The sequence below is a fragment of the Paroedura picta genome, chromosome 2 (assembly GCF_049243985.1).
Source record: "Paroedura picta isolate Pp20150507F chromosome 2, Ppicta_v3.0, whole genome shotgun sequence".
In the NCBI taxonomy this organism is placed as follows: domain Eukaryota; kingdom Metazoa; phylum Chordata; class Lepidosauria; order Squamata; family Gekkonidae; genus Paroedura; species Paroedura picta.
Window position 1 is genome coordinate 111648467 of NC_135370.1, and position 72089 is coordinate 111720555.

Here is a 72089-nt window from a genome sequence, read left to right on the forward strand (position 1 = left end):
TTTGCATATCAAGGCGTGCCTGGAATTTGTTGGCGTTTACTTAACATTTCACAATACCCGGCTGCACTTCAGTTAGAAGGCACTATGGAGACAGATGAACTGCACGGGAAGCTGCAGCGCCTTCTCGAACTATCATCTAGTTCGGGAACTCTGTGCATGCGTTGCACTCAATGCAGCCAGAGTTTCTAGAGCCCACCTGACCATAGAGCCATGGCAAACTGCAGTAATCCTGTTTGGAAATGACTCCCCCCCCAATTGAATTCAGTGCTTATTTACTTCCAGGTAAATGCATATAGGATCAAGCTGCAGGGCAGGGAGATTTATGCCAAGGAAATAGCACATCAGTCTTCCTTGTTCCTGGTTAAGTGAAATTTCAGGGGTTGCCAAGTTCTATGGAAAATTGTTAAAACTAATTTTAACTTTAACAGAAGGGTAATCAGTAGTCGTATCTGTGGCATTATCTTGGGTATGCACTAAAAGTGGTCCATAAATCCACTGGACAGCAAATATCCAGGGAGACTTCCCATCCATGAATGTCCTTCCCCAGTGAAGACTTGTGTTCGTGACACTGGCCAAGGAGAAGGCCTGCCCCTTCAGCGCCTCAGAAGACACCCCTTTCTCAAAGACATGCCTGGAGGAGAGTGTATATGTTTGCTGGGTGATATTAAAATAAAATGGTGGATGCAGTATGGGCGAGTGTGAACATGCCATCTTTCACAGCCAGGCTTGTGCTTGGGGGACGCTGCGAGCTTTAAAGGACATTGCTCTGCAAGCCTCTTCCTCTTCTGCTCTGGGATCCAGATGGGTCATGCATGGGCCACCATTTTAAGCTGCCATGTTTGGTCTTCTCCAGGATGGCTGGAGGGAGAACGGCTCCCGTCTCTAGGGGTGCCCAGCTGCCACCTTGGCCCTCCATATGCTCCCATGGAGGGTGGCCCATTGAGTTCAAGGGACTGACTTCCCAGCCAAGGCAATCCATGGGGGAGTTGGTTGCCTCTTGCAGGGTGCTCCTGAAACCCTCTTGGCACCCCTGCCATGCGCTTTTGGGCGAAGGCCATCCTGCTTCAGTTTAAAAATAAATCAAGGCCCAAATCCTCACGCTAAAAGTCTAGGTTCCATGGCAGGAACTGTTTCGCCGCTGGATGCCAAGTCCCCTTTGGCCCCTTTCTTCCTCCTCCTCCTCCGCGCTCCGCCACCCTGAGCGGGAGGCTGCCCCCCCTAGCTGGGCGCCGAATGCTGGGGCTGGCTCGCCAGGGTGGTGCTGGCGGTGGGGCTGCCCCTTTGCCTTCTCGCAGTGAACCCGCAGCCGGGCTCCCCACCTCTGCCCGGCAGTGTCTGTGTGTGGCCTAGTCTCATTCATCATCCGGCTCCGGAGTCCTCTCTCATTTTGAACAAATTCCTGCCGGATCCAGGGGAAAAGACAATTTGGGCTTCCCCCGCCGCCGCCTCGCGCCTTCCCCCGAAACAGAAAGCAAGCCCTCGCCTTCATTTGCATTTGCATTAAGAGCTCGGCTTCTGTCTCCAGCTCGGCAAAGGGGAAGGACTTGGAGCCTATGGGATGGCTCGAGGGCTCTGCCCCCTGCTTTTGGCTTCTCTCCCTCTCCCTCTCTTTCGCATTCTCTCCGGGCGCTTTGATCTCCGCTTAACAACAGTCACGTCACGGGGACCCATACAGGAGAGTTTTGTTGGAAGTTAGAAACTTTTGCAGCCTCCAGAGGGCTGTAGCAGCAGTAGCAGCCAGCAGCATCCGAGGGACTCCTGGAAGGGGAAGCGCCAGAGCCTGACTCAGTCCTTTGAGCGACGCTGCCTGCAGCACAAGAAGGGCGAAGGAGGCGGCGGCGGCGGCGGCAGACATGGAACATCAGCTGCTGTGCTGTGAAGTGGAGACCATCCGGAGAGCCTACCTAGATGCCAACTTGCTCAATGACAGGGTCTTGCAGACTATGCTGAAGGCGGAGGAGACCTGCTCGCCCTCGGTCTCCTACTTCAAGTGCGTACAGAAGGAGATCTTACCATATATGAGGAAAATAGTGGCCACTTGGATGTTGGAGGTTGGTAAACGTGCTTTGCAAAAGCTTGGGCTGCTTGGAAGCGAAGCGGTCCCGTGTCTCCCCCCACCCGAAAACATACTGCCGGAGATAGCGCGCTCCCCCCCCTCCCGCCACATGCCTCCGTCCACTTGCCTTTCTTCTTGGCTGTAGGTTTTGGCAAAGCCCAACGACAGATCGCCCACTGTCATGCATATGTTGCCCCCCCCATTCAATATAGAATACAGTCGGGGGGGGGGGGAGAAGTAGTTTTGCAAGTCCCCAAGCGCGTCCCCCCTTTCCGGTGCTTCTGGGGGGATCCCGAGGTGGGATTACTAGGATCCAGGAGCCCCGAAGGCGTCTTCCAGGTTCTTGGGACAGCCCGGCGAGCTTGCCATGCAGTTGCCTGGGATTTTATTTTAAATTAATATCCATGGACACGTATGCAAGTGCTCCCCGTGCCAGTATTATGCGCCATCTTTGTTCTTTTATTGCAAAGGCCAAGTGTTTATTAATAATTAGAGCAGGAGAAGCGGCCGGAGGGCAGTGGGGCGGGGGGGGGGGTCGGCCAGCGGGAGGATCGGGCGCGGGGCTGGGGATCTGGGGGAGCTGCGCCGCTTGAAACTTTCCTTTGTTCAGACCAGGAGATTCTGTGGGCTTCCCCCTGGAAGACATGCTTCGGCCGCTGCAACTTGTCGGCCGGGTCGCCCGGCAAAAAGCCGCGTGGCTCCAGCTCCCCGCCGGCAGGCCAGGCTTCAGGGGGGTCCCCGCAAGACCAGGGGCGCTCGGGCAACATTTTCAGCCGCTTTGCGAAGCCCTCCCCCGCCGCGCTCTATTTTTAATTAATTTCTGAAGGCCCCCCTGTGGCCCAGGCGCTGGGAAATGCCGCACGTTGCTTCTCGAGGGGGCTGAGAGGAGGGGAAGGGGGGCCCTGGAGTTTGACTTCGGGACCCTCCCGTGGGGCGCCTTCCGTGTCCCCTCACGAGGGGGATCCGTAAAGGATCCCCGGGGGGTTGTTTTCAGGCAATTTTGGAGCCGCTGAGGATTTTTTAAATATTTTTAAATATTTTTTGAAAAGATGACGTCTGGGGAAAAAACTCGCAGCTGCCTCTCTGGACGCCACCTTTGTGTCTCGACTCTCGGCCAAAGAGGGGGATCGGTAGCACCCAAGTGAACTGAAGCCAATAGGGGGTAACTGGGCCATCACCCCCCAGCATTTTGACCCCCATTTTCTTGTTTGGGGTGCTTATCAAGGGCTCTCAAAGACCCGTCAGTCAGTTTTCTTCTTTTCTTCTCAGTGCCGACCACGTTTTTTTCACTCCACATTTTCTGTTGCGACTTTCTCTTTCAGTTTTTCCAAGCCTGACTTTCTTTGACTTTTTAATAGTGAGATGCATCGAATTTCATTTGTTTTCACTGTCTCTAACCTACTGAAAATAATGCCTGTGTTAAAATACCAATTTCTGATTTCAACTTTTCCCCTCTCCTTAATTTTGCTGCAGGTTTGTGAGGAACAGAAATGCGAAGAGGAGGTTTTTCCTTTGGCGATGAATTATTTGGACCGATATCTCTCTTTTGAACCCCTCAAGAAAAGCCGTTTGCAACTTTTGGGAGCTACCTGTATGTTTGTGGCTTCAAAAATGAAGGAGACTATTCCTCTGACTGCGGAAAAATTGTGCATTTACACTGACAACTCCATTAGACCCAACGAATTACTGGTAATTTCATATTCATATCATCAGAAAAACAAAACCATAAATGACACAGAGAAAATGATCAACAATTTCCTGCAGATCTTCTCCTCAAAATTAACTGCATGAATTTGTTCTAAAAAGATTACCGATTTACCTGTGCAACTTCTAGATATTCTTGCTGGAAAGAACCAGGAGTTTGTATAGGGGTGAATGGATTAAAGATCAGGCCAGTTTTCAGTATTTCTGGGTCTGATAGGTGTAATGCTTGCAGCAATCCTATGCCCTTTGGATTAATCCTATGGAACTCCCTGAGATTTTCAAAAATATATGCCCGGAATGAGACTGTTAAACTGCAATCCCAGGAATATGTAATGGTGGCTTGTAAATCAGATTTCCTTTAGCTGAATGGGAGAGAATCCTTCCTCCACATGGCAGAAATTAATTGAATGAAAATTCCCTAATAAATTAAATCCTTGCCAAAAAACATTCACAGTAACAAGATGGGGTTGGAAAAATGGGTGGCTGGTGCCCTCTTGTGTTTGAAGCCCAAATGACAGCCCCAGTTAATAGAGCACCTTGGTTCACAGCAGCTGGATGATGGTGGCGTTGGAAAAGGGGGAGGGAAGAGAATTATGTAATTTTCATGCAGAGAATCATTTTACTCGTCTGCTTCTGTTCTCCGGTGGCATAGCTGCTGCTGCACTTGGCAAGAGTATGGTTTCGGATGGTACACCATGTGCAAAAGACCCAAGTCTCCCTAGGATGCTGGGGCAGTATAACAAACAGTGTGCTTCCATCTGTTTATAAAGGGAACTTAACCATTTTTCCCCCATCCTCTTCCCTTCCATTTCTTTTTTATCTTTGCAGCAAATGGAACTGCTTCTGGTGAATAAGCTGAAATGGAACCTGGCAGCAATGACCCCTCATGATTTTATTGAACATTTTCTAGCCAAAATGCCTGTAGCGGAGGACAGCAAGCAGATCATCCGTAAACACGCCCAGACTTTTGTGGCTCTATGTGCTACAGGTACGAGCCTCAGACCCTTCAAAGGCGTGTTGTCTGTCTGTGTACCCCCAAGAATCATACCCTCTTCCCTTACCTCTGCCCAGAACCTCATAGGTTTTAACCTATAATTCAGCATAGCTAAGGCCTGTGATTAGCACTGTCTTGTTGCAAAACATGAATCACTGGGCCAAAGGTAAGTTTTCTAGGAAGAAGTATTTCCTGTGACAATTTCAAGAGAAAAATAAATTCTGTGTGAAGAGAGAACATCTTGGGAGCTCAGCTGTGCTACAGCTGAAAAAGGATCTAGGTTTTGGAAACCAGGCAAGAAGTTCCTGCATTGTACGCTTAAATACTTTTACAACTTGGGTTTTGTTTGTTTCTGGGGGTGAGAAATTTCTATCTGCTTTTCCTGGAACTTTAAAAGTTGTATCTCCCCCCCCCCCCCCCGAAAAAAAAACAGTTGCTAACTGAGGGCAGGTGGAACATGAAGTATGACAAGCAAGGGCTGTATGGCCAACAGCTATCGGCCCATGTATTTTGCTGATTCCATGTATACATGCAGCCCAGAGGACCCAGAGACTAACTAGGCCCCAGAGCAGGGGTAGTCAAACTGCGGCCCTTCAGATGTCCATAGACTACAATTCCCATGAGCCCATGCCATTGTTGGCAGGGGCTCATGGGAATTGTAGTCCATGGACATCTGGAGGGCTGCAGTTTGACTACCCCTGCCTCAGACTATCACAGAGGCCTGGCTTGGGGTTTCAGGCATAATCTGTGAATATGTGCATGCCTGTGCAGACTCATTCTGGAACGCCACATGCTTTTCTTGCTGCTGTTTCATTTCCTTAATTGCCAGTCCCCTCCCCCAATCCTCACAAACAACTAGCAGGAGTGTGGGATCAGGAATGTAACATTGCATTCCTGATGTCCAGGTAGAACAGTCACTGCTATTTTTTAAGCAAGTAGCAAATAGATAACTTTAGAGATAGAGTTTTTTCTTTCTTTTAAAAAGAAAGTTCCATTCCAAGGAGGCAAGAGAGACATGGAATAGCAAAAGAAGAAGGAACCAAACATGGCCTCAGCACATGTTCTTTTGAACAGAAATCTGCAGTGTGCTGCTGTAAAATTAGCACATAAAAGAAAGCACTGGGGATATTGATTTGGTAAAATGTGACTCTTGAAGGGAGCAGTCTCAAATGGGCAAAATCCAGTGCTCTGTTTAGTACTTGAAGTAACTCTTAGCTGAAATAGCAATGAGATGAGTTTGGTCAAAAAATTCCCAAACAAATTTTTTTCTTAAAGTTGTTAAACGGCCCCTTTGACTACCTGGCTTGGTTCAGAAACATTGCCACAGAATCTCCAAGGAGAAATATGTAAATACTAGCTGTTTTCTGGCTGTCTTTTCATCCTGGACCAGCTGGCAGAATGGCAAGCAGTTTTGGACATGGTGGGGGAGGTATTCCTTGCCTAGCCATTAAAATTATTAGCATGTTTTAAAATACTCTTTAACCTACTTAAAACAATCAGTTTCAGTAAACCAAAGAGGGGGTTACTGCTGAGAAGCAGCCCTCCCTGGGGGCACAGCCAGGTTTGTCGCTACCTCAATACTCTAAGAGCCCTTTTTGTTTCTTTCTCCTTCCCCTCCAGCCTCCTTTATGGGGTATGGGGATGTTTAACCTGGGTTGTGCCACTGACAGTTGCAGTTGCACAGGGATGAAAACAAGAATAGTTCAAAGGTTGGAGGCTTGCAAAGAGCCAAGTACTTTGATCCGCTGTCAGTGTTGTTGTGTTTCTTTTTAGAAGGCACGTCCCAAGGCCTATCTTAAACATTGTTCTAAACGCCATATGTAGAACTGGAAAATGAATTGGTGAATGCAAACCTTGTCCAGGATTTTTTTTTTTAAACCTCAGCCTTAAAGGAAGTGTGGAGGTCAACAAGGGAGCTACCAGCCTCAACAAAGTCACTGGGAATTTTGCCTAAGTAAACAGTGCTTAATAGGGTTTTATGTTGGTGCATTTGTCCCCAAGAGTCACCTCTTGTTGTTGGGAAAGGGTCTGATTTAGGATTTCCCAGACAGATACCAGGGAAAGAAATTTGTGTGTGTGGGGGGGGGGGGATTGATTTGGCTATTTCTCTGTTGGGTGCTTCAGATCTGAATGGTAAACACATCTTATTAAAACCAAATGTCTGAAGAAGTTTGATCCAAGATCTGTTAAAACAAAAGCCCCTTCCTAGCTTGTTAGATATTATTAGGGGCCCAACCTGGGCTTTATAAGAAATAAGAAGAGAGCCCATGAAGATTGCAAAATAACAGCTTGTTTTCAATAATAGGATGGTGTCAATGAGGTGAAAGCAGAAAAAATGTCTGAAGGTTTCTGTGTGCCACTTTGTTCTGGATACAATGGCGATCTCTAGCAGAGGTGGTACTAAGAGCAGCTCCTTTTATGCTGCTGCCGCCTGCCATTGTCAACCAAAATGGGTTTGCTTTGTCAGTTTTCATTTAGTTGTTTTGAATATGTTTTTACCATGTATGTTGTGGGAGGGGAAATCACTAAAAGCTGTTCAACTGACTGAAGACTATGGCACGGCAAAGAGGAAATGAGGCTTCATTGACCCAGGCTGAGATCAGTGCTCAAGAGGAGACCCAGCTTGACAGAAGCAAAACAATTAATAGGAACAAATATAAGGCGATTCTGTATTTCACGATGGGCCTCTGGTTGTCTAAACATCCTCGGTTCTTTGGAGGGATTACTTGCAGCCTTTAATGTGATTTCACTGGAGCAAAGCCCTTCCTTTGAAACAAGTTTGCCACAATCCTCCTATTCTCCGAGTCTTTCCAAAATTGGAAGTCTCAAGGTATGTGACCAGTTAGAACCTGTTGCATCTTGCAGCCAGTGATTTATGTTCAGAGTTTTGATTTGCCTCAATGAAAAGATTTTCATTCATAGCCCCCAGCTCTCCAGACGGATGGAGTTGCTGCTCCATTTAAAAAGGAAAAGGGGTGACTTGCCTTGTCAGAATTTTTTTTAAGCGCTACAGCGCCTAGATGCTTGCTTTGTCCTCCCTTCAGGGTGGCTGGCATTCTTCTCTCTCCTCTTCCCCCCCTTTTTTTTAACAACACTGAAGTTGTTTATTCTTTTTGGATGAAGTCTCAGATAGGCTACTGGGGATGTGTGCTTCAATTGAGGGGCCCCCTTCTCTATTGTCACTGTGTCAGGTCTAATTCATCTCACCGAAGCCCCCTTGTTCCTGAGCGCTCAATAGCGCGAGATGAGGCGATGGAGGCTGACAATAATGCCACACTCTTCACTTGGGGGCATCCAATTACAGCCAAGAGGGGCCCCCTGATTAATATGCTGAAATTAGTGGTCTCTGCCTCAAATAATTCCTTGTTGTATCGCAACAAAAAGTCTGTCCATGCTGCTTGTCTGGAGTGGTTATGGGGACAGACACAAGCTGGTCATTTAAACTCCATTATCACTTTTTCCACCTCGGAAAGAAAGAGGGTGTGACGAGGAATTCTTGTCCCTGTTTATATGACCACTTTGAAAGGAAATACTTTCTAGATTTCTCAAACTTGCTGTTATTTCAGTGATCTCATAAACCTTCGCTATTAGTTTAAAACTCGGGCCATTAGTTCCAAATCTAAAGAGTAGAGTAAGTTTTCCGTAACTGGACAGATTAGACTGAACAGTCAAAAGAAAATATGTTTCCTCTCCAGCCTCTTTTGGAGAGTAAACACTGGACATTTGTTTGATGGCTTTTGGGAATAAGGTAAATATGAAAATATGAACTGGTAGAAAAGTGTTTTCAGATATTGCAAAGTGTTTAAATAACGATACCTGTGAACTATGTTTTCAAAGACCAGTCGGATCCATTCATTCCTCACCTTATTACTGATGTAATCACCCATAGTGATCAGTAAATGCTACTAAATGGTCAGCCCCACCCCTGCCATGAAGTGACTTGCCCAATGAAAAGAGGCATAGGGTTGTGAATTAGAATAGGATACATATGCTGTCTTTGACAAAGAACAGAAAAATAAAAGATTTTAATGTTTCCCAAAGACCATTTTGTTGATAATTTACTGTTTGGTTTTTGTGTTCAAAAGTGCTCAGTAGTGGCCTCTTGGAATGCAAATAAAACTTGGTGTTGATTGTTCTGGAGACTGGATTTCTCCCAGTAAGTGAGAAGGTGTTTTGGTTACGGAGTTCTGTACAGAAGTTGTCATTTTCTGGTTTCACTTTTACTCTTTCATATAAACATGTTCTCCATGTGTTAATTCCTGATTGTGCATGAGATGGTCAAATGCCAGAAAAGAGTTGAAAAACCTGGAAATATAAATTACACCTTTTAAAAAGGGGAGTAGCATTCTCAGTTGCAGGGCTAGGCCAGGCAGACCTGGGAGGGGCTTAGTGACAAGACCTACAGCAATGAAGTCTGGAAGTGGGCCCAGGCTCTTGTCAGCGTGGTGTCACATCAGAATGTAACTGATTGTGTGCCAGGTCTTGGGACCCCTTCATTTAGTTATGCCACATTTACTTAAATCCCTGTTGCCAAGATAGAGATCAGTCAGTGATAAGAGAAAAGGTTGAGGCAGAACACTTGCAAAGGGGAAGTGGTTATTGAAATTTAGTTTATCCACTTAGATGTAAGATTGAGAATCTTGATGCTTATATATTTACAGTTTTCTTCACAAGGAGTTTGAATTTTTTTTTTTAGTGAAGGTATTTTTATTCAAACTTAACTTCTAGTTGTTGGATCCTGGGACTCCCTATTGCTAAGTGAACAGCTTGTTTCAGATGGCAGAGTTTCTTTCCATTAGAGAAGGCCTTCCCATTTGGCAGAAGGAAATCCTTGAATCAAACCTGTTGTGTTCAGAGAGGCTGGATTCCTTGGACTGCAATCCTGGCCCATACAAAAAGTCTCATTGTATTCCATGGCTCTTCTTTCCGAGAAATTATAAATAAAATGGGAGGTTTGGATGCTCTTTTGGTAAATAACGAGTTTGAGTAGGAAGCAAAATTAGAGAATTGCGTAAATAATTAGGGTTGGATCCAAACCTTGTTTCCTGGTGGTGGAGTAGAGAGGAACCCATTTTGGTCAGTTCTCTCCTACTGCAGGATCCAATATGGAGCCTAGATATTTCACAGTGTCCCAGTATTGGGGGTGGACAGGAATGTTTTGTCTGGATGTTGTTGAAATAAAAGATGATACGCTGGCCTAAGCAGCTGTCACTGCTTTTTCTGTCATTAGATGATACATATTTGGGGAGGGGGCAGGGTGAGGGTGAGCTTCCAGAAACCAAACTTGAAGATTTCAAGGGAACACCTTCACTTTGGGGATAGAATTCTGACCACTGCCATAACCCCTGGTGTCCTACCTGCCTCATGGACTTGGATCTAATAAACTCTAGCTAAGGCTGAGTTTAGACACCTCAGCTCCATTTTCAAGGCTCAATTCTGAATGTTTTCAAAATGGCCTGGATATTTAAAAGTATCATGAATCTGCCCATTTGGTAAGAAGTGCAGAGGAGGGTTCAGGTCCTTCCCAGGTATGGTAGGTTGCAACCAGATAAGAGGGCTTTTCTTGTGGTGATGAGTTGCCACCTAGGCAGGTGGGGGGTTTTGCTGAAAGGTGGGATTAAAATTTTCTGAATAAATACTTGGGTAAATGTAACATTTGAGGAAACTACAGTCCTACATCTAAGCTATTTGATTTCAGTGAATTTGACTGAAATACATTTGTACAGAACTATTGGCAAGAATTAGTTATCCTTTCAAAGAAATCCATGGCCTTTCAAAGAAATCCATGGCCTTTTTTTCTGTTAAAAGGAAAAAGGCCTAGAAGCACGTATTCACAGTAGCACGTACTTACGTTGCTTTTACCTGCATCTAATGCTCCCCCCCCCCCCCCAACACACACACAATTCCATTCTTTTAAAATTTGGCCAAACTTCTTTTATGTGTATCCTGAAAAGTGGAACAGTATGTACATAAACAGGCTCACCTGTCTTTCCTTTTGTTTCCCAACAGATGTTAAGTTTATTTCAAATCCACCTTCCATGATTGCTGCTGGTAGCGTGGTAGCAGCTGTGCAAGGCCTTCACCTTGGAAACACTAACACTTTCCTCTCGTATCAATGTCTCACACATTTCCTATCAAAAGTTATCAAATGTGATCCGGTAAGTGATTCTGTTCATCTGAAGCTCTAAAGCTTTGGGTTGTGTGTCTGTATTGGTGTCATATCATATGCCATCATATAAATTCTGTTTGGGTGAAAATCAGAATTTGTTTTCAGTATGTATTCTTGTCATCTTCACCAGCTGCATGTTAGTTACGGGTAACATTGCATAGGCTGAAATTTATTTCTTCTGAGCTTCTTAGTAAAGTAACTGCCTGGGTTCCATCCTGCAATGCACAAATGGAAAAAGAAATCTCCTTAGCATAATTCCACATGCAGAAAGGATTCCACAACATCTCCTGCTCCCATCCTAGTTTGCTTGACACAAGATTTTGTGCAACCATCTTCTACCTCTCCCATCTTGTGCTTCAGGGAGCCATTTTGAGAACGAAGCAAGTGCTGGGTTCACTCCCTGAAAACTAGGGATTAGTAACACAAGTTCCCACACCAGTGGACGCAACTATGGATACAATAAGTTTGGTGCAAGTGGCCACAGCAGTCTTTCTGGAGTTTCAGCCTGCACAGGTGTGCTGGATCCAGCCCCAAGGAAGGAATTCTCGTTGGCAGTTGTTGAGGCTATATTTACTCGTTTGATAGGTCATTAGATTGCAGAACAGAATACTTTAAAATAAGTAAAGAAAATAATAGTTGCAATAAACTGATCTAATGGCATCCTCACTTTTGTTTTGACCACTCTTGGGCTTCTTTATTATGGTAAATGGTGTAGAAAACCCATTTTTAAGAGGATTCTGATGATCAAAATGGAGCATCATGTGATAGGCTTGTATTGTAGATACTACTGAATTCCTCTTCATTTTTTAAACAGTTTGCCCCACAATGTTAAAAAGTAGATGGTCTTTCTTGTCCTCTTCCTCTTTCTTTTAAAGTTCTGCAGCTTCCTGGAGATGCTCATCAGTAACTGACGAGCAATAAACCTTTCATGAATGAATGGGCAGGAAGGGAGCCTACAAGGAAGACCTAGAGTCAATGATCCATGCCCTAATGGTGTGTGACGTTGGGGCAGAGCTTAGCTTTGTGTTGGAACAATGTGAAAACCCAATAAATAGGGGCTTGAAGAGGGGTTCTTGTGAGGTCTCCCAAGTGCCCGCAGTGAGTCAAATAAAGTCAATCCTGTGGTTTGTAACCAGATCTTTGAGGAAGGGCCAAAGCCTCCATTTTATATCTCCATAAATATACAAAATATTAAGATTTGTAGAAAAGCAATGCTGAGGTCTCTGTACATACTGGGAATTCATAGTGAATGGACAATAATTTCTGCCTTTTATAGTGTTGTTATGTAATTTAATAAACTTGGGACAAATTTATGAAGTCTTTTCCAGGAATCTGATGCACTCACTCAGTGCAAGCCACACATACCACAAACTCTGCCTGGGCTGTCCACCATTTATATGCATAATGAAAGAGACCTCAGCAGATCCAGCCTGAGATAAACTGAATGTCGCACTAGCAAACGTTACTGCCATATCACCTCCTACCTGCATTCTGGGTGATTTTCCTCTAAATTGTCTGTGGGGTGCAGACATGCCAAACTGAGAGAAAGCAAAAGCTCTATAGAAACCCTTGCTCCCTGATGTGGGAGTACATTCCATTGAAAGCAGCATGACTTGTGCCTGTGTCATGTGCTTAGTGTCTGATTGCCTAACATTTAGACTCCTAGTTCATTTTTGTGCAGTCTTTGAAAGTCTCTCAAATGTGCCTCCATTAAATTGTTTGGAAGATGTAGAGCAGTAGTGCTCAGAGGGACTGGATTCTAAAAGCTGTTTGTCAGTTCTCATGTTTCTGGAGTAGCCCTATGGGTGGGTCTCAGTGGTATAACTAGAGTATGCTGGATTGCTCTTTTAAGCAGCTGCCTCAGTTTACTGCTGAAAATGTTGCTTATTCAAATGCAGTGAACAATACAGGTTCTTCGCTGCGTAATTAGCCTCAATCCAGAGCAAGACATTTTGAATGAGTTTCTTTGCGCCAACTGAGATACCTGCTGTCTTGTGCTGTTATTGAATATGTGATGTGAAAGATGGGGAGAGCACTAGCAAACCACCCCGTATTGAGTCTGCCAAGAAAACGCTAGAGGGTGTCACCCCAAGGGTCAGACATGACTCGGTGCTTGCACAGGGGATACCTTTACCTTTAATGTAAAAGAAAATGATACTTAAACTAATTCTGATACATAACATTGAGAATTGGCTTCTGTCACATTAGACCTCTGAACCAGCTGAAACAATGTGCTTTGATGACCTGGTCAAAGAGTAGGACTTCCATGGTTGAAAGTGCAAACGTTAGATCCAAAGGTGTGCCTTTCAGTATGTGGAAGGCAAGGATTATCTTGTGCCTTGCACCAGAGAATCAGTCCTTGATGAGAAGAATTTTGAGAACTACTGTAGAGCCTATTTATTGAGACATTGTATGCACTCTTCTTCTAGTGCCTATTTAAGCTTTTGCATGATGTTAGTGATCTACATAGGGAGTTAGTTTGTTTTTTGATTCAGTCCATGATAATTTGGGAGTGATTTCTAGAGCATTGTTAAGAATAGATCCAGATAATTGCTTTTGGTGTATATGAGGAAATCTGCACTAGGGTTTTCAGTTTCACCCCCAACATCAGCTTCTTCATTGCATTGGAGGTTAGGGGGTGGGGCTTGTTAAGCAACACAGGATGCTGGTGTTTGTTAGAAGTTCCAGAATGTGCTTAGAGCTTATTCTTTATATTGAAATGGGGTTATTCAGTTTGGAGGATCAAGAACAGGATAAGTTAGGTTTTAATCTCCCAGGGATTTCCATGTGCCAAGACTCCCCCATTTTGTCTCCTGCTGTAGCCCGGGACGAGCAACAGGAGGTATAGTTGGAGACTTGCAGCAGATCTGCAAAAATCCCTGCCCCCTTTCCATCTATGGAACACCTCTGTGGAATCCAAGCCCAAATTTTAGCCATCCATTTTGTAAGAGCAGCCTACTACTAGTCTTATGCATGAAATGCCCCATAACCATGAATTAGCTGCAACTCAAGATTGTCTTCTTCATCTATAGTTGTGAACTTAAAGATCTGCATGGCAGCTGAGCTCAGAATTCATAAACATTACCATTGCATTAACATTTTTAAAATGCACTTAGAATTCTTGCCAGAATGAATGACCCAGAGAATTTGAGTTTTTGTAATTAAAGTTATACCTTTTACCCTGAGAAAGCGAAAGTAAAAATTAATATCATCCAACTGACATTCCTTTATAGCTCAAGTTTATGTTGGTAAGAGTCCCATTTCTCATTTTGCTTTTGAGCAGTGGTAATTAGAAATGTGATAACCACAGCTAGAACTCTTGGGCTGTCTTCCATTAGTCTATTTCTGACCCAATCATCCCAAACAACTGAATTTTGCTTGGCATTCATTTCTAGACCAGAACATTGCTATATTTGATTGTATTTCCATGTTATCCCATATTACTACTGGAATACATTTATCAGCCATCTTTATGCATGGAACATTTTGGGTTGGATCCTGCTGAGTGAACACAAAGGTGGTTTGAGTTTCATAGGATCCAAACCCTTGTTTTGTAGTCTACAGCAAATACCAAAGGACTCCAAAGCATGCTTTGTCCTTAATATTTTCTTTGGAATCTCAACCAATGGACTTTAAACTGAACCAAGTCTTAACAATTCAATCATATTGAATCATATAATCAATTCAATCATATTTATAAAGTTAATACACTGATTATAAAGTTAACACATGCTTCCAACATTTGGTTCTCATATAACATGGTATATGTTTGTACAGCCTCTTCATTGTGGGGAAGCAGGATTGTGACCATTCACACTGAATTCATCTGTAGCCTTTGAGCTCACTTTACATCCATTTGTCTGACATGAATGCATAGAGTTTTCTATATAAAGACCATGCATCGTTAACTTCCATGAAATCCAGACTGCCTCATGGATTGACTCTATATACTAGAGTTCAAAGGCAATGTTCCTTGGACATTTAGTTGACTTTAAAGCAGGTAGGCCACTGTATAACTCCCTCTGGACATAGGTGTCCACAGTCATTTGAATCATTGCTTAGTGTTTTAATAACTGGCTGTTAGCCTTATCACAGATTATTCATTTAATATGTGTATTAAAACTAAAATACATAGGAATTATTACTGCACTGCTACAAGTTGTACAATCCTGTAGTCAGTAGAATCAAACCAGCAGTTATGAGTTGATTAAAATTCTGTTTTCAATGTGGTTGAAAGCTTTTGATATAATGCTAAATTTCTCAATTTTTTTATTGGAAAAACTAAAAAGAAATTCCTCATAAAAATTGAGACAACATACTAGCAAAAATTCTAAAGAGGTGGGGATGGGGGCTGTAAAAATGCAAAGAGAAAATATTGGTGTTTTGTTCTATAGACTGGAGTCATGAAAGAATGAATGAATTTTATTATTTTCAAAGGAACTCGCCATTCTGGACTTTCAAGAACATTTTCCTCGCTGCCGAATCCAAAGAGACATGGCAGGAGATTAATGTTTTAAATATTATGTATATATTGCTGATCACTGTAGTCGATTACATTTTTAATTCACTCTTCCCCCCAAAGGCATACATCCCTCTTGCAAATGTGAAGCAGGTTAGATAGTGACTGGCCCCAAATCACTTAGGTGGAGTTGAGGTTTGAACTTGAGTCTTCCCAGGTTAAGTCCAATACTCGGGTCATTACAGCATACTGGCAGTATATGTGGATTTAATTTTATAGGCAAAGCTAGCTCAGCTGCACACCCCCAGTGGGAGATTGTCAGTGATAAAGTTTCACAAATGTTGAACCAGGATTTAAACTACTCTGAGATAAATATGAATTGGTTTCTTTCAGTCTGGAATGCCTGAATTTATTACATAGTTATGGCTGAATCAATCTCAAAGTTTGTGGAAGTGAAAGAAGTAAAAAAAAAAAAAAAACTCTTAAAGGAAGCCTAGTTCTTGTGTTCGTTTCTTAGGTGAATCCTTTCTGGAATTTAAATAAGAATGTGTGGGGTCAGAGACACCATATTAATGTCTCTGCTGAGAAAGGCCTGTGGTATGTAGGCAGCCTACAGCATAATGACTTTAGGATATAGTGTGTTTCTCTTTGCTATTTAAAATACTGTGTCTCTGTCAAGAGGAAATATTACACTAGAGTTTAAACCAGTAAAGGTCAAAGGTTATTTGTTTTCAGTGAGCTGTAACTGATGGTCTGATCTGCTTAGAGGTAGGATTAACCTCCCTCTCTCTCAGAAGAGACTTGCTGAGAATTGTTTGCTTGGGTTTTTAATCTTATTTTACCCCCAATGCCATGTGGTAGACAAGATTCTTGTGGTAGCAGAATCAGTGAAAAGCTGGTAGATCACACAAGAAGCTTCTGAATGAAGGCAGAATTGAAACAGGAAAATAAAGAAAACAGCAGGCAGGTCACCATCTCAAGAAAACAACATTCATTCTCAGTCATGCACATCCTAACACTTTTGACGGCAATTTATCATGGAAGACTGGGTTCACTGCAAGGGCTAGCACATGTCATAGGTTAAATCAGAAAGGCAGTCCCAAAAGGAAACTTCAAAGTTCTTAATACACAGAGTTAAACATGTTGGAAAAGCTTTATGTTTGTGAGAAAGGCAGGAGTATACACTAAGCCAGAAAATCTTTCAGCAAAATACTGTTAGATTGTTTGTTTCCCCTTTTTAATGTAGCTGTTCACTGTTGCTGTAGTGGCTGCACTCTTGGCACGAAAAAAGGGGTCACACGAATTCACAGGAATACATGTTTTGGTGATTGACGAGGTCCATTCCATTTCTAATACTTGTGACTATAGTTGTACACCTGTTGCTACCAGGACAAATCTCTCCCCCCCCCCAAAAAAAAACACCTAATGTTAGGCTGCTACAGAAACAAGGAATGTGATCTTAATTGTATTCTGAAAACTCATGCCACAAAATATTTGTCAGAGTGGCCATAAGATTTGTTCTTGCCTTTGCTCTTTACCTCTCAGTACTATTAATATTCTTTGAATATTCTAATTTATCCTATAAGGTAACTGGGTATATTTCTATAGACTATTTATAAATAGAAAGCACTTTGATGAGTTAGATATTATCTTTAAGATTAGAAATGGTAGCCGTATTTTTAAAGCTAGATTACAGTTTGGTTAGAGGTATAGGGAGAGTTAGAAATTAAATTTAAAAATTGCACCATCTATTAATGTCTTGTCAAGTCACAACTGACTTATGGTAACCCCAGCGTGAGGTTTTAAAGGCAACTAAAAAGCCATTGCCTTTTTCTGCAGAACCTTTCTGGTGGTCTCCCATCCAAGCCCTGACCTTGCTTGGCTTTTGAGATCTGCTGAGATCAAGCTATGCCATCTTTCCTCCTCTTTCTTGATAGCAGCATCTGAAAAAAATACTTTTTAATTTCCTACTCATCGTTATCTGTGGTGAATTCTCCAATAGCCATTGTATTGTAGTTGAAGGCTTGAATACAGCACAGCATTTCCTTTGATGGAAAGACTGCCTCCAGTAGCACCTTAGAAACCAACAAGATTTTGTGGGGTATGATTTATGAAATTAAAGAAGAACTAGGTTTTTTGTACCCTGCTTTTCACTACCTAAAGGAGTCTCAAAGCAGCTTACTGTCATCAGCCCTTCCTTTCCTCACAACACCCTGTAAGTATAGGTGAGACTGAAAGAGTTCAAAGAGAACTGTGACTAACCTAAGGTCCACCCAACTGGTTGCATGCGGAGGGGTAGGGAATCGGATGAGGTTCTCCAGATTAGAGGCTGCTGTTTATAACCACTACACCAAGCTGGCTCTGCCCTTACCAGGACTCCCAGGAACAGCATTTTGGGTTGCTGTGGAAGAGGGAGACAAAAAAGTTATGCCCTGTGGGTAAAAATCCTTCTGCCAGAAATAGGCTGAATCCAAGACTGTTCTAGCATATATGTTTAGCATGAGTAATGGCTCATAATTTATTACCTGGGGTTGCTTTCGTTTAATCCTGGCTGTTTACTTGCATCCTACTGTTTAGTGTTTAGATCTTCACTTACGTAAATTGTTAGTGCCTGGTTAAGACATAAGCATGAAAGTCTATCAGAGAATTGAGAGATTGAAGCCATGGCAATAGTGTTTCTAAAGCTGCCCCTAGTTCTATCCCTCTGATTCACAAAATATTGACCTTTTGTTTAGGTCAAGCTTTCTCAACTAGGGTTTCATGATGGAAGGGTTTCCTGAATGGGTGGGAGTTAATTATTCATAATCTGTCTCGTCGTGCAGTCCCATATTAAGCCTGTGCATGTGCAGGCCAGCCGCTCGGAACTTCCCTAGCTAAAAATCTCCAAAGAGGTCGCCTGCCCAACTGTGCATCTGTGAGCTTTCCCACTCATCAGGCATGTGATCCCAGGGTGGCACACCCACCCTCCTCAGTTTTCTTTTTGCCACCATGATTAGTGGACGACCTCAGCTGTTCCTCCATTGTTTGTTCTAGTATCTGTGTATATCACCTTATTCTCTAGCTTTTATGTTGACTTCTAAGGCGATTTTTAAAAAGTGTGGTCACTGCTCAAGATGCCAGTTACTGATGAGTATGATCGATGTTTGATTTGTTTGGGTGAGGCTCACTTGGTGACTACATGCCCAGCATGCCAGAAGTTCACCTAAAGGCACACTCTGATAGAACAGCTAGGCTTAAGGCAGTGCTCTGGGGAAAAGCCCACTCGGCAGATCCCCCTACAAGGGTCCTGTCAGAGTCAACCCCTTTCAGGTCAGTTCTGAGATTGGGCCCTCCATCTCTGATCAGTCACAGCTGATTCTGATAAGCCTCCTAAGAGACCTGTTTCTTGGTCATTTGAGGCTCCAAACAGACTGTCTACTCCAAGTATGATTATTGAGCAGCGCTCAGCTTTTGAGTCTCCTCCCAGGAAGGTTCAGAAATCTAAGTATTAGAAGACTTGCTCTCCCTGCTCTTCCTCGGCTGTCCCTAAGGTGCATTAGTCTGAGCTGTTACCTCCTGCTAAAATCCTGCCCCTTCGAGAGCCTTTGACTCAAGAATATGCCTTGGATTTAGACGAGGAGGGTTCCGTGGTTACTCCAGCCCAGTGCTGTCTGGCTCCTTTGATTACTTGGAGGCTATTATGGATCACTCCCTAGTGTATGTCAGCCAATGAGACCGTCCTTTAGAAGAAGAGGATGATGACCCTTCCCTGGATCTTCCTCATAGTGCCTTTGCTCTGGGATCCCAGCAGGGCCTTTCACACTGGGGCTGAACCATAGGATGTTTCCCTACATAACAGCCCTGAAATGGCATCCAAACCATTGCCCAACATTGCAGTGACAAATCTGACTTCTACCTCCCCCAGTGAGAATTATAAGATGTACAGGGAGCAACTTCTTCAAATGGTGAAGGCGCTTGAGTTAGATGTATTGACATCTGATGCTAGACCTAAGGATAAGACCCTTAGCCACCTTTACTCTAGTACTCCCTTCCAATTATTTAGGGCTTTGAGGACTTGACTGTTCCTGTTTGGAGTAAACCAGCATCTGTGTAACCAGCCCCTAAGTAAATTGAATCCCAGTACTAAGTAAAACCCAACTCAGCAGAGTACCTTTCCGTTCACCCTTCTGCTTCCTTTATCATTGAAAATTTGAAGTTGAAGAGAAAGCCTGGCCAACACTTGTCCCCTGGCAGTCGGGAGAGTAGGAGGTTCGACACTCTAGGTAAAAAGATCTACTCGTCCTTGGTGAATTGCGGGCGGAGTTTATTGGAGCGTTACTCGATTCCGCTATAGGTCGTGCGTTCCTGCCATTTACCAGAATAGGTCCATTACAGTTTTGGATCTGTGCCAAAGCACGGAACCAATGGCAAGCTGCACCCAGGTTTAAACCCATACTCGGCCTTGTGGCTTCTACTACGGCAGTGGTCCCTCATGCCAGGTGGCATATGAGAGATCTTCAGGCATGGTTCGTGAGGAAGTTTCACCCCTTCAAGCATCATAGCCCCTGTCATCATTTTTCTGTTCCTAGGGCTGTTGTTCATTCCCTTGATTGGTGGCTGGTGTCTGGGAATTTGTTAGGTGGTATTCCTTTTGGTCCTTGGTTCCCTGAAGTGGTCCTGACTACAAATGCTTCTTTGGAAGGTTGGGGAGCTATCAGCCCAGGGGTGTTAGTCCCTATCTGAGGTGTCTATGTATATTAATTTGTTTGAATATGAGCAGTTTGTGTTGCCTTAACTGCTTTTGCAGATATTCTTCGGAACACAAAGATCCTTCTTTGGATCAACAACACCTTGGCCATGTTTTATATCAACAAGCAGGGGGGCACTGCTACTCTTAGATTTTGCCGCAAAGCATTGATGGTGTGACAGGTCTTATATTGGATCCCTGTGGATCTAAGGGCCATTCACATTACAGGGGCATTAATTGTGAGGTCTAACAGGTTGAGCATGGTTTTTTCTCAGACCTATGAATGGGCCCTGAGTGACCACTTCCTGACTGAGCTGTTCCCACAAGTAGACCTCTTAGCCTGACAATGGTTGGCAAAGGTTCCCAGGTTCTGCTTCCCATGTGTGTGGGGAGGTTGACTCCAACTCAAGGGATGCATTCCAGTTGTCTTGGACGGGAGCGCTCTCTTACGCATTCCCCCCTCTACCTTTGATTCAAGGGTGTTAGCAAAAATTATAGTGTAGTCTACGGATGCAATTTTGATTGCCCCATTGGCCCTTGTTTACCAGGCTGATGGCATTGGCTGGCAATTGCTTTGTCCAGATTCCACAGAATCTGTCCATTCTAATGTTCAGTTCCCTGAAGTGCCCAGACCTAGAGAATTTCCACCTGACAGAGAATTTACCCAATGAGGAAGTCTTCACCAGCACTGTGAGGAGGGTGTTACTTCATTCCATGAAGCACAGCTATCAATACAAGTGGGACTGGTTTGAGGGGTGGTGTTCTGACGGCAGCCTGTTCCTCTTTACTTGCCTGTTACTCCAGGTTTTGCTATACATTTGGGAATTGGTTAGTACAGGCCTCTCAGTTGTATCTGTCAAGTCTCACTTGGCTGCCTTAGTGTCCTACCATGTTGAGGTTCAGGGGAATTCAGTGTGTGCCCATAAGCTCTCTAAATGTTTTCTCAGGGGTCTAACCTGTTCCCACCCTGGCAGCTCCCAATGCTGCAGAGATCATTGGAGGTAGTTCTCCAAGCCTTAATGAGACCTTCTTTTGAACCCATGGTTTCTATTCCTCTATCATTCCTGTCCATGCTTCCTTATAGGCATCACTTCTGCAAGAAGGGTGGGTAAGTTAGCCTCCTTTTGGGTGGATTCTCTCTTTTTAAAGGTCTTCCCCTCTCAGGTGGTCCTGCATTCTGATTGGAAATTCTTGCCCAAGATAGTTTCTGAATTCCACTTATCTCAGGAGGTGGCCCTCTCCTCTTTCTTTCCGAACCCTCAGTCACTCAGAGAGAGGGAACTGCACACTCTGGATGTGAGGAGGGCCATACTTTATTATCTGGATAGTTCAGCAGGTCCCTATCATTATTTGCATGTTACCGAAGTTCCAAGGTCTGCAGAGCCTCATCACAGTCCATTTTCTAGATGGTTGGTTTCAGCAATTCGTGGTGCATACAAAGTATTTTCTCTGCCTTGCCCCTTGCAGCTGAGGGCTCATTCATTGAGAGGGCAGGCTTCTTCAGCTGCTTTCTTGAGAAGTGTTCCCCTTCAGGATATCTGCAAGGCTGCAACCTAGTCAAAGAAAGCATCTTCATTAAGCACTACGCTATGGATTTGAGAGCCAGATCCGAAGCTTGCTTCGGAACAGCTGTTCTTCACTCTCTGTGCTCCTAGGGACTCACCCCCTCCAAAAGTATTAAGCTCATTAAGGGCCCAATTTGGGACGACAAGATAGATGATGAAAACAAGAGTTGCTTTCTTGTAACTGTTGTTCATCAACGTCTTGTGTGCAGGCACACATTCCCTCCCACCTGCCCCTCTGAGTCCTTGTCAAGATTTAACATATCAGTGTGGTGGCAACAATGTGTGCCTGCGCACAAGTCATCAATGAAAGTAAGCAACTCTGTTTTTTAAATATTTTTTAATTTGTTAAACATTTATCATGTGATATGACCATATATGGTCTGTCAACCTACTCTCCCTTCACAAAATGGCCAATGAAGGGCCTGCAGGGGGTGGGGTGGGGAGGGGCCCTGGATGAGTATGTACACAGCTATGCTTCCCAACCATATTCTACAAGATTGTGCCACTTCTGGGGGCTCTTGAAGCCCGAGGCATAGTTCAGGGGTTTCTCAATGGCTGTTCTCAGGGTAGTTAGGATACAGCCTTTTTTATTTTTTCTATTTGTTTCTTTTATGTATTTTCTGTTTTTCATAAGTATAGAAAGAAATCAAGTTGACTGTTATTGAGTTGCAAATCATTGCATGAAAACTAGTGGTCACATCATGGGTATAGCTGCTTGAGGTTTCTGCGCTAAGAAGGTGTAACATGGTAAAGACAGGATCAGTATCGACTTCTCATGGGATTTTCTTTTGAGAATAACAGCATAAGAACTTCCTCTGGTATATGTGCTATTGTGTATTAGATGAACTGTAGCTCATTGGTGGAGCACTTGTTCTGCATGTGGAAGTTCTCAAGTTTGATGCCTACATCTGCTTTATTTAAGTTTGTACTGTGCTTGGCCAATTTGCTAGTAGATAATTAGTGACAGAAGTATCCATAGCTGCTTAAATGAGCTGAATTCTTAACACTAAGCTTGATGGGAGTGGGTTGCAAAGTCTACATTGCTGGCAGACACATGGGCACCCCTTAATGGCATTACTTCCAAGAATTCTGTGGCCCTGGGCTTGTGGATTAGGTATTTATGCATCTTCCTAAAGTGTTTCCCCCTTCTCTTGAATGTACCTAGGATTGTTTACGAGCCTGCCAGGAACAGATCGAATCCCTCCTTGAATCTAGTCTACGCCAGGCGCAGCAGCACAATGTATCTTCAGAAACAAAGACTGTTGAAGATGAAGCAGACCTCTCCTGCACACCCACTGATGTTAGAGATGTGAATATTTAAGAGGACTTCAGCCATTGGAGTTTGCTTTGCAGCATCAGCAAACAAAGAAAGGGCATCTGAGAAGGAGTTGGAATCAGGATCTTGTCCCCCAGAAACCCTTTTCTCCATGACTTTTTATACCAGAAGGGAAAATGTCATTCATTATTTTCTTCATTATTCCTTCCTTTTGTGACTTTTAACAGACAACCCCAGCTCCCTGCCCCCCCAACTGTCTTAAAAAGAAAACCATAGTATTTGCATGATCTCCAGGGGTTTGCGCTACAAAAATAGATTATTTTATACAATAATAATCAACTAGTTTTATATTAAAGTGTTTTTGTCTGTATGTTGTAAAAATAGGCATTAACACGCGCATGCGCGCACATACACACACACACGCATACAAACACAATGTCTCCAGGGGAGGTATTAGATTTGATTGTTGCATATTAAAAAGCCAACCATTTTTAAAGTAGAAGAGGGTGTTTTTTTTTAGATAGATTATGTATGTTTTGGGGGTTTTTTTTTCCTTTAAAAAGCATAGCTTTAATGCAGTTCTAGGCTTTTCTGTATCTTGCTTGCTTATGCATTTAGTCACTTTATAATTCATCTGTAAATGTTATTTTATTCCCTTAGGTTTTATCCTCTTCACCTTATAAATGGTTAATGTAACCTTTACGTTAGTATATGTTAGCATACTGCATAATGATATGTTAATCTTCTGTGCCTGTGGATTACCTGTGCATAAGGCTTCTAGGGTTCCAGCTTACCATAGCCAGGGACAGACCCAACATCCCATCCCATCCCAGTAATAAAGAGAATTCAGAGTAGTGACATAATATATTTTTGTAAGCGTCCTATTTTTGTAGTTACCTGTGTAAAAAAAAATGCTGGTTTTTACCCAAAAGATACGCAGCCGAATTATGTCCAGGTTAAATCCACAGTTTATCCTTTTATTATTGTTTTAAAACCATTCCATTTCAAAGCACTTTCAGTTCATTAGGTATAGGAAATACTTTCGTTTTATTGTGTGGGAATTTTTTTTTCAAATGGAATGGTTTGGAAATTATATATATAAATATAAATATATATATATAAAGTGCTTGTGTGCAAACTTGGAATTGCAAAGCAAGTGCATTTAACTATGGTGTTGAGGAAAGGTGGTTTTTTTTTTTTTCCTGAAGGTCGTGTTCCAGTGAGAGAAATCACATTCACAAAATTGCCAGGATATCTTCCTAACCTTTTCATTAGAAAAGATGCTTAGAAATCTTTTGGTGCCAACTCAGTTTTTTAAATATAAATTTAGGGGCCTGAAAGGTTTACCTATAGGACACATATTTTGAGAATTGTCTCTAGATGTACAACTGAAGGCTTTTAAACACTAAAATATATAATTTATAGTTAAGGCTAAAAAGAATATTTATTGCAGAGGATGTTCAGAAGGCCAGTATAATTTGTACAGTAAATCACCCCCTTTTGTCTAAAAAAAGGAAATCTTTCTGCCCTCGATGTTGCAATTTTAACACATCTGACTCAAAATAAGGACATTTCAAGATCCGTTGACATTTGGCCCAGACGTTTCCAAAATAATGTTAACCATGAGAAAGCACCATAGTTAAAAGTGTAGAATTGGTGTACTTGAAAAAAAAAATCTTAATCCAGTGTATTCCCCCCTTTTTTAATTTAGCTACAAATAGAAAATTTGCACATCTTGGCTATGTATCTTTTTATTATTATTGTAGAAAGTAGCTGAAGGGATGTGGACATAGATGTTGAAGTTGATGCTTGAGGAGAATGTGATGGCAAAATGTATGTGAGAAACTGCCGCTAAGGTGTTGATTGTAAACAAAAAAGTTTTAAAAAGGAAAAAAAAAGGAGCGGATGCTCCCCTTTTTATGAGCTGCTATGGATAAATTCCCAGCATGAATTGAAAAAAAATTAACATTGCTTTTCTGTATCTTTGTCATTGTGTTTTGCTGCTATTTTGTGGTCATTTTTTTTGTTTATACAATGTCATATACTGCCATGTTATAGGTTTTAAATTTTCTCATAGAAAATTATATTATTGACATCATTTTTTGTTTTGTTTTGTTTGGGTAGATTTTTTTTATGTGATCAGTTTTACTTAATGTGATTACTGCTCTATTCCAAAAAAGGTTCCTGTTTCACAATACCTCATTCTTCAGTTAACCATGTTTAGATCAGGTTTTAATGTTCGTTCACAATGCCTCATAGTTCTACTGCAAGCTGAAATGCATTGGACATTATTCTGAATGGGTCTCGCGATTTGCAACTAGCTTGTGCTAATATTAAGACGGCAGACATTTCAGAAGATTGAATAATGTCAGGTTCTTTTGTTACATGTTTTTATAAAGTGGATTCTTTTTCTGATCTGGGGTTTATTATCATAGTAGTTGTAAGCTGTGTTATTAGCCACATTTGATATATGAAAGGTGCATTATAATATAACTCTTGTATACCCTTTGATGTGTTCCATGAGTTCGGAATCATCATGTGGTATGATAGGTTATCTTCTGGAATTTAAGTATTTTGTGTGTTTAATCTGTTATGATATATTAGGGTTTTTGTTGATGTTAATTATAGCATAATGCTAATTTAAAACAAACCTGTAAATCTCATAAATAAGCCAGCTAACAGAGTTGTATGGTGAAGAATAATCTAGTTGCCTGTATGCTGCTAAACCAAAACAGAATTAGAACTTCATTTTGAGGGCAAATGCAGTTAAGATCCTACCTAAGCTTATGCAGATAGAAAAGGAAACAGCTTTTGTAATGCTACTAGCAGTCGCAGGACCCAGGAGGACTTGGATACATTTTGTCCAAATTTCAGGAACATTTCTTACTGCTTACCTCATAGACATTTCTGTTTGTGGCATCTCTGTGTCTCTGAACCAAACAAGATTATTAAGTTAGTGGTTGTTGGTTATATTATATGTTTCACTGAAAATGGCAGCGTGTACTGCAAAGTTTCTTTAAAGTGTTGTATGTACTAAAAGGCCAAATGCTGATCAGCGGGTTCACGTGCAACAGAGATGCTTTGTCACATTGTTAAACGATCTATTGAAAGCAAAGCAATTCAGATTTGTACCTTTTTTATATTGTACTTATTGGCATCACTGGTCTGAAATGCACATTTTCACCAACAGACCTGTAACAGTTGAGTTTCCAGCAAAGAAAAGAAAAAAAGAACCTCCCCATAAGTCTAGAAATAAATTTGTAAAACCCAGTGCTGGTATTTTGTGTTATTTTCATTGGATGTTATGGTTACCAGTTGGCACTTTTTATTTGTAGAAATGTACAGGTATGAGTATAACTCAGTTTGGTGTCAGTTCCGACGTCTTTAAAAATTATTGTTATACTTATAGGCTGGCGTTCCCGACCTGAGGTTGGAAGGCATCCAATACCACAATTTTGTTAAATCTTAAGCAAGTATATATCTGATTACTGTCTGAATGGGAGATCTAGGAACCCTGAATATATTACTTCAAGTTTTATAATGGGGCAAAACCTTTAAGACTAACAAAGATGTATTCAAGGCGTAAGCTTTTGAGTGCAAGCACACTTCCTCAGACTATGAACTTCCATCATGACAGTGGAAATATAAAGTTAATTCTGTTAAATTATTAAACTGTCACAACATCCAAATACAGCCTTATGATAATTTTTGGCTAAAACAGCCCCTCAAATTCCGTTGTAGTTCATAAAAACATAGGAGAAATAAAATTGTATGTTAGTGACCAACGGTTGACACTTTTACCATTTGTTGCTTGCCCCCATCTGTCTCCACCCAAGTATGAAACATTCCCGCAGGTTGAAGCTGAGCTGGCAACTATCTTGTCCTGAGACCATTATCTATTACTAAAAGTGAGATAATAAATGAGCATGTAAAAATGTTGCTAAGGAAGAACCCTGATGTAGATAGTGCTAGGTATAAAATAGGTTTTTAAGTTACACTAAATTGTTGGGAGAAAGTGGGGAGGAATGGTAATTTCTATTGGAGAATATGAAAGGCATCCCCAACACTAAATAAATGGAAGGGGCTGTGGTTCAGTAGTAGAACATCATTTTGGTATGCAGAAGGTTCCAAGTTCAATCCCTGACTTTCCAGTTGACCAGGTAGCAGTTGATGTTAAATACCGCAGCCTGAGAACCTAGAAAGTCACAATATTCTCATGATGGACCACAGGTCTGGTGCAGCTTCATGAGTTAGGTTGTGGGAGAAACCAGGATGACTCTATAAACAGCTTTCAAAAGAACAATAATAAAAAAAGACTCATTTAGGAAATGGAAGGAGGGCCTTATAACCAAGGAGGAATAAAAACAAACAATGCTTGCAGGTAGAGTGTTAGAAATGCTAACACTATGAGCTTAGGCTGGCAAGAAATGCTAAAAACAAAAAAGCACTTCTCAAGACTTCTTTTGTAAGGGAAATCATGCTCAACATGGCAAAATCATTTAATGTGATGAGAGACAGGAGTTGTGGTCTAGGATCACTGGTAGGAATAGTCTATAAAAACATAGTTTCTTTAAATGAAACCAAATCTGGGGCAGATGAATTGCATCCAAGGCTACTAAAAGAACTTGCAGAAATATTTTCTGAGCCTTTGTCCATTATTTTTGACAATTATTGGAGAACAGGTGAAGTGCCAGAAGGTTAGAGGCAGGCAAATAATTTCCCAATCTTCAAGAAGGTGAAAAAGGAGGATCTGGGTAACTACCAACCTGTCATCTTGACATCTATAACTGGCAAAATTTGAGAGCAAATAGGAGGAGGAGGCAGAGGGAGCCTAGCTATAGCATTGCCATATTATTATTATTAGTATTATAATATTTTTTTACCTGCACTCTTGGCATGCCGGCTCGTGGTTGGTTACAACATAAAATTATCACAATAAAGCCCCATTAAAACAAAATAGAATGGCAGAAAGACAGTCCTTCCCCATAAAGGACACCTGCCACTGGTCAGCAGAGGACTGTGTCAGCAACTTACACCAAAGATGGTCAAAGGGTATCTAAAGGAAGGTATCTTGTGTGTCAATTTATCTGCATTTACAATCACCAGGTATGTTGAAGAACTAGAAGAGCTACATATGTCACTGGTTGTCAAGGCAAAGAGTTTTGTTTTTTCTTTGACATTAGATGTGAGCAATGACATAGACTCTGCTCAACCACTAATTTTTATCAGGGGGATAGATTCCAACTTCAGAATTACAGAAGATCTGCGTTAACTACAGAGTTTGAAAGGCACCACAGCTGCAGAAAACATATTCTTAAAGGTGTGGAAGTCAATAGAAAATCTGAGTTGGGATAAAATGAAAAGCATCACAACTGATGGTGCAAGAAATACAGTGGGAAGTAAAACTTGTGTAGTTGCAAAAATCAATGAAAATAAATTGAAATTAAACGGTACACTTCCCATGCAATTTGACTGCATCATCCATCAGCAAACCTTGTGTAGTAAGATTCTTCAAAGGGAAAGTGTGATGCGTATTGTTGTATCCAGCATTAATTACATCAGGCATCATGGCCTTGCTCATCGTAAGTTTCAAAATTTTCTCTCAGAGATAAATGCAGAATAAGGGGATGTATTGTACCATGCAGAAGTCAGGTATCTTAGCAAAGACAATATCCTCAAATGTTTTTTCAGTCTTCATCATGAAATTGATGTCTTTCTTAATGAGAAAGGAAAAGGTCAAGAAGCACTTTCTGACCGTTAATGAATTTTTGATTTGGCTTTCTTGACGGATATCACAGAGCAACTGAACACATTGAATCTGGGGGCCTTTACGCACGGGGATCTTTGTTGCAAATTGTTTGCGGAATGAAAAATCGCCATTTAAAATAGTGGAATTCGTCGTTATGCATACCTGCCTTTGTAGTGGAATCAGTTGCGTTTTTTAGCGTTTCCCACAGGCTTCCGGTCTCGGCAGAAATCGCTAGAAAGGAAGCGCTATTGCCAAGCTCGTCCCGCCCCTGGCCGTCAAGCAGCCAATAGGCAGCCGTTAGCATGCTCCCAAACAGCCCCTTTCCCTTTAAGAAAGGTTTTTTTTTTTAAAAAAACAGACCCATTGCAACGAATCTGTGTAGATTCGTTACAATGGAGAGACCCATCCAGCTGCCTAATGTGAGCTGTCGTTTGATCGTATGATCGTTGCCACGCTGCCTCGAGTGATAAAAAAAAAATCCCCTCCCCCGCTCACGGGCCCGATTTTCGGCTGAATTAATGTGTAAAAAATAAAGGGACTTTATTTCAGCAAACGGGCTTTTATGTGGTTTGTGCTTAGTGACTAAAGGTGAAGGACTGAAGCCAGGGAAGCCTCTAAACAGAAAGAGGCTCGTTGGTGCATTTATCCCCGCTCGCTCGGAGAAAAAAAAATGGCGATCGCTTCGCCGGAAGTTTGGAGGACAGGCTCAGGAGGAGGGACTTTGAAGAAACCGCAACAATGTTAACGCACAGGTCTTTATCGCTAGTGTTGCAGATTGTTTGCAAGAGTGTAGCGCTTTCCGGAGGGTGAATCCACTTTTTGGGATTCCCCTGAAAGCGCTACAACGAAGCGCTTTTTGCTGATCGGTTTCAGGAGTGTTGCAGATTGTCTACGACGTCGTGCGTTATTCCAAATCAGTAGCGTTTTCAATTAGCAACCATTGTGCTATTTTGAAGCCGTGCAAAAAGCCCCTAAGGTTGTAGGGGAAAGGAAAGCTTGTGTGTGACATGTATAGTAAACTGAAAGCTTTTGAAACAAAGCTAAACATTTTTGAGAAGCAAGTTGGTGAAGATAACTTTTCAAACTTCTCATGCTGCAATGGACTAAAATTTGTGAAGGATTGAAATTTACAGTTCAATGTTGAAAGACACATCAAAGCACTGAACCTATTGCAGATGGCATCCTGTTTTGATACGGATAGTGTGCTTATCACTGGTATGATAAAGATTGGGATTGTATGGCAAGCATATGGATGTACATCCAGTCTCAGGAGAGCTTCACTTTTATCTTCATAAGTAATTGGTGTTCTTTTTTAATATAGCCATAATTGTGCATTAAGTTTTAAAGAGTAACATAAGCACAAATTTCTTACAATCTTAATTTTTACAGTTGGGAAGAATACAAAGAGGAAAGGAGAGCTTACAAATAGTCAAATACTTAAAGAGAACTGGTATAAAATGTTTTATAGGTGGTATGTAACACCAAAAGTAATTGCTGAATTTGCAAAAAACTGTGATAACAAATGCTGGAAATGTGTAGATAAAGTGGGTTCCTTTTATCACATGTGGTGGAAATGTGAAAAAGTATACAAATACTGGGCTAAAGTTCATACTATATTGCAGAAAATGTGGGGTCTTAGTTTTCCATTGAAGCCTGAAAATATGCTATTAAATATACCACCGCAGTGCCTCCCAACGCAAACTAGAACCTTATTCTTCTATGCGAAGACAGCAGCAGGACTGGTTATAGCCGGGAGACGACTGAAAATGGCACCGTGCTAGCCAGTTCTGTAACGAGCTCCCGAGCCAAGCAGAGGGCCAGGAGCAGAAGCACCTGGCAGACCTGAGCAGGATGCGCAAATCTCACTCGCTGGTCGCCCCAGGAACCGGGAACGGCATCCTGAGGGTCCTACAGATCCGCGGAGACTAAGTTCTCCAGATCACTGCTGCCTGTGCTCGGGGCCATAATGGAAACAATTTTCTAAGCTTGAAATGACCAGCCGCATAAAACCCTGCATTTTCCCCAGATTACAAGAGCCGAAGTCTGATGAATCAACAACGCAAAGACTGTGAGTTCTCTGTTTGCTTTCCTCTTCTTTAAAGCCAGGCACTAGCTCCCCCCCTTTTCCCCCCTAACCAATTTACAAGGAAATTCCTTCTTCGGATGGGAGGTAAGCCAGCTAAGTAATCTCTTTCTTTTGTTTGTTTTAACGAGTGTAAGAATTTGTTAAGGAGAGCTCAGTGGGAGATGTTACAGAATACGGAGATTGACTAACTGATAATTCCTGATCGTCCGAACTCTCGCGAGACACCCTGTCTGTGATCTGTGACTGTTTATAGCAATGGAACTAACTAATGCACAGATCTTTCGTTTGTTATGCAAAGGCAACTCAGAGATACTGAAAGTAGTCAAAAAGGTTGAAAAGGAAATTCAAGATACCAAGAAAGAGCTCTCAGACAGAATCGACAGTTTGAAAAAAATAGCTGATGAAAACACAACTCAGCTGGCAACACACCAAACGAGAATCCAATGTCTGGAAGTTAATCAACAGGAGCGGGAGAGAGTGGCAGAAGATAAACCCGAAGCCCTGGAAGTAGAATCTAAAACTAGGAAAGTAAAAATCAAAGGCGTCTTAGAAGAACTTGGGAAAACAGACCTAAGGAAGAAATCACCGAAAGCCTGGAAGACTACTTAGAGGAGGAAGAGATTCTGATTGTCAAAGTATACAGAGTCTATTCAAAGGCGACCGCATGCAAGAAGCAACCAAGAGACATCTTTGTGGGCTCTGACAGTAAGACTGCAAGAAATACTCTACTTAAAAAGCATCAGGCGACGCCGCTGAGTTTGGTGGATCAAGAAGCACAAATATTTCAAGACCTGCCAGCAGATACATCATGGAAAAGAGCACAATTCCATCTTTTGTGACCACCTGAAGAATGTGACGAACAGTGGAGCAATTACCTGGTCTTTCTTAGGAAAGACAGCAGCAACTTTTAGGTTAGGGCCAACATACGATGGGAACTGACTATATATTACTTAAGATAATAACAGATTATATTCTCATATGTATCAACAATTACTTTGCGAAGAAAGACAGCAGTAACTTTTAGGTTAGGACTAATATGCAGAACTGAATATGTACTTTTTAAGATAATAACAGACTATATTCTCACATGTATTAACAATTATTTTGCTAGCTGGTTGTTTCTTTTTTTTCATCTTTCTGTAAGAGCTTCATATACAATAAAAATAAATTATATACATATATACATACATATACATATACATATACATATACATATACATATACATATACATATACATATACATATACATATACATATACATACATACATACATACATACATAAAGATTGGTTATAGCCAGAAAATGGAAGATACAAGATTTACCTTCAATAGAGGACTGGTTGACTAAACTGGTGGATTTGGCCAATTTGGTGCCCCTGTAAGTGTCCCTATTCCCTACAGGGACACCAAGATGGCCAAATTGACATTGATAGTCAATGGAAAAACTGATGATGTCTTCCAAGAAAAATGGGGTCCTTATCTGAACTATTTAAGAAGATGTGACATGGGATAGAATGGGGTTTTATACTAAAATGTTTGTAGAGTACAGCTTATATAATCTAACCAATGTAGTGTCTTTATATTAACATTTTGTTATATCTTAATAAAGGTAAAGGTAAAGGTATCCCCTGTGCAAGCACCGAGTCATGTCTGACCCTTGGAGTGACGCCCTCTAGCGTTTTCATGGCAGACTCAATATGGGGTGGTTTGCCAGTGCCTTCCCCAGTCATTACCGTTTACCCCCCAGCAAGCTGGGTACTCATTTACCGACCTCGGAAGGATGGAAGGCTGAGTCAACCTTGAGCCGGCTGCTGGGATTGAACTCCCAACCTCATGGGCAAAGCTTTCAGGCGGCTGCCTTACCACTCTGTGCCACAAGAGGCTCTTATATCTTAATAGAATAATAAAAAATCTGTAATTAAAAAAAAACAAAGAGGGAAGGTGAACAGCTAGTTTCAGCCACATTCAGTGGCAACCTGTGCAGAGCAATGGTAGGTTTTTGGATGTAGTATTTTCTCACATAGACCTTTTATGCATGGCGGCAGCTACCCCATGCTGCCGCCATGCCATTGCAGCAGGGCACAATGCCCCGATGTTCCCCGTGTACGCACGGGGGCAGGGCATGCTGTGTTGCCTCGGTGTATCCAGGAGGGCCAGATCGCTGCCGGCCGAAGTAAGCTGAAGCGGTGGGGGGGGGAGGGGCCGGGGGAGGGGAGGGGCCAGGACCACTCCACACATACTGGTGGGGGCAGGGGGTCGCCCTTGCCAGCTCCACGGCTCCACAGAGCTCACAGGGGCATGCGGTGTCCCTACAGGAACACAACAGGTCGGGGCTGGGTGGGCCGAAAGACCTGGCACTGGAAATTATGCACAGTGCCAGCCCCTGCTGGCCCCCGGCATACCCAGGAAGCTGCAGAAGTTCCCACGTTTGCTTAATGCGGGCCTTCCATAGCCCTGGGCCGGGATGCGCCCACGCTAGCGGCAGTGACGAGTGTCATCGGGGATTTTCCCCAAAGCGCTGCCACCGCCAGCGGGACATTATAGCCCATTCATAATGGGCCATAAAAGAGAATTAAGGGGTTGAACAGAACTGAAATCCTAACCCCACAAAATTTTCAGTTAGAACTAAATTGAGCCAACATCTAAACATCTCAATTACTCTTTAAGAAGCAAACATCTATGATGGACAAAAGTGTCCTTTTACAGTGCAATCCTAAGCAATTATAAGTCCCTGATGATTATGAAACTATCATCCCTTCACAACTCAGTGTGGGAGTCATCAACACCAGATCCAAAACCACCTCTGCCAGCTAAGTCAAGGGACTTACCAGTCAAGGGACTTTCTAACTTGTCCCTAGCTTGCACAGAAGACAAACATTGACAGGTAGATGCAGCTCTACCTGATCCAGGTGAGAAAAAAAGCTTCAAGTCTTTGATCAAATGAACAATTATAAAATAAGGCCATATATCTTGCCAGGCAGCAAATTAACTTTTGAGGAGGATTATTTTCATGATGATGCTTGCAGAAAGAGGCCTAGACCTAATTATGAGATTCTTCTTTAGTACACCTTGTCAGTTGTGAATTTATACTGCAGGATGGATACCCTGCTGTGTATCTCCAAGAGAAAGGACCAGTGTTAGCACCATTAAGATTTTCATCACAGTAATCTTTTTTATATTGATGGGAGAAGATATTAATTATGCTGTGTCCATAATTCAACTAATTATCAGGCTTATTGCCTCCATCATGATAATGTATAGTTTTATTTTTATTATATAAATATTTTGCCACATTCGCCTTTCAATTGTTGTGGATGTATCACCTCTCAACCAAAGGGTGAATTCAGACAATCTAATTTCTATTCAGCTGTTTCCCCTGTTAAAATTGATTGTATTAGCTCTTTGAAACATGTTGATAAGTGTGACTGATGTTCAAAATTTCATGTCAAGTTGCTGTTGCAGATGAAAAGTCTATGGGCAATGAATTATTAACAAATGATGCCATCTTTGCTGTGTCCTAGTGCTGTCAGTTCTTTAGTACTTTGGTCGCAGAAGAATGCAAGCCATGGAGAAAAATGTAGTCTTCCATTATTTTTCACTTTCTTCAGGGAAACCATCCTGCAGTATAAATTCACAACTGACAAGGTGTACTAAAGAAGAATCTCATAATTAGGTCTAGGCCTCTTTCTGCAATTGTTTACCGAGTCCAACTTAAATTTGGTATTTTCTTATAGACTAGGATTTTTAAAAAAGTATCTGTACCTAAATTGTAAAAAAAAAAGGCAGTTAGAGAACAATGTGGGCATGTGTTTTTAAACTACTGTTCGTGCAGTCTGGTCAGGACTGTGTGACACAGTATACAGTGTTTTGTCATCCAAGGAATGTCTTTGATCAAGAGTTTATGCAAGAAGGGGGAAAAAAGCCATGAAACCCTAATCCGTTCCCACAGTCCAGTAAACGTGAGCTGGACAAACACTGGACAATAGCAGTAAAGCTTGCTGTTGGAACAATAGCAGCAACTAAAAAAATTAAAGGGCTGCTGACTCACAGTTCCTACTTTCAAGAAATATTCCATGTAATAATGATTAGTCCTGGGATTCTAAAGGGGCCTGAAGATTATGAACTTCAAGTGTACCTTCAGAATATTAAAAGAAAGCCTTCCATTATGCTTCTAAAACAAAACAAAAGCAACAACAAACATCAGTAATCCCCATTTTATACTAGATGCAGAGACTATCTAGGAAACTTTTAATAGCTTCCTGAGCTAAGTTCTTAAATTTAGAAAGTCACATTTGAACCATGAAGACCATTCCTGCACGAGAAAATGTTCCTGGATGGGCTTTGCATGTTGGTGGCATATATAGCCCCCTCCATATGACATCGGCAACATCCCGAGGCTGTCCAGTGGTTGGGTCGTGATTTGGCCATTTTTAAATCAGATTTTGGGAATCCAGGAAACTGGATTTATCACTCTAAATAGTGTGAACCACTGGTGAGCAACCAGGGATAAGATCATATGGAGGGGGAAACGTGTGATAGCCTCTGTAGCATTGTCCCGCCCTTGCTTCCACTGTCCTCCATTTCCTGCTTTGAGTAATTTTTTTACATGGTGTGGTCCATGTTGTAGTGCAATTGCCAACCTACATTATCAGAGGTGAAATAAAATCTTTTTTTTTAAATGTCCACTATCTTCTTGGGACCAGGCAGGCAAAACACAGCCCTGTTTCTGTTTTCTTGCAGGGGGTGGGGAAGGGGGGATAATCAAACTGCCTCCTACTGATCATACAGGGGTCTGAGCAAAGCCAACCATTAGCACAAAATGTTTTCTTGGGCTCCAGGGACAATGTTCAGCATCTCAGATATCCACCCAGACAGAAATAAACTGCAAAAACCACTAGAATTTCCTAAAGGTGGGGGGAATGCTATTTTGTTCTAGAGCAGTGTAGATTTTATTAAAGATGCATCTGTATTATGGCATTACTGCATAGCAACACAGAAGTGCCTTTAAAAATTAATTCGGGGGCTGGGGGTGGGGAAAGTTTCAGACAACGAGATAACTGCTGTGATGTGATTGGTCGCTTGTTTTGATCGACAAGCCAAGGAACAGAGGGAGAAGTTTGGTTTGTTTTCCCCTGCAGTCTTGTCAGGAAGCAAAAAGCCTTGACGGAGCAGAGGGAACCTGCGGGAGGGGTCTCCCCATAAGGAGGGCTGCAAATGCAAGATTTACCACCCCGTGTTTGCCAGCAAGAAGCCACTCGTGTTTTACTCTTCTGTGTGGAAATGGCCCATATCTTTCAGGCCCACTGTTCAACATATTTCTTATCAATAAAGAAAAGTTTTCTTTTATTTTTCCCTTAAAAAAAGATGTATGCTTTCCTGACTTTTTCAAGCAGGATTGACACGCAAGGAAAGAATATTTATTTGATATACTGACAGAACTTGCATTATGAAAACAATGACTAGATTATGTTTGGAGCCTACTAAGCTGGTCAGAATCCGCTCTGTGCTAGGATGGGAGGCATCATAAACATTGTTGGTAAACCATCATGAGTTCCATGAAGAGAGATGTGATATAAATGCAATAGACTAAATGAATAAATAAAACAAGGAGAAAGGGGAAAATAGGATACTTTGGAGGCTGTTAAGTCATAGGGTTGCCATAAGTCTGAAGCAAGTTGATGGCACTTCACAGAGAGAAAGAAAGAGGATTCTCTACTGGACTTGGATCCAAGATTTTTTTGGGGGTGGGGGTGGGGAGTGTGTGCCTGGCTGTTACTTCTCTGATGGCCTTATCAATGCCTGATGGAAGGTAGAGAGAGAATGTTCTCACCTGGAGCTGGGAAAGGTACAATGGGAAAGTCTCACAGGAAACATCATAGACTACTTTTTATAGAAAAACCAGCCACAGGGAAGCAGTTCATGTTGTTGTTATGTGCGAAGTCGTGTCCGACCCATCACGACCCCATGGACAATGATCCTCCAGGCCTTCCTGTCCTCTACCAAGCAGTTCATAGATAAATATAATTGATATCAATAGACATTCCCTCATTCCCACTGTTTATCTCATACTTTGGAATGTTGCCTGATGTACAGCATGTTTTCAACCTCAGGTAAATCAAGGAGACAGCTGGTATGTCTATTCAATCTACATTCTCACACTAATATTGAATTTGATAATATACAGTTTTCCCAGTGTACACAACAGCGAGTAAGCAGCTTGTGGATCTGTTGTTGTTGTTATTGTTCCAACTTCCAACAACATTTATCGTTTTACTGAGGACAATTGATGTTCTTGCTCACAGAACATAATCCTATCTCCTTGAACAACATGATTTCACTTTCAGGTAGTGCTTATATACTAAAGCTTTTAGGGCTGGATCCAAACTATCTCTCCAATTCCCACCAGTTCTGTCTTCCTGCAGCAGACCCACTTTAAGTAATGCCTCTGGGCCCTTTATCCCCAGATGAAGTATTTCAGGAAGGCAAGAAAGTTCTGTTCTGCCATTAAAAATGTAGCTTGGACATACATAGAGTTCTCTCTATGTATGATAATAATTTCACAGCAAAGAATTAATTTTAATTCACTCTAAAACCTCCTACACACCTTGCATATGTTTCATCAGGGGACTCTCTAGAATGATATAGTTTACAAATATTTTTACAGATCTCTGCTGATGAAACACATGCAAAATGTCACAGAGTGAATTAAAATTAGTTCTCACACTGCACCAGTTGTCTCTTGTTTTTTTGGCCCAAGCAGGGTGTGGCATTGACAATAGTTTCAGACCATGGAAATGTCCCTTAAGGGTTACAGTAATCATGAAAGAAAAAATGGCCATGTTCACGTAAACTCTTTTTTACTATTTTTTTCAGGAGGAGTAAGTAGAGGCCAGGATTTCATCCATCCATCCACAAATCTGGGATTTGTGTTCCCATTAAAAAACAACAGTAGGTCAGGCAGTACTGTAATTTACTGACAGGCAGTACTAAACACAGCACCACAAGACAGTGCTGTATAATAACCTCTGACCAATTAAATTTTAGGTTTGTTGTATATTGTTATTGTTATTATTATTATTATTATTATTATTATTATTATTATTATTATTATTATTAAAACTTATACCTGGGAATAACAACAAGTTGGCTCAGGGCAGCTCACAAATAAGGCAATAGCCTTTACAGAATAAATACACTAAAAACACTAAAACACCCTTCCCCCCCCAATTAAACATAGTACTCAACCCCATGAATAAATAAACAAAGCAGATGGCAGACAAAAACCAAAACAATTCCCCCCATCCCCATGCCGCCACCCGTGGAAACAGGCAGTCGGATGTCATAGGGCAGGACCTATAGATCGACTAATCAGCCCCGGGATTCCTTCCTCCCCTGGCCTCAACCAAAAGCCTGGTGGAAGAGCTCTGTCTTACAGGCCTTGCAGAGCATTAATAGCTCCGTCAGGGCCCTCAGCTCTTCCAGGAGCAAATTCCACCAGGCAGGGGCCAGAGCTGAAAAGGCCCTGGCCCTAGCCGAGGCCAGGCAGACATCCCGGGGGCCCGAGACAACCAGGAGATTCACACCCACAGAGTGAAGCACCCTGTGGGGGGCATAGGCAAACAAACAGTCCCTCAGATAGGTAGGACCCAGGCCACGTATAGCCTTGAAGGTTAAAACCAAAACCTTGAACTTGATCCAGTAACCAGTGCAGATGATGCAGCACAGTCTGAATGTTGGCCCTCCAAGATGTTCTACTGAGGACCTTCGCAGCCGCATTTTGTACCAACTGTAATTTCCGGGTCAAGGACAAGGGTAGGCCCGTGTAGAGCGAGTTACAGAAGTCTAGCCTGGAGGTGACTGTTGCATGGATCACTGTGGCCAGGTGGTCTGGGGACAGGTAGGGCGCTAGTAGCTGGGCTTGGTGAAGATGGAAGATGGAAGATCGGGCTACATTCGTGACCTGAGCCTCCATTGATAGGGAGGCATCAAGAATCACACCCAAATCCCTGGCAGCTGGTATAGGTGTTAATTGCACCCCCGTCCAGGCATGGGAGGTGCGCTGCCAAATCCTGGCCCTTCCCACCACAGGACCTCCATCTTGGAAGGGTTGAGTTTCAGGCAACTCTGCTTGAGCCATCCAGCCACTGCTTCCAAACAGCTGGCAAAAGGTTCCGAAGGGGGGGGGGGTCCCCGTCCGTCTATCCAGCAGAAGATATCACAAATATATTCATTCAGATAAAAATTCATACATATTCATACATATTCAGTGCAACCTTGTTGATATTTTCTGTCTCTGTGTCTCATTACACATCTCCATATTATAGGAAAAGCAACTATTAATAAATGTAAATAATAGGATAATTCCAAGGAAATATTCATGGATACAATGGCTCCTTCTCGAACATTAATGTTAAGACAGCGATCTTTCCAGCTGATCTATAATAAGAAAAATTGAGCTTTAAGGCATTCTACTAAATGCTGCCATAGCCAAATGTTCAGCGGGGTGCATTTTAAAGATGTACTGCAAAGTTCTTAATACTTCACATTAATTTGGTGTGGCGTGTCACACGCCTGGCAGAACATGGTTTCTGTACCTACCAAAATGTTCCACAAGCCCCAGAATGGATGCCAGAACTCTTAAGCCACTCCCATCCCCTGGCTGTCAAGAACCCCACATATGCAAATCTTCCAGCCCACTTCCTCAGCTTTTAGAGACCAGCCTCTTCTGGAGGGATTGGTTACTCCACCACCTCCTCCCTGGGTGATGGGGAGGCCTCTGGGGGCTGGGGCAGTGGTTGAGGCACCAGCCTGGAGGCTCTGGGGGGCTGGGCCAGATGCCACATGACTCCCAGGGGCCAGGCCACTGCCTCCAGGGGCTTGGTCGCTTGTCATGATGCCAGCACACGCCTGGGCTGGGGCCCTCCTGGACGAAGAGGTAAGGAGGGAGGGGGAGGACTCTTTGTGAGCATGTGTGTGTGTTTTTGGGGGGTAGGGACCGGGGAGTAGGTTGAGCAAGGAAGAAGGAAGGAGAGGGGAGGGGAGGGGAGAGTGAGGAGATAAGAGGTTTGCATGAGTGTGTTTGTGTGTGTTTATGAGAGAGAGAAGGAGTGAGGGAGGAAAGGGAGAGCAGTAGGGATGGATTAAAGAGCTCCACATACCTGTGAGAACCTGGGTGTCACTACTTTTTTTGTTATATTGTTTCACTTTTTGAAGGACTGATTACTTTTAAACAAAATTCTCCATACACTGTAATCAGCACCAGAAACCCTGCTCAGAGTGCACACCCATTATTCAAGCTATAGTAGATGGCGAACCGTGTTGGGGTCTTTTTTGTTGGGAGCACCTCAAAGGCAGAATGTTTTCCCCATTGCATGATTGTAGGTATTCCCTATCCAAGTGTTCTGCTGAGTTTCCTCCTTATGTAGTATTTGCTGCTTTTACAGAACCCCTATTTTTACTTTCTACTTGTATCTATTCTCTTAGATATTTACATTTTTGGATTTTAGCTATGATACTGTGATGCTTATTATGTTATGAGTTGCACTGGTCATTTTATGGAGCAAGCAGCCAAAAAATATTCCAAATATTTAAATGCCAGCATATTACTGAAGATCAAAGCACAGAGGTCATTTTTGTCTGGTGTCAAACATCAGTGTAAGATCTTTATATTTTCTTACACATTTTAATGGCTGAGGTAGCATTACTACTAAGTGTAGAGTCTAACATATAATTAAATGTTTACCATAAAAGCTGCCGCCTGGGAAAAGCCATTCCACATTTGGCATGGTGTATATTTAATTTGGTAGCTTGGAGAACAATAGGTATAGACATAAAAGAGTTTATGGATCTTAGGTTTCAAGAACCTCACAAATTGAGATTAATCTAATCTCCTAGATGAAAATCAAATCCCTTGTAAAAGAACTGATGCCTTTCTAATCCATTCTGTAATATTAGGGTGCCAGTAGATTTATTGCTAGCCCTCTATAATATGTACAGCTGGACTTTAAGAGATACACTAAAAGTCTTAAGCAACAGCTCTTAACAACAGCTCTTAATGTAATGCCGCTAACCTTGGAAGCAGAGGGATCCCATGAAACCTAATAAATGGTGCTGTGTGTGTAAGAAACCATATATAGTTTTTGAGAGCCTTTTACAAAAATGACTATTTATTCTTTATTCTCCACCAAAATAATCTGTATTTTGTAAACTAACATTCAAGTAATTTTTTCTTGGATACTTTTTCTGATGGAGTAAGGTCCCCTTGGGCGCAGGCAGTTGCCAAGAGATATCTGTGATCTCCATCACTGCCTCCCATGTTGGTTCCCAACTACTGCCTGTCTTTTCCCCTAACACTACAAAACAGAAGGCCTTCTAACCTTGGTTAGAAAGCCACTGTCCTGCTTCCCCTCTTTCCTCTAATCAGCTCATTCACAGGTTGAAGATAACAAAGCTCACTCACTTCCACAGAGCCCGCAAAAGGGAGCTCTCCTGCCAAGCTTATGGTTGAGGCCAACAGAAATACATTAAAACATCCAGTTGGGCCTCCCTCACCTTAGAGAACCAGAAGAGATACCAACTGGTTGCTGATCATTACAGCCCCTCTCGGACTAGCCATCATGGGGCGGTGTGCAACATTTAATCTATAACATCAGTTCCATCACATCACATTAAAACAATAAAATGCATATTCATTAAACATGTTAAAAACAGATTTCAAGTATCAATAATCACAATATAAAAATAAACTAAATAAACAGCACATGCTAATAATGAAACTGGCTGATCTTGTGGTCAGAGGTTAAAACTACTTGTAATGATGGCAGGATAATAAACTTCAAATGTTGCCCTCACCATTATATTCCCCCTCCCATAAATCCCTAGTCTGCCTTTCTCCCCCTTCTCACAATGTATCCCCTGCTCTTCCCATACCAGTACATTTTGCTGCTCCATCACACGCTGCTGGCCAAAATTCTCGTGCTTCCTCAAACTGCAGCTTTCAGCCTTTACTGCATTATGCATAGAAGTGTTCTCTTCAAATATCTGCTTGATGCCATTTCTGCTGTTCCTTAAGCTCCTACTATATCTGCTTCATGCCTTTGTTGTCACTCTTTATTCAAATTTTAGACAGAAAGTTCATCAGGGTAGGAACATGTAGTCTTACACTCTGTAAAGCATTGTGTACATTGATAGTACTATATAAACAGCCAATGCTATCATGTCTACGCAAGAATGATTCTACTCTTGGATTCCTTTACCCAACAGTTATACCACATCAGGAGCATAAGCATAGAGCCTATTTAGTTGTTCCTATGGGATATCATTGGGTTGAGCAGCAAGATGTGTTCTTCCTAGGTGCACATAGGGGATGGGGATAATGGCATCCATGGAAAGGACGACTTGCCCTCTTAGCCATATTCCTCAAACATATGTAGCTCATCAGTGCACATAAAACTTTGAGTACATAAATGGTGCATCTCAGGGCAATTTCAGATTAGGAAAACAGCACAATGGAAGGGCTGAGCCCCTTCTCTTCACAGGCCTGCAAAGCACAGAACTATCTAACTGCTTCGGGGAAAACTCAAAGGAAAACATAATTTGTAGTTAGGTTCATTGAGTCAATGAGGAGCAGCAGCCAGTTTTCAATGAACCTCAGTACTTGGAAGGTAGGAAAAACCCATGACTGTCTGACCAATCTGCTCTTATTTGCAGGAAGTTCAAAAAAACAAAAACCTGCTAGGAAACACTGCACCCAGTAAATCAGCAAATCAATTGGATGATTTGCAAATTGAGCACTCTATACCTGCATGGCTGTTTAGATAGAGGCACCACCTAGGTGCCACATCTAACACTTTGCTCATACAAAGTAGTGCAGCAACTATCAATCATGCTTTTGCAGTCAGGTTATTGTATTTGAGGGATGGAGCACTTACCCCATCACTCCCCATTACCACACTTTAGTAAAACTGAATAGGTGTGCTATACTTACAGATGACAGACTTGAAGCATTTAAAAGGAAGCTGAATAGACCAAAATAAAAAGAGCACAGTCTCTTCAACCATCAGGTTCAGCAAGGATACAAAGAAAAATCCTCTCACCTTACACCTGCAATATCCTAGACCAGTCTTTCTCAACTTTTTTTTACCGTTGAGAAGCCCCTTCAGGCTTTGAGCAACCCCAGAAGTGGCATGATCATGCAGAATATGGCTGGGAAGCATAGATGTGTAAATGTCCACCTAGGGTTCCTCCCCTTATCCCATCCAGGCTCATCATTGGCCATTTAGGGGGGGGCATTTCAACATGACCATATATGGCCACACCACCTGGTAGATGTTTAAAAAATTAAAAAATATACATTAACTCCCACCCATTCAGAAAGCCCATCCAGGGTTGTCAAGAAACTCAAGGGTTTCACGAATCTGTGCCCTAAACAATGTTAATTAAGACATGCTAGAATTACTTGACGTTGCAGTAAAGTTCAGCATGACCTTAATTCTCTTAGTTTGGACTTCTCCCCATTGTTATGTAGGCTTATGTAGGCTTAGGTAAAGACAGCTTGTGCCTTCCTGATCAGAATCCATGAGCAAATATTTTTTCCTCTGGTCCTGAGACCTTATCATCTTTCCCTGGAGACACCCCCCCCCCGCCCCCATTCTGAATTTCCTGCATTGAGAGAACATTTGGCCATCCCTTGAAGTCCTGCTATCCCTTGATGTGTGACATTCTAGGCAAGTGAGAGATGGCAACCCCTTTGTTGTCCCTCCCTACCCATCACCTACTCAATTAAGAGCTTGAATGCATCATTCCCAGTGCTTGTCCTCACTGCTAGCTACAGATCTGAAAAGGAGTTTATGTGACATTTGAAAACCAGTGGCTGGGATTATTCGGATGAATTTTAAGTTCATTATTGCATTAATACTGTAGGGGTTTACCTGAAATGTATCGTCAGTTGGTCCGAAGATATTTGCCAGCAAGGGAGAGATCCCTGCTGTTAGCCAGAATTTTATTAAAATAATACCTCGTCCCCTCCCAAAAATCCATTTCACTGCAACAAGATATGGAACACTTCAGTTTTAGGATTTTTTCAACTGCTTTTTAGACAGTTCATTTTTATAAAAATTATAAAAATTAACAGGCCAACAATACTTAGATCCTTTCATTTCAGTTATATACCCTTGCATATGAGCACACACACACACAGCTGCAGATCAGCAATGCTATTTGTAAAAGTTTCTTCTAAGTTTCACTTGAAGTGTACAATTAAGGCTTTATTTTTCCTTGCAGATTAAATATTTTCTTTAAGCATATTCCACATGGTACTTTGGTTCATTTTCCATTCTCTTGCAGTGAAACCAAATCAGCAAATGAGTTAAGTTTAATCAGTTCTCAGACCAAAGGGGAGCTGTGTTAGTCTAGCTGCAGCAATAGAAAAGAATAAGAGTGTAGTGGCACCTTAAAGACTACTTTAGGTATCTGAAAAAGGGAGCGGTGACTCACAAAAGCTTATCCCCTGTCACAACCCTTCCTGCCTGAGCACAGCATCTCTGTACTAGTGCATCTACACAGGGTTCAACGAGGCCATATTCCCCCCTTCTTCTCATAAATGTGCATAGACAGTAAATGATAGCAATCCAGGAACCTATGCATCTCCACATTCCTGTTCAGCTTTCTCCTTACGTTTGATCAAGTGACTTGATCTCCAGAGTGGGACAAGAATCATATCCTATGGGTACACCCTGAGAAGAACGGCACATTCTGTGACTACAAGAAGCTCTTGTGCCAACTGATGGAATATAACACATGCTGTGTTAGAACACAATCCAATGCTGTTCACACAAAAGTAAATATATACATGGAATATCACTTCATAAGTAAGTAGTTAAGCAAACCTGCAGACAGGCTTGACTGTAAATAAGGGGCAAGAGTGAATCTTATAATGAAAGCCACAGATACGTGGGAAGATATTAGAATTTCAAACTCCCAAACCTGCTGGGGGCCTGGATGCATTCTACCCCCATCAAAAGCACTACATCTCACCATCTGGGGGTGGGATTAAGGAAAGTACATTGATACCTGCTTGCTTCCTTTTAGAGGTGGAGGAAACGTGACTCAGGGAGACATGTACCATGGGTGGGGACAGCACCAAAGTTGTGTGTATTTTTTGCTCTTTTGTGCTCTTATATTTTTAAAGCTGCTAGATTATATTTTCGAAAGATGCCTTACAGCTAAATGGTGCTCCTTCCAGGACACAGAACATATTATTCAAAGGAAAAACATTGGACTGGCATTTAGCAAGTGTTACTTCCTACAGATCAAACACCTATGAAGTGCACAATGCTGTAATGATAGATCTTCAGAGGCTACGCTGATTCATGAAAAAACACTCATGTATAAAATCTGACTCTTGACTGAGTTTTCACTACTATAGTGAATATATCAAAAGCTATGTTCAATTTATGGATGAAACCTTTTAAAATAGTTTCCTAAACATGTCTGAAAACTTAGTGGCATTGTTTATACTCAAAATTTCAGATTTAGGCTGAATTCAGACAACATGATAAGCTGCAACTGAATAGTATTTTGTTGGCCTTAGGGCACAAGAACAGTGTTGTCTGCTATATTCACACACTCCTATCACCTTCACTTGCATAAGGGAGCTTGAGTAGAAATTCCAGACTGGACACTTGAAGTATGAATGTACAAACCTGTGCAGGGTTAGTTTACTCTCCACAAGCTAGGATCCAAAATCTTAGCAGAATCCTGGCTTATGGGAAATTCACTCATATGGTCCTCTTACAGTTACACAACATGGTGAGTTGCAGCTTGATCATGGACATTTTCAGTCAAGCACCATACTAGAAAATGGGAGGATGCAAGGATGGAGGGGCACCCATGATCACAGCATGCCAGTTGTATTGGAGCCTGATACCAATTAATCACTGTTCCTTGTGATATCCAGATGACAATTTTCAAAATTAAATAGTTAATGAAGTTGTTAAGCAGGAACATAAACTGACATTGCAATTCAAAGAAGAAAAAATGAGATTGTGGAGGTAAATTTCTATTGACACCACTGCAGGGGAAAGAAATTAGCTTTCCTCTCTTTGGCAAAATCCTCTTTTGGACAAGTTGCCCTTTTTTAGGAGATTTAACCAGTTCTTAAATCCAGGTAAAGATTTCTTCTCCATTCATGCCGATTTCAAAATGAAAGTGCAGATCCTTCTTTAGTAAGTCTGAAATCAGATGGAATATGCAGCAGTGAACAGACCTGAAAAGAAAAAGTTGACATGTTGATTTCTTGTTTGTTCCTACCTTATCTGTCTATTTCTCAGTACGCAAGAGCTGATGTGAATCACAGCTCCATTTTGTTGTTCCTCTACAGGTTCTTGGGTGTGAATTTCACCACTGAAGTTAAATCACCAAGAGGCCTCAGACAAGCAATATTCTCTCAACCTCACTCCCTCATCCTCCATACCAGGAGAGTAACAGTGAAGTGCATTATTCTACAATCCTTGCTTATCTTCTAAAAGTGATAACGCTTGAATAATTGGCAAGTATTACTACTTTTATTACGAAGTACATACTCGTTTGATTCCATCCTTAAAATTGATTACCAACCTGTTTAAATCTTCCTCTGATTCTTTCCAGGTCTTCTTGAAGTTTGTCATAAGTTGGGTCCTGATGAGGAAATTTTTGGACCATTTCTATTAATGACTCCAGCACCTTTATTTTTTTGCTGCAAAAATATATAATTGAATAAGATAAAATTGAGTAAGATATCTCTGTTTGAAAGTTTTCAGTTCTCCAGGGAGTTCAGAGTACTATACTTGATCCCTGCTTCTATCATCACAACTATGAAAGAATGAGGTCCTTTCCTATCAGGAATGTCCAAATCAATATACACATTTACTAAATCTCTATTTAATCACAAAGAGAACGACCCAATAGTAGTCTACATACACCCATGGCATCTTGAAACAATAGCTTCAGTCACTCTGTTCCCTTTTACTATAGTCAATAATTTAAGGAAACCATTACCATATGACTATGCTAAACAGCTCAGAACGATTTCCTCACAGGCAATCATAACAGGGGTGGGGGGGGGAGTTCACAGGACATCCCTCTTTACACACGGCATCCTTTGCCCAGCGGGAAAAATTATACTCATATGCCCATATCCCTCCCTATGGGCTGCATAGGAATGGGGCTATGCCCAAAAGATTAGTATTCCACTTTACAATTGGAATCAGAACACCATGACATTAGCTATGCTAACTGATGCATTATTTTTTTGATGTTTTAAACACATTTCCTAGCTTGAGGTCCATAAATATCGTATTAGAATGCTCTGGATCTTTTAAGTGGCTTGCTTATTTTTAGCCTGTTTTATTTACTCTATACTGGTTTTACTACAATGAGATTGTGTGATTTGTTTTACGCCAGTGGTCCCCCAACCTTTTTATCACCGGGGACCGGTCAACACTTTACAATTTTGCTGAGGTCCGGGGGAGGGGGGTAGTCTTTTGCTGAGGGACATCACCACCGCATGAGCCCCTGCTCCACTTGCTTTCCCGCCGTCCACTGGGGGGTGCTGCCAGCAGCAGCTGCACAGTCCCACACCAAGGGGGAACCCCAGCCATGGCAAGGCAGCCCCCAAGGCAGCAGCCGGGGAGGAGGACAAGGAGGAGCCGCGGCCCGGTACCGACTGATCTACAGACCACTACCGGTCTCCGGACCGGGGGTTTGGGGACCACTGTTTTATGCAATTGTTTTATTGTCTTGACTGGGCTTATTTTATTGTTGTAAGCCTCCGGGAACAGAGCTGGAGAGGCTGCATACATATTTTATAAATAAATTCATTATCATACAATTCAGCTGTGACCCATGAAATAGCCAGATTTCAATGATTTGCATGTCACCACAACACTACATAATCATAGCAACAGTTCTTGTCTCTTAAATGGACGGGGATATTTCCTTGCATGTATTGAGAGAACAGAAGTCCAAAGTATAGGCAAGTAGAACTGATGCCCACTCCATTTTTTACTACACTAGCTTAGATATAATGGCACACACCCTACCACTTCACCCCGCAACGGCTGAAGTCTACCTCCAGTTTCAGTGGCTGTTCCTTTAGAGAAAAACCAAGAGCAAAACTAACCAAGCAAACACTTAAACTAGAAGTCCCATTAGGCTGGAGCAGGGCTTCAAACTTCACTGGCCATAGTGGTTAGGTACATGCCATTTATTTCATACACAACTGCAAATACTTGGCAAGCACAAGTATCAGACCTGCTTTAAGTCCCTTGTCATATGTTTATATTTTCTTTAAACTTTCAGAATGTTATTTTCGGTTGCTGGTTACCTAAGATGACCCAGTGTGAGAGATATGTGCCACATTTGCCTTGCACTTCCAAGGGCTGGCAGTCAGCAGAGGCCAACTGCCAATTGAAACCCACAAGTAAATGTCTTACTATAGCAAGCTGACACCTGCTGGAACAGCAAGGCTTCCTTTTGCTTGACATGGAGCCCAGAGAATGCTCATCTGTGAAAGAGCAATGATTCTCTCTTACATGTGACCTCACCTCACAAATGTTTAGCAGTAGATTCTGGCCAATTAAAAACCACCCCGTATTATTAGAGGGGAAAACAGAAAGTGTATCCACATAGCACTTATTGGCAGCCAGTTCTAAAATGCTGCACATATACTGACGGAATGCAGCCAGACCAGCCTCAAGTTAAACCTAGGGATGGCAGCAGCAGAAGAGTTGGTTCTTATATGCCGCTTTTCTCTACCTGACGGAGGCTCAAAGTGGCTTACAGTCGCCTTCCCTTTCCTCTCCCCACAATAGAAACCCTGTGAGGGAGGTGAGGCTGAGAGAGCCCTGATATCACTGCTCGGTCAGAATAGCTTTATCAGCCCAAGGTCACCCAGCTGGCTGCATGTGGGGGAGCACAGAATCAAACACAGCTCACCAGATTAGAAGTCCATACTCCTAACCACTGCACCAAACCGGCTCTTTTTTAAACACTGGCAGGGACTCATGGGAATTGTAGTCCATGAACATTTGGAGGACCACAGGTTGACTACCCCTGCTGTACCATCAAATTAACATCAAATTAACATAACAAACAAGAGACAACTGAACAAACTCAAATACATTCTTTTTCATTTTAGTGATTTTTAGAAAGGACCAAGGGTAATCACTGTATTAATCTATTCAGTATACACTTATACTAGCCCTTCTGCAAGGAACTCAGAATGGCATACATCAATCTCCCTCCATCTATTTTATCCCCATAGCAAACCTGTGAGGTAGGTTAGCCTGAGAGATTGACTGGCCCAAGGTCACCCAATGAGCTTCCACAGAACAGTAAGAACTGGAACCAGAGTCTCCCAGATACTGATTAGACACCACTAAACTAAGCTGCTTATTTAGCTGAGTATGCAAAATCAAAAAGGGAAACTGAAACCCAGTACACTAATTCAACGTATTAGTTTATTTATTTATTTATTCATTTATTTATATCTTTTATACTGCTCTTCCCTATGGCTTTGGGCAGTTTACATAAAACATTTTGGAACATTTACATAGAACACTATCAAAATCAATATAACAATAACAATAACATTTTATTGTTGGATACACACTATTCTTGGATAGCAAAGGTTGGATACACACTATTCTTGGATGCTTTAGGATGCTTAGGGCTAATCCTGCGTTGAGCAGGGGGTTGGACTAGATGGCCTGTATGGCCCCTTCCAACTCTATGATTCTATGATTCTATTCTATGAACATAACAACTGGAACAGTATTTCAACAATAACTTGTTGAACCTCAGTAGGTTCGATCTCTCAGTCTGGGGGGGACCTGTGTAGATGTTATGGGTCAGTCGGCCTCACCAAATGCCTGGTGGAAGAGCTCCCTTTTGCAGGCCCAGCGGAATTGTGGAAGTTCTGGCAGGGCCCTGATCTCTTCGGTGAGCTCATTCCACCAGGTGGGGGCCAGGACTGAAAAGGCCCTGGCCTATGTTGAGGTCCGACGTGCCTCTTTAGGGCCAGAGATCCACAGCCTATTGGAAGTGGTGGAACGTAGCGCTCTTCTGGGGGTATAGGCAGGGAGGCGGTCTTTCAGATACACTGGGCCCAGACCGTGCATGGCCTTAAAGGTGATTACCAAAACCTTAAGCTTAATACGGAATTCAACTGGGAGCCAGCCGAGTTCTTGGAGTATCGGCTGGATATAAGATCTCCATGATGTCTTAATGAGAATCCTGGCTGTGGTGTTCTGCACTAGTTGTAGTTTCTGGATCAAGGATAAGGGTAGGCCTGTGTAGAGTGAGGTGCAGAAGTCCAGTCTAGAGGTGACCATCACATGGATCACTGTGGCTAGGTGCTCTGGTTCCAGGTAGGGCGCTAGTAGTTTGGCTTGGCAGTATTTGGTATTAAAAACATGGTCATCATAATTTTAAAACAATACATTTCTAACTACACATGAAATAGACCAACAGAATGGGCCAAACGTGTTTCCACCCCGAGGGGTCTTCCTCAGTGGTCAAATTATTGTGAGGGCTGCACAAAAGGCTTGCTGGGTGGCAAGGAAAGATCTGTTAGGTGCTGCTCCAACTAGTCTTTCTAAAGTATCTGATTTGGAGCCACCTTCTAAAATATGTACTTTCTGAGGCCACCACTCTCAGCTTTTGCCCAGCTCTCAATCAAACTACATTCCCACGTGTGTCTTAGGCTGCTAATGCCTCCCTCATGATCTTCTGTTACAAAATTTTTACTTCATTACGTAACTGACTTTGAACCTGTACCCCCAAAATGCATAAACTATTCTAGAAAACTGAAACAAACCCATGAAAAGTGAGAGCATGGGTAAGCACTGGCTTTCTTTCATCTTACCTGTGTTTATCATCTGAATGTTTATGAAGCAATCTTAGCCACGTGATTGAAAAACCAAGGTATGATCCAATCTATATTTGGAGAAATATCAGTTAAATTTTTCGTTACTCCAGTAAAATGACTTACATTAAATGTAAATTTAAAAAATGCCCAAGAAATCCAACAAGGCACACACATTTCACTAGAGGACTGTTCAACTCAAATATAAATTATTCTGTATCACCATGAGCTTGTTACTATAGTACATATTCTGTATGGAGCTTGAATATGACCAACTGGGACAGCCCTGAAATGCAATCTGTGAATCCAACTTTATTATGTGCCTTAAGCATCACTAGAGTAATTACCAAAACACTAATTTTAGTGTCATTACGTACTTCTAAACCAATTCGGGCACCTTGTTGTATTCCATACTGTTGACCTTCCATGGCACCAGCATGACTTCCTTCAACATAGCCTTCTTGGTAGCCTTCACCATGAAATCTGTAACGAGAGAGGCATTCCTATTATTGGCTTTTTTGCCCAGCTAAATTGAAAAGCCCTCATTTAAACCATAAGCAAACAACATAAACTACATGAACTGCATTTTTATGTATGTGAGAGTTCCATTTAAGTCTAAATCCAACTCTCCCAACAGCCCCACCAGTCGCACACTACTGCCATATGGAGATCTGTCAAATGTCAAATGGTGGCTTGTTGGGAGAAAAGAATGTCAGTGAGCAGGGATTCCCAACCAGGGGTCCATGGATCCCCAGGGATCCACAGGAGCTCTAGAGGGGTCCACGGACTTTCCCTTCTTGGCTTTATACATTTGGCCACAAGCTAGGGAACTGGCCACCTCAGCCCAGAGGGATTGATGGGTATACCATGGATGTAAAAAACAAAGGGGGGGGGAGTTTGTTTTAAAGTGGTCTGAGGGTTTGGGCTTTCTTCTCAGCCACTGCCCTTCTTTCCAGCATATATGAGGCAGAGCCACCATAGTAATAGTAAAGTGGGGGGAGGGAGCAAAAGGAGGGTAAGGGTGGTGAGGTCACTTCCTGGGGAGGGTTGGCAGGGAGGCATGATCAGCTGATATCACTTTCAGGGATCCTCAAAGCCAGAAAATTTATTTAAGGGGCTCCTTCACAGTAAAAAAGTAGCTCTCTCCCTGTATGGGCCTACGGGAATCTGCTGGGACAGACACACACTGAAGCTACCTTCTGGAGAGTTGACAGCTCTGCCTGTGGGGGTTGGGGGAGTAGGAATGGAGAGGGTATCCTGCAGATAGTGATTTTACCACTATCTGGGTTTTGGTTTGTTGTGGGTATTGCTTTTATGTGGGGTTTTAAATACTATGTAAACCTCCAAAAGCCAGCTGGGTCTGAGAGTGACAGCTAACAAACAAACAAACAAACAAACAAACAAACGAAGTTAAACTAGGTTGCTGTAAAGGAAAGCAGCTAAAAAACCTTTGCCAACTTGTAAAGCTACACAAGAGAAGAAAAATTAAATTAAAGAGACAGTTAGTGAGGGACACTGGTAAAGCCTTCCAGATAATATAGGTTTTTGTTGCATGAAGAAGTCCTATAATTTTAAAAAACTAACATGATAACTCTCAAACTGATTAGGATTCGCTCATAAACAAGCATCTGAAAGCTTACTTTTAATTCAATCAATTTATGCAGGAAAGCATATCAAGGCTGATATTCTATACACATCGCAGGCATAGCAATATCAAAATTCGGTTTGCAGGATTCTATTTCTACAGCATACTAATTATGCACAATATACAGGGACTGGAGGATCATTGTCCATGGGGTCACAACGGGTCAGACATGACTTCGCAACTAACAACAAGAAATACAAAGTCAAATAAATAAAAAAAACTTGTCCAGTTTTTCTGTTCCTTTGTTTGCACCTCTTTCCTTCTCAACAACTTGTTTTTAACTAGCATATGAAACTCACCAGACTCGGGAATATTCAAATTGTTCACAAAACATTCCTCTAAAGTAAGGCAGCCCTGGGATACATTTTACAGACCTATTACGATTGAAAACAGAACTGAGCCGATCACTGAACAAGAACCAACACAGTACTTTGCTTTTTTTGTAACACAAATCACCAGTGTTTCCATTTTATAGATTAAGGAATGGGGAAAGAAAATAAGCCCCAGACTCTCGTGAGTTTGTAAACGAGCATGATTCCGGGTTGTCACCTCAGGGTTCCCTATGTCTTTTAGGAACAGCAACCCAGGCAGCAATCCTTCACGCAGAAACTTCCTCTGCTAAAATAGATTGTGCGTCCAGAAAGTCTGAGATGCAGCTAATAATGCCAGAAAAACTAGGAAGCATAAAAACGGCAGCTGTTGTTCTTCTCAGCCATTGCCCTTCTTGTAGCTGCGCTACAAGATTCTGCATTCCCGACGGAGGCCAGTGGACTCAGCAGCAAGATCTCAGGATGAATGAGCAGATTACATATGAAGTTGCTGTCTATCTCCAGAGCTCTTCAGTGACACGAAAGAGCTCTGGCTGCATGAACTGTCCCGAAATACTTTCTGCACCTAAAACATCCGGCTCAAGGCCTCCCCGCGGGGAGTGCGACGAGGGAGACGGATAAGATGACCTCCAGACCTAGCGTAAGGCCCACTTGAATGCCAGGGCTCGCCCGCCTCCGCTCGGCCCGAAGCTCGCGGGGTCTCACTCACCTCCCCGGGCTGTCGCGAGGATAAAACGAGGCGCGAGCGAGCCAGGCGGGCCACCCTCGGCGACCTCAAGGGCGCAGAGGTCCTCCCGGCCCTTCTCAGCTCAGCTACGCGGGCTCCCCACCCGCCTCCTCCCGCGGTCGGGCTCGGAGGCCGTACCTGGCCTCCGCCATCACTATGACATCAAACGCGTCCGGCTCATTCGCCTCGGCCATCTCAGCCCTTTCCCGCCACTGGCCTCTCAGGTCACCGCCATCGGGGGCCCATTTCAAGAAGGGACGGCGCGCCGTCAGGGCCAACGCAGACCAGCGTCCACGGCGCAGACTCCGAAGGGCGGGAGGCTTCCTCTGTCGTTGAAGGGCTGAACCGCACGCTAGGGGGCGCTCCGAGGCTGTGCGGCCGAGGGCCGAAGGGCTGCCCTTGCGTCTTCCCAGGCAGTCCGCTAGAGGGAGAAAGGAGTCCGTGCGAAGGCGGAACTGCAGGCAGAAGAGCGCACGCGCGCACCCTGGAAGCAGCCGCGCTTTTTGCGTCCGGTCTGCGAGGTGTGCAGAAGCGGCCAGCGCCCATGTGGAGTGTGGCTTGGCTCCTGAGCTCTGAACAGATACGGTTTTGAACCCTCACCGTTGGCTATGCAGCACTCCTCCCTTGCCTCTCCCCTCACTTTTGTTACTCAACAGACGTCCGCACTGCAATACGTTGTCAGCGCCTCAAAGCACGCACTTTTTGATGGGCCGTACTAAAACTGGGGACAGCGACTGCCCATAGACAATAAATGACTGCCCATAGAGAGTACATACTTTAATGGAAAGCACGCCTGCCCACAGGAAACAAGGCAAATCACACCTGCCCATAGGAAATAGTGGAAAATATGCCTGCCCAAGGAAATAATAGAAAGCTCGCCTGCCCATAGGAAACAAGGCAAAGCATGCCTGCCCATAGGAAATAATGGAAAGCACGCCTGCCCCTATTGAATCATTAAATGCACACTTGCTCTTAGGCAGTAAGATTTATCATAGGTTATTATAGGACATAAGGGCTAAAATGGTTGCTTATTGTAGTAGAGATGAATATGTGTTTGATTGATGATGGAAGCAAGAAATTAAAAGTCTTGAACAATCTGTTGTTCTTCCTTATTGTCAGCCTTTAAGTTGATTAATTTCCCAGTAGTCATTACTTTTGTCTTCTTGATGTTCAACTGTAGTTATGCTTTGGTGATCTCTGCTTTAACTGTCACCAGCACTAATTTAAAACTTCAGTCATTTCTTACAGTAGCGTGGTATCATCACCATATTTTACTTCCTTCCACCAACTTTCTATGTAATCCAGTTTTTCTTATCATACAATCTGCATATAGATTGGAGAGATAAAGATTTAAAATACATCTTTGTATAACATCTTTTCCAATACCAATTTGTTTCTTCCTATTCTGAACTAACAGTAGCCTCTTGTCAAGAGTACACTTTGCTCATCAAAACAAACGGATGCTGTGACACATCAATTTCCTTTAAAACCAACCATAGCTTTTCTTGATCAATATATCAAAAGCTCTGCTGCAATCTCTGATTTACTGATTTCTTCTGCAATTATTTGTATGCTGCAGCATCTAATGTAGATTTGCAGTATAATCTCTAGTTACTCTTCATTTTCTGAATTCAACATGAACATCTGTCATTTCTTGTTTTATGTAGGGCCTTTGTTGTAAGATTTTGAGTATCTCTCTACTGTGACAGATTAATTCAATGTTCCAATAGTCACTGCAGTCTTTGATTTCTCCTTTTTTAAAGAATTTGAAATGTATGTTGACTGCTTCCAGTCTGCAGGAGATTATTTTTCCAAGTTCATTATGGAAACCATCAGTTTCCTGATTCCTCTGCAGAATCCCATGACTTACAATGACTCATTAGATGAGCTGGTTGATGACTGGCATAACTGGCTATCAACAGCCATCGATGAGATTGTACCCTAATGCCCTCTCTGCCCCCATCTCAAGCAAATGCCCCGGTTTACTGGGGAGTTATGCAAGAAGTAAGAGCTGAGATGGATAGAGTGAGTTTGGAGGAAGACTTGTGATGAATCTTCAAGAACATCTTAAAATATGCTTATGAGGATCTATGACATGGTAATGGCCATGAAAAGAGAGTTCTATGCAACTTCTATTGCATCTGCAAGTTCATGTCCAGCACAATTGTTTAGGGTGATTCGGTCTCTTACCACCCTCAAAGAGGGGCATGCAAATTATAGGCAATTAGCAGATAGCTGAGAGGCATTTGTGAACCACTTTGCAGATTTTATCTCTTTTTCTTCTCTCTTATTTATATACTGCCCTCCCTGAAGCCTCAGGGCGGTTTACAATAAAAAACAATGATACAGATACCTCAGTTTATAACAATAATAACAATAAACAACATTATGGAATGATAGAACAATGGGGAGAACAATATCAATGCGTATTGATGGCCCAGTGGGATGGGCGACTCTGCAGTGATGGTTGTAAGTGGTTCGGGTCAATCTCTACCAAATGCCTGGTGGAGGAGCTCCCTTTTGCAAGCCCTATGGAACCTTTCAAGTTCTGTCAGGGCCCTGATCTCCTCTGGGAGCTTACTTTCCACCAGGTGGGGGCCAGGACAGAAAAAGCTTTCACCCTGGTTGTGGTCCAGCGGGCTTCCTTGGGGCCAGGGATCACCAGGAAGCTGGAAGTGGTGGAGCAAAAGGCTCTTCAGGGGGTGTAGGCAAAAAGGCGATCCTTCAGGTACACTGGGCCCAGATTGCATGTGGCCTAAAAGGTGATAACTAAAACCTTAAGCCTGATCCAGAATTTGACCAGGAATCAGCACAACGCTTTTGGAGGATAGGCTGGATGTGGGACCTCTGAGATGTTGCTGTGAGGACACTGGTGGCTGCATTATGGACCAGTTGAAGTTTCTAGATCAAGGATAATGGCAGGCTAGCACAGAGTGAGTTGCAGAATTCCAGTCTAGAGGTGACTGTCACATGGATCACTGTGGCTAAATGTTCTAGGGCCAAATAAGGTTCCAGTAGTTTGTCTTGGAGAAGGTGGTAAAATGCTAGCTGCACTACTGTCATGATCTGAGCCTCTGTTGAGGGTAGCATCAAGAGTCACCCCCAGTTTCCTGGCGGAATGGGCCACTGTTAGCTGCACTCCTGTCAAGAATCAAGCAGAAGTCAGCCAGTAAAGTCTGTGATAAAGTAACTTCCAGGATCTCAGGCAGAGTGAATATCAAAAAGAAAGTCTTTATTAAACAGAATGATTTCTGCTTAGTACTTGTGAAGGTTCAGGGTCCCAGTGGGCTTGGGAAAATTTTGAACAACAACAAAAAATATTTTATGCTTCTCTCTTTTTTATATTTCATTGTTTACTATGAATAACGTAGACCAAATAAAAGAAATACAGGAATGATTATCAAGTTGCTACAGATTCTACCAGAACTTTATAAATATGGTACATTATAAAACTGCTGTTTCACAAATGCTTGCCTTGTTCTCTCTTTTATACATTTCATTGTTTACCATGAATAACGTAGACCAAATCAAAGGAATACAGGAAAGTTTATCAGGTTGCTACAGATTCTACCAGAACTTTATAAATATGGTACATTACAAATGCTTTGCTTTTTCTCTGTTTTATACATTTCATTGTTTACCATGCATAACATAGACCCAATCAAAGAAATACAGGAAAGTTATGCTGTAGAGATATGCTGTAACTCAGTCATTCTCAATCTTCTCAACCCTTTTATACAGTTCCTCATGTTGTGGTGACACCCAACCATAAAATTATGCAAGTGTTCTTTCACAGAAATTAAACTGAAACTGACCAGTGGCATGAAGATCTATTGTTCATTATTGTATATAAGTTGTTTTTCCCACGGGGTTTCTCAGTTCAGTCCTGCCAAGCTGTGCCACCACCTGTAGCGGCTGGTGGGAGACAGCACTGCGCTGTAGGCTTTTCTGGAGCAGCTGGTGGCTGAACACGGGCACCTGAGGGAGGAGTAGCAAAATAATTGAGAATGAAATACATGGAAAAACACAGAACATTAAAATTTAAACTCCTCTATGGAAGTTAAAAATATACTATTTGGAATATTGCCTAACAAGTTACCAAAAGTTTTGGAAGAAAGATTTGAATATGTAGTGGCAATGGCTAGAATTATTTACACAGCAAAATGGAAATCACCTGTCTGTCCAAGCTTAGATGAGTGGGAACATAATTTCACGATTACTCATAGTCAGCTAGTTTAACAACCAAACTGAGAAACAGATCTGTTATTAAATTTCAGGTGCAATGGGAGGAGACAAACGTAGGCAGGAGACAAACGTAGAATGAGATGAAATTTAAGAATTATTTGTAAAGTGCAATGCCCGTAAATATATTACAATGCAGGAGCAGAATGAGAATAAGTTTTGTACATAAAGATATAAAGGAGATTTTGAACAAAAATATATTTTTTATTGTATGAAACAATACAGATTTTCGTTGAACTTGGGTATACTGAAAGCTATAGCCAGTTTCTAGACATGACAAAATAGATCATGTGAAACGTGGTGATGAGATTAATAATATGGTTGTAGAGTGCATCAGTTGTGAAGTTTCAAATTTGGAGTGTTTGAGGTAAGGACTATTATACTTCATGAAGGATGTCTTAGAGATTGTATAGAAGGAGCTGTTGGGGAGAGGGTTTTTTCTGTTCTGTATACCTGGTAGTGTATGGTGGCTTTTGACATACACGATTTGTTGTATGATCCCTCTTTTTCCTTTACATCACTTTTGTATCATTTTGTCTGTTTTTTCAATATAAAATAGACTAAAGAAAATCTACTGATCAAAATATGCAAGACCCCCCCCCCCCAACCATAATCATTTCTTAGTCCTGGCCCTGACGTGGTGAAATGAGCTCACAGAAGAGCTGAGCGCCCTGACAGAGCTATCAGCCCCCAAAGCCATACAATACAAAACCAAATAGGGAAACCAAACCCCAACTTTACCAGAAAAGTTAGGAACCCAAAAGTTGACCTGGAAAAATAATGTTTTTAAAAAATTGCAAGTATTTATTACATAAAATGCACTAATTCAACATTTCAAAAACATCTATAAATCACATTGTCATCATAATTTAAAAACATCCAATTTCTAACTACAGATGGAATAGATTCAAGTGGGTACCCATGTTGGTCTAAAGTAGCACAACAAAATCAAAGTCCAATAGCACCTTTAAGACAAACAAAGATTTATTCAAAGCATGAGCTTTCGAGTGCAAGCACTCTTCCTCAAGCTTATGAATTATCATTATAACAGTGGAAATATAAGGCAAAAGCTAATTATGGTAAATTAGTAACTGTCTTTGCTAAATTAGTATATTCTTTGCTAAAACAGCCAATGAGTCCCCTTGAGTTCACAAAAATGGAGAAATAAAACTGTCTCCATTAGTGATTATGACGACAGTTTTATTTCTCCAATATTTTTGTGTACTACAACAGAACTCAAGGGGACTCATTGGCTGTTTTAGCAAAGAATTATCATACGGCATTGTATGGCTGAATTTGGATGTTGTGACACAGTTTACTAATTTACCATAATTAGCTTTTGCCTTATATTTCCACTGTTATTATGGTAGTTCATCAGCCTGAGGAAGAGAGCATGCACTCGAAAGCTCACAGCTTGAATAAATCTTTGTTGATCTTAAAAGTACTATTGGACTCTGACTTTGTTGTACACATGGAATAGACCAACATAGAATGGACCAAACACATTTCAACCCTAAGGGGTCTTCAGCAGTAGTCAGTCAGTCAGTAACCTTTTATTGGCATAAAATGTATAAGACATATAAAAATAGGGTTTAAAATTTCAACAAAATAGTAAAATGGGGTTACATAACCCAACAGATCTTAAAATGATTAAATAAACTATAAAAGATAAAATACAAGGTAGGCAGCATATTATAAAAGCATCTTAGTTAAAACTCTGCTCATTTACAAACTCACGAGAGGTCTGGGTCTTTGTCAGAGAGCAGAAATTGCAAGGTCATAGATGTACTTACAGAAGGCTTGTTTCCCAGCAAGGCAACAAAGCTGTCATCCCGACACTGCTCATATAAGGGGCAATCTAACAAAATGTGTGAGACAGAGTCAGGGCAACCAGAACCACACGGACAGAGTCTCGCATGGTATGGGATATGGTAGAATCTTCCCTCTAAGACCTTTGAGGGGAAAGCATTCATTCGTGCCAGGAGAAAAGCTCTTCTCAGGGGTGGGACATCAAGGAGATGCAAATATGTAGGCATAATATTTCTCTGCATAATGATGCCAAAGAATGCTGCTGAGCAGACTCGAGGCTGGGTAGGTATGAGTTCCTGCTGCTCATGGTCTAATATTCTCTGTTTAATAATCCAGAAGATACATTTTTCTTCCAGAGGTAGTAGGGAGTTCAGATCGATGCCAATGGAGGCTAATTTTTGTTCAATAGCCTGGAACCATTGAAATTTAAGAGGGTCACTTTTTAGACAAGTTAAAAGGCTGCCAGTTTCTATTCTAAAAAACAGTCTGACCCAAAATTTAAAAGTAGCTATCCAGGCCCTTGTCTCTACCCTAATTTGGCCAAATTCTGCGCAAATGGCATGGTAGGAGACACAATTGGGAACCCCTGCAATTTGCCTATAGAAAGCAGATTGAACACCCTCAATAGATTTATTAAAGGCAGGAACCCATAAGGGGCATCCAAACAGGAGCTGGGACATTACTTTGGCATTAAAAATTTTAATTGCTGCAGGAATAAATTGGTTACCTTTTGCAGAGAAAAAGAACTGTTTTATCAAGGAAGATGAGGATTTGGCCAAATTGATAGCTCGTTGGCAGTGGGAGCTCCATTTCTGGTTATATTGGAAGGTAACACCTAGATACTTAAATGTTTTGACTTGTTCTATTGAGGTGCCTCCAATAGACCAACTCATTGCATGCCAGCTCTTAGAGAAAACCAAAACTTTTGTTTTACCATAGTTAATTACTAACTTATTATCTTGGCAATATTGGTAAAAGGTGGATAAGTATCGTTGTAAACCAACCCTTGTATATGAGAGTATTGTAGTATCGTTGGCATACAACAACAAAGGAATATGCTGGGAACCAAGTTTTGGGGGATGACCGTTAATAGGTTCCAGTTTTTGCGCTAAATCATTAAGCAGTAGTCAAATTGTTATCAGAAATGCACTCATGCATAAAATGAAAGGGCTTGCTGGGTGGCAAAGAAAAATCTGTTCGATACTGCTTCAACTAGTCTTTCTATTATAAAAATATGTTTTGAAGCCCACCCTCTAAAATATGTACTTCCAGAGGCCACCACTCTGATTTACCCAGTTCTCAGTCACTGGTGCATTCCCACATGTGTCAGAAAAAGCTTTGTCCATGCAACATGTACTTTTCAATAAGTCATTCCATCACAAGTAACAGCTGTATCACTTACATCAGAGCAGATTTCCAACAGCTAAACCCTCCCTGTCTGAAGAAAAATCTGAAAGAAAATAAAATAGGAACAAACTGGACATGTACAATTGCCAGGAATACTTTTAACACAATACCCTCTGTACCTTTAGATGGCAGTCAGACACCATACAACTAGTGTTAAAGGTGATGAACAGGAAGAGTAGGATGTTTAGATTTGTAGAAATGGAGAAAGTAGGAGCTTCGCATTGTAATTTAGCAAAAGGGAATATTGGTAGCTTCTCTAAACATCCCCCATGGGCATCATGTAGTACCCAGCTCTCCTTGGGCTAGGCCTCACTTTTATTTCCGCCTCTATGACAGCTTTTCTCAACTTTTTACCATTGAAATGTTTTACCCTGAAATATTCTTCAGGCTTTAACAAACCCCAGAAGTGGGATCTCCAGGGATGCCAACCTCTAGGTGGGACCTGGAGAATCCCTAATATGAAAGCTCCTTTCCAGACTACAGAGATCAGTTCCCCTGGAGGAAAGGGCTGCTTGGGATGGGGGGTGGGGGTGGGCTGTGTAGCAATCCCTTCTACAGATAAACACACAGAGAGAATACAGAAGAAAAAAAGCATTCCTTCCTTCTCAAATAGCAAACCTTATTAATCACAGAATCACCTTTTCATGTAGGAAATACCTGGTGTCTCCCACTTTGCATTGCTTTGAGAAGCCATGGCTAGAAGGTCTATATTTAAAGGGAAAGTATTCCATAGCAGTCAATGATTAAGTCAAAAGAGACTTACACCATCCTCCTGCAATTAGCTTCTTCTGCCTGTGCTTTAGCTACAGCTCTTTCAAGCAATGGCAATTTGTACAGCTTGGTGTACTGGTTAAGAGCAGCAGCTTCTAATGTGGTAAGCTGGATTTGATTCCCTTCTCCTTCACATGCTGGGTGACCTTGGGCTAGTCACAGTCCTGTTAGAAACTGTTCTTACTGAGCAGTTTCTCTCAGAGCTCTCTCAGCCTTACCTACCTCACAGAGTGTCTGTTATAGGGAGAGCATGGGAAGGCTATTCTAAGCCACTCTGAGACATCTTTGGGCAATGAAAAGCAGGGTATAAAAACCAACTCTTATTCTACTGGGAAGGTACTACTGGAAAACAGTGCCCCCCCCATCCACATGACCTCATGGCCTTTCTTTGCCCTGTTTATAGTTCCCCCATCTTTAGTGCCATTGGTCTCAAATTTGCTTTGTTGTGGTGGTCTTAGAAAGACTGCAGCAAGACCAAGGTGGTATCCATATTGAAAGGGAAAGTCTACATCACCCACATCAGCATTAATTTCCCTGCTGCAATTGCCTGTGATGGTTACCCCCAAATCATTCCACCCTTCTCAGACAGCAAATTGCAAACTTCACATGAATAAACATTCCCAGGGCAGAGACTTTTTCTGGCCGCCCTGGGTCCCAGAGGATCAACAGGGAGCTGTTTCTGAGCCTCCCACATGCTCCCCCTCCAGAAGGCACACAGGAGACAGCTTGCTTTCCCCCCATGTCCTCTGAGTTGAAAGAGCCCCGGAGGCCAGGGCAACTTACTGGCCATAGGGCATGCTCTGTTCCTCCTCTTCTACCCATCAAACTTCTGAAACCAACAGGAAGTTGGAGGCAGAGAATTTATCCCTCCTACCTGGGATTATACTACCAGGGCGGGTCAGTTCTGGCTGAGGGCCATCTCTTATCAGGGGAATATTTCTGAGGGGACCAATCAGGTAGGGAGTAAATTGTCTGCATGCAATTTGAGCTGATTGACCCACATTGGAAGAGTACAATTTGAACTGACTGGCCCTCATTGGCAGCTTGCAATTTGAACTGATTGGCCATCATTGGCAGAGTACTCTCTCCCTATTAGCAGCACACTCCCAGGGAAAGCTAATCAGGTAGGGGATTGTCTGCATGCAATCTGAGCTAATTGGCCCTCATTGGCAGAGTGCAGTTTGAACTCTCTGAGCTAATTGGCCCTCATTTGCAGAGTGCTCTCTCTCTAAGGGTGGGACAACCTTGGGGAGGGCCAACCAGGTAGGGAGTGAGTTGTCAACGTGAGTTTTTATTATGTTTGATGATGATGATGATGATGATCTGTGGAGTTCCAGCAATTATTTTCAAGTTTTACCGATACAAACCAGGGAAAGGGAAAGAGAACAAGGACCCAGGCTTCCTACCAAGTGTAGCTTCTCCACTGCTTTATTCAACAATGTCTAAGTGCTGGAATGAACTCTGACTCTTTAGTCCTTAGAGGCAGAGGCTGACACTTTATTTTTATTTAGATTTTGTTTATTTAGATTTATTTAGACTATGTACAAATGTAGGCATCTGTTGTCCTTACTGGGACTTTTAGGGACTTTCAGAGAAAGGTCTCCCATCTGTACTGTTCTAAGTTCATAGACATCACATGATTTGGAAGAGTGTAACTCTTCTTAGGATGGCAGTGTTTATGTACTACTGTACTGAAAGGACTAGCTTGGACCATTTTTTAAAACTGAAATAAAACTGAAAATAAAATATTTGCATCCTCAATTAATAAAAAGAGAGAAAAAATAAAAGGAAAGACTATCCACAAACCATTTCAGAGCAGGAACCAAGTCAGACTGTCCTGAGTAAAGCAGTCCAAAGAGCTGCCAGATGACACCAGTTCTTAGTCCTTTTATACAGTTGTGGGTTTGTTTGTTTTTACATTGGAGTTAACTACTCATATCTAACTTAAATGGCAATGCAAAGTTTTGAGTTTCTATATTAGTACAGCACTAATATCCTGTACATCTCCTGTGGTAGATTTGATGTTAAAAGGTATGATGGCTCACTCACACGTACAAATTACGGGGACGTACTAAAACTAAGGACTGCGACTGCCCATAGACAATACATGATTGCCCATAGGGAATACATACTTGCCTATAGGGAATAACGGGAAGCACAATTACCTGTAGGAAACAATGGAAAAATACTTTCCCATAGCAAACAAAACAAAGCATAAGACATAAGGCAAAGCACGCCTGCCCATAGGGAGTAAAGGAAAGCACACCTACCCATAGGGAATAATGGGAAGCACGCCTGTCCATAGGGAATAATGGGAAGCATGCCTGTCCATAGGGAATAAAGAAAGCTTTTTGAAAAAGAATGATTCAGAGCATACTTGTCCTTCGAACATTATATGCACCACATTTGATTGAAAAACTGTGAGAAATCTTTTGGAGAAATTAACAAAAGTAACCCTCTGAAAATCTCTATTGTTCTGTGATCTTCCAGTATTCTTTTTTCAGCAGACAGAGTTTTCTTTAGAACCTAGTGAGTCTTTTGGAGTTGTATCATGGTAAATTTGCTGTGTACTATTATGAATTTGGTTATATCCCCTTATTGAAATGTACTGATGTTTTGATATGGTCCCTCAAGTTTTTATTTATTTATTTATTTATTTATTTATTTATTTATTTATTTATTTATTTATTTATTTATTTATTTATTTAAATGTATAGACCCCCTTCTGTGCTTGAACACACTCATAAGTCCCACAATACATGAAAATGTTTTAATACAATACATTAAAATACAGTTTAAATAATTCAAAAATCAATTCTCAAAATTCCGCCCATGGAGTGTGATACTGCAGGGAGGACAATGTAATGTTGATGTTGTATTGGACTCAACCATAGGCCTGGTGGAAGAACACTTTTTTGCAGTCCTCATGAAACTCATCCACCAGGGAGCTCATTCCACCAGGCAGGAGCCAAAGCTGAAAAGTCCCTCGTTGTGATTGAGGTCAGTCAAATTTGTCTGGGGTTGAGAACCACTGGCCTCCTTGTACTGATTGAGTGCAAGGCCCTTCTAGGGACATCTTCAGTTAGGCAGTTCCATAGCTACGCAGAGCCTGGGCTGTGCATGGCCTTTAAGGTTAAAAACAGCACCTTAAACTTGACCCAGAATAACAATTGGTAACAAGTGCAGTTGCCAGAGGACAGGTTGGAATTGAACCCTCCAAGGGATCATACTCAGAACCTGGGCTGATGCAATTGCACCAATTACAGTTTCCATATCAGGGATAAGGTTAACAGCCTAAAGCAAGTTACAGAAGTCTAGTCTGGAGTTGACCATCACATAGATCTTGATGGCCATTTGTTCCTGGTTCAGATAGTAGCTTTACTTGACAACTATGGAAAATTTAAGCTGAGTTACTTTTGTGACCCAGAGGAATCCATGATCATCCCTAGATTCCTGACAATCTGTACAGTAGTAAGATGCACCCTGTCCAAACTGGGAAGGCAGAATTCCTCATCAGGCCCTTTCCTTCCAAGCCAGAAGACCTCTGTCTTCGAAGGGTACAATTGCAGGAAACTTTGTCTGAGCTATTCTGTCACAGCCTCTAGACACCCAATCAACAACACAGGGGTTGTACAGGCCATTCATCCACAGACAGAGCTGGGTGTCATCTGCATATTGATTATTTACCCCTGTATATTATGGTGCCTAATGAGTGTGATAGAAACAGAAGCAAGAACATGTGCAGGGATGGGAGGGGTGGAGTGGGGGAGAGCAGTTGGGGACACAACAGGAAATCTCATCCAGACAGCAGCAGGATAGTCAGATGTACTTTCTCAACATGGTAATCAGCATGTCAGACATAAAGTAATAAATATCTTTTGGGGGTATATTTAGTTTTGTAGCCAGCCATGTCAGAACAACAACGAAAGTATGTACTAGTGTACATAGCCCTGACCTGGAATGCCCAGGCTACCTGTGTCTTGCTTAACTTCTGAGACCTGGCTAATTTGCTGCTGTGTGCATGAGAAGTAGTGGCCCATGTACTGTCATTGTTCACTAACCCTATTGCATTCAGTGGACTAACTTTTCTCACCATAGCATCCATACCAAGTTAAGCACTTTCAAAACTTCTCTTGCTGCGTAGGCTATTGAAGATAAGAAAGCCGTAAGCGCAGTGTGTGTGGATAATTATTGCTCATTCTTTAGGACTGTACTTTGTCAACCATGGAATTAGGGCACCCTAGGACTTCCTGGAACACTCAACCCTTCTTTTCTAAGCATTCTTTGCTTAGCCATATTTTTTCTGGTCTGGACCATTACTTCCTTTAATTACAATAACTTGAAGGAAATCAAGAAGTTGTACCTGCATTACAAATATGAGGTTAAGTTTCAGTAACTAACTCTTTAATAAACATTAAAATATTTGGGTTCTTATGTTTTCAATGTTTATCTGTCCTATGGTTGGCTTTTAAATGAATGTATAGTTTAAAAATATTTTCTTGCATACACACAGATTATTGTTAGTCATATAGTGGATTTGTGGTGTGGTGGCAGCTGCAGCTAAAGGGAGTTAAAAAAAATCTGTACAGCCAGTCAGATCTCCAGTGGCCTATCAAAAGCCCTGCTGGACAAAAACCCCTTCTTGTCCCTATCCATTTTCTAAAAAATATTTGTTCTACGCCAGTAAAGGTGATCCAGGCACCATATTGGGAACCTGCTGTACAGTAAGCAGAACTCTGCTTCATGTAAGCCTATGTTTTAGCTACCACCACACCATTCTTATAACTTCTGAAGCCATCATTAGATAAGGAGCATACTCTTGTTCCCCATAGCATCTTTCTCTTTTCCACTTGTCATTCTTCCCCATTAGGATAATACCATTTTTGATTTCCAATTTAGGTCTGAGATTTGTTTCAGTGGAAGGCAACATCTCCTAGTATTCCTGATCAAACAAGAACATGAATGACATCCAGGACAGAATCATCAAACCATCTTCCTTTTTTTGCCATCAACTCACACCTGACTAAAACATGATGTGCTTATCATCATGGGGGATTGGAATGCTAAAGTAGGAAGCCAAAAGATAACCGGGATAACAGGCAAGTTTGGCCTTGGAGTACAAAATGAAGCAGGGCACAGGCTGGTAGAATTTTGTCAAGAGAATACAATGGTCATAGCAAACACTCTTTTCCAACAACCCAAGAGACAACTCTACACATGGACATCACCAGACGGTCAACACATAAATCAGACTGACTATGTGCTCTGCAACCAAGGATGGAGAAGTTCTATACAGTCAGTAAAAACAAGACCAGGAGTTGATTGTGGTTCAGATTATCAGCTTGAACTGAATAAATTGAACTGATCTGCAATTTCTGGTTGAAAATGAATAATAAATATGTGCAAATTTGATTAATTTGCTTAATTGTTTCAGGTCAGGAAATCCAACATTTCCTGTTATTGAGTGTGAATAATCACGGTGCTGAATGTCATCATTCAAGTGTATCAAAGAAAGATATAGACCACTCATTGTTTCACTATATTTTATTAATTTAAAAATGCTACACACTAAAGATACAACTATTTTATATACAAAATTAGTTTACTTTCTACTCAGCATTATCAAGATTACAAAAATTACTACATTTGTAAAGACTTTTTTAAAAAAAGAGACCACATTGGAATGCATAAATATAAATTTGAGTATAAATACAATAACAAAATAAACAGATGTATGTGTTTAATAAATTACTTATAAATATAGCATTGACAATGAAGTGCTGAGTCAGGAAAATAATGTTTTTCTTTACTTTTCTGTACATAGCAATACTACTTTATACAAGAACCTTTAGGAAAATGTTGTGTCTCAAGATTAGGATTACCAACTGCCTAGAGTGGAAAAAATATTTTCAGAGGCATACTTGAATGCTGTTATTGAGATGATATTATTTACTTTAATGCCATAAAAGCTTCAACTACCCGTTTCCACCCATTAAGTTTCTAGTAAAAGGACAGATTTTTTCCCCTTTAGGTCAGTTGGCAACCCCTACAGAAGATGACTTCTCTAAATTTTCCTCAAGCTAGTTTAAATGAGTTTATATACAATTTTTTCACAAAACATTGCTTGCTACATTGTATTATCCATTGGCATGCAAATCAACAGGATTTAAAACAATGCCAGCAAGATATATTTCCCTCAAGTCAAGGATTACTCAGCCGGTTGTGTTCATGGCACTAACATCAGTGGCCTTGATCAAAAGTCCAAACTTTTGAATATATATATACATAAAAGTTGGTACAAAACAAATAAGTTGGGTTTTGTTTGATCAACTCAAATTGCTAAAGAAATATGCAAATTTTAAATTACACAAAATTCTTTATCAGATACAAGAGATCTAGTTTTTCTTCCTCTACATATAGCACAATAAAATATAATAGGTTACACGTTCATTTGTATTTGGTAATTCCAGAAGGACAGCAGCCTTTTCTGCAATACTTTTCAAGAAATTTAAAGCTGCAGATATTTGTACCTGTAACAGTACAATCTTTAAAAAAACACTTTTTGGGATTCATCTCCATTGAACAGACCTGGGTAAGATTCTGAGTATAGCTGTTTAGGAGAGCATTGTCAGTCTTTCAGTATATAAAAATAACTTACTTTCTCTTTTACATGATGAAAAACATTGTGAAAATTGAAAAACTGATTATTCTTTTAGCACCAGACATTGGATTACTGAAAAATAAGTCTATCCCATTCACTGGGACGAAATGGCCAGCTCTAAATCAGGCAACCTTTCAGGATAGAAATTGTTATTCCATGGTTAATTTTCCTCAAAGCATTTGCAGATATTTATGAGAATAAATTAATGAATCATGTCTGGGTTTTGTGTATGTCTTTTCTTAGTCAGTTGCACTAGTTTTGTTTCTTACACATTGATGAATTGTATCACATTATTCCTCAATGCTATTGTCATCAGGATTCAAGAGGTGAATAAAAGAATAATGAAGTAGTAAAGTAAAATATTCATGATCTTATCCTTCCAAACACCTCCAAGGCAGAAGAAATTCCTACACAAGATGCATATTTGTCATTCCTGAATTAAACAGCTTTCCTTAAGAAAAAGTTTTTAAAATACCATTGTAGGGTTGGTGTTTTTTCCCTAGACTTTTTTTTGCAGAATTGTTAGAAGTATTTGTGAACAAAGTTTACTTGCAGTTAGTAATGCACAGTAATTGTCCACTTGATGAACAAGGGTAATTCTACACCTAAAGACATTCCCATATTTTGCTAGGTATTCTATCATAGGCTGTGGGTTTGGCTTTTGTTTTTGAGCAAAACTAAAGCAAAGGAACCTTGATTATTTGCCAAAGCTGGGACTTTGCACTGATAATACTTCTGAAGTGATGCCAAAGGGGTCCATGCTGTCAGTTTCAACAGGAGAATTGAAAATATCAGATTCAAGAGGTGGTCTAATATCACCATATTCCCCAAAATCTGTAGACTCCACAGGAACAGTGTTGATTATAGGCAAGAAATGAGACAATGGAAGAAAATCTTTCCCTTTAAATTGTTGTCTTTGTTTGGCACTGCTTAAGGAGACAGAAATACCATATTTCTTTGACTTGTAGACATTGTAGCCATCTGGACGCATTTCCTCTTCAAAAGAACAATCCTCTGTAGAATATCGGAGCTGAAGACAAAGAAATGATAGTTAATATATGTGCATAAGCAAGAAACCTGCAAGAACTTGCAGGGGTCATTTCATTTCCCTCTCTACCTCTTTCCCCTACTATTTCCCCTTTCTGTGCTTCATATCCTTTCCCCTTTCTCTGCTTTCTTCTGTTCTCATCATCCAACAACTTTTGTCATCATCAAACAAACACTCATCAAACAACTTTTCTCATATCTACCCCCTTTTTCAGTGTTTTAAATTATTGATTTACTTCATTTATACCTCCCCCAGTGGGGACTCAAAGCAGCTTACCATGTTCTCTTCCAATTTATCCTCACTACAACCCTGTGAGATAGATTAGGTTAACAGAGAGAGTAACTGGCCCAAGGTCACCTAGCAAGCTTCTTTGAGAGAGGGGATTTGAACCTAGGTCTCCCAAATCCTGGCCTGACACTTTATTTTTATTTATTAGATTTGTTACCTGCTGCTCTCGGAACTGCCTGTCGGTGGGTAACAATAAGAATAAAAACCTGATATATAAAAATATAAAAAAACTTAAACCCAAATCCCAACTTACTCCAGTGATGAGAAAAATACCCCGCCCTCTTCCAACTCCCATAACTGCCCCTACCTCAGGGCCCCAATCCCCAGGGTTGCCAGTAGTTCTAGTTGTTGAGGGGTCTCTGGGATCTCCCGTGCCCTGGCCTCAACCAAAGACTTGGCAGAAGATCTCCATTTTACAGGCCCTGCAGAACCATGGAAACTCCTGCAGGGTTCCTAGCTCTTCTGGGAGTAAATTCCACAAGGTCAGGGCCAGGACCGAAAAGGTTAGTACCCACAGAACACAAGGCCTTGCAGGGAGCATAAGGTGATAGGTGGTCCCTCAGATATATGGGGCCTAGACAGCGACGGGCCTTAAAAGTCAGAACTAGAACCTTGAACTTGATCCAGGCTGCAACTTGCAGCTGTCTCAGCACCGGCTGAATATGGGCCCTACAAGGTGTTTCAGTGAGGACCCTAGATGCTGCATTTTGTTTCAGCTGCAATTTCTGGGTCAAGGACAAGGGTAGGTCCACATACAGTGAGCTACAGAAGTCAATCCTGGAGGTGATCATTACATGTTCTGGGGACAGGTAGAGCACTAGTAGCATTGTCTGGCAGAAATGCCAGGCATGCTACTCTTGTGATCTGTGCCTCCATAGTAAGTGAGGCATCCAAGATCATGCCCAGATTCCTAGCACATGACACAATGTTAAGTTGTACCCCAGCCATGTCAGGTAGATGCGCTTCCTGATCTGCCCCCTTCCCAGCCACATGATCTTAATCTTAGAGGGGTTGAGTTTCAGGCAACTCTTCTCCAACCACCCATTCTACAGCTTCCAAACTGCACTACACTGGCTTTCTGTTTTTCTTCTTTTTCGTTCCCTGGTAGCCTCTCCTTAGGAAAAGTCTGGCCAAGTGTAGTAGCAAGTTACTTAAGTGAGTAGTGTGTGGCCACTTCCTTGGCCAGCCAAGTTGTGCAGGTTGTGTGAAGACTGCCACTGGGCCTGGTGCCTTGCATGGCATCAAGTTGTAGTCACTGCCATACCTGAGCCACTTGTGCAAATGGTATGGTATAAAGTTGTCCAGTGATTGCCAAAATACCCCTGGAAAAGGCCCTTCCCCTGCCTTTTACAGTTAAAAACCAAGGCTTAAAGACTGGCTAGTGTTGTGATTGCCTAGCAACCCCCCACAATATCTGCTGACATTTCAGAGACATCCATCTCCTTAAAACACAGGCATTGAACCTATTATTGTGTGGAGGGTTAACTTCTTGGTTGTTTATCTTTAGATTTCAGATCTTTCTGCAAACCTAGGCATTTTCTCAGTGTGTAGAAAGATTTGTCTTGCCTGTTTATGGCTCTGTTCTCTGGATTTAAGGCAATGGTTACGATTAACTGTATCAATTTTGTAAAATGTTCTAAATCTTTAAATGATGTGTAATATTATATTATTAATCCAAATGTTTTATATCTGAATCTTGTATTAACAAGACTAAGTTGACAAAGTTAATTACAGTAAAAGGAAGCATTCATTACTCAAGTATGGACAATAAAAATATTCGAAAGAAATATATTCATGAACATTATTCTGTTTTACTATACCTATGCAAGATTGTTTAGCAAAGTGGTTCCCAACCTTTTTATCACCGTAGACCGGTCAACGCTTGACAATTTTACTGAGGCCTGGGGGGGGGTAGTCTTTTGCCGAGGGACATCACCGCTGCCTGAGCCCCTGCTTCACTTGCTTTCCTGCCGGTGCCCCTGACTTTCTGCCGCCCGCTGGGGGGTGCTACCAGCAGCAGCTGCGCAGTGCCATGCCGAGGGGGAGCCCCAGCTATGGTGGCTGTCAGAGAGCACCAAAGGTGAGCCGGCGGCAGAGTGGCAGGGCAGCCCCCGAGGCAGCAGCCGGGGAGGAGGACAAGGAGGAGCCGTGGCCCATTACCAACTGATCTACGAACCGGTACCGGTCTCCGGACCGGGGGTTGGGGACCACTGGTTTAGCATCTATACAAAGTATATCAACATGTTTACTAACTGGTTAAAATCTAGATTTTTAAATGGCCTAACAGAATACATGTAAACTTAGATGTCACTTTAAATATAGTACATTATATATTTGTTAAAGCTTTCGCATTACCTCTTGGATGAATTCTAGTTATTGCAGCCAAAGAACATTAATTAGGTTGGTTTATGAGTGGTAAGCTTCCACCTTTTTACTAATATTCAACATTTGCCCATTGTGGCTACGCTGAATCC

The 72089-nt window shown here is 41.8% G+C and overlaps 3 protein-coding genes across 3 annotated transcripts in view; 1 reads left to right on the top strand and 2 right to left on the bottom strand.

The window, feature by feature from the left end:
* Positions 1-1510: 1510 nt before the first annotated feature.
* CCND1 (cyclin D1) lies at positions 1511-26219 on the top strand. The gene is made up of 5 exons (XM_077322077.1): positions 1511-2051; positions 3530-3745; positions 4589-4748; positions 10764-10912; positions 22839-26219. The coding sequence occupies exons 1-5, from the start codon at positions 1854-1856 to the stop codon at positions 22992-22994; spliced, it is 879 nt and encodes a 292-aa protein (XP_077178192.1). The 5' UTR covers positions 1511-1853; the 3' UTR covers positions 22995-26219.
* Positions 26220-43853: 17634 nt separating this feature from the next.
* LTO1 (LTO1 maturation factor of ABCE1) lies at positions 43854-53718 on the bottom strand. The gene is made up of 5 exons (XM_077322078.1): positions 53528-53718; positions 51066-51171; positions 50689-50759; positions 46401-46518; positions 43854-46050 (listed from the first exon to the last, which is right to left on the bottom strand). Exons 1-5 carry the CDS (start codon positions 53581-53583, stop codon positions 45982-45984), a joined length of 420 nt encoding a protein of 139 aa, XP_077178193.1. The 5' UTR covers positions 53584-53718; the 3' UTR covers positions 43854-45981.
* A 13459-nt stretch (positions 53719-67177) lies between these two features.
* The window catches only part of FGF19 (fibroblast growth factor 19), a 12076-nt gene continuing 7164 nt past the window's right edge, over positions 67178-72089 (bottom strand). Inside the window, exon 3 of the mRNA XM_077322079.1 lies at positions 67178-69309. Within this exon, the coding sequence (XP_077178194.1) occupies positions 68977-69309 (333 nt within the window). The 3' untranslated portion in view covers positions 67178-68976. The remainder of the gene's footprint in view (positions 69310-72089) is intronic.

Excerpts from the sequence above, each read along its gene's own strand:
- LTO1 (XM_077322078.1), bottom strand. The coding sequence starts at position 53,583 with ATGGCCGAGGCGAATGAGCCGGACGCGTTTGATGTCATAGTGATGGCG. Across the intron at positions 46,519-50,688 it reads CATTCAGATGATAAACACAG|CAAAAAAATAAAGGTGCTGG; the intron begins GTAAGATGAAAG and ends ATATTTTTGCAG. Across the intron at positions 46,051-46,400 it reads TCAGAGGAAGATTTAAACAG|GTCTGTTCACTGCTGCATAT; the intron begins GTTGGTAATCAA and ends TTTTCTTTTCAG.
- CCND1 (XM_077322077.1), top strand. The coding sequence starts at position 1,854 with ATGGAACATCAGCTGCTGTGCTGTGAAGTGGAGACCATCCGGAGAGCC. Across the intron at positions 2,052-3,529 it reads TGGCCACTTGGATGTTGGAG|GTTTGTGAGGAACAGAAATG; the intron begins GTTGGTAAACGT and ends ATTTTGCTGCAG. Across the intron at positions 10,913-22,838 it reads AAGTTATCAAATGTGATCCG|GATTGTTTACGAGCCTGCCA; the intron begins GTAAGTGATTCT and ends GAATGTACCTAG.